The sequence below is a fragment of the Scyliorhinus torazame genome, chromosome 10 (assembly GCF_047496885.1).
Source record: "Scyliorhinus torazame isolate Kashiwa2021f chromosome 10, sScyTor2.1, whole genome shotgun sequence".
Lineage (NCBI taxonomy): Eukaryota > Metazoa > Chordata > Chondrichthyes > Carcharhiniformes > Scyliorhinidae > Scyliorhinus > Scyliorhinus torazame.
The window spans coordinates 181,406,691-181,478,509 of NC_092716.1; the positions used below are offsets into that span (position 1 = coordinate 181,406,691).

The 71,819-nt window shown below is 47.8% G+C and overlaps 2 protein-coding genes and 1 non-coding gene across 9 annotated transcripts in view; 1 reads left to right on the forward strand and 2 right to left on the reverse strand.

Moving 5' to 3' along the window:
* myrf (myelin regulatory factor) overlaps positions 1 to 18,511 on the forward strand; it is a 473,200-nt gene extending 454,689 nt beyond the window's left edge. For 5 of the 6 annotated variants that reach the window (XM_072466063.1, XM_072466064.1, XM_072466066.1 and 2 more), the window contains 3 exons: positions 1 to 77; positions 2,224 to 2,298; positions 15,291 to 18,511. The exon at positions 1 to 77 is cut by the window's left edge and continues 26 nt beyond it. In XM_072466063.1, the coding sequence (XP_072322164.1) occupies positions 1 to 77; positions 2,224 to 2,298; positions 15,291 to 15,380 (242 nt within the window). In that variant the 3' untranslated portion in view covers positions 15,381 to 18,511. The remainder of the gene's footprint in view (positions 78 to 2,223; positions 2,299 to 15,290) is intronic. The other variant, XM_072466065.1, reaches the window with a different exon arrangement.
* Positions 18,512 to 20,604: 2,093 nt separating this feature from the next.
* On the reverse strand, positions 20,605 to 51,048 carry tmem258 (transmembrane protein 258). Of its 2 annotated transcripts, none has more exons than XM_072466070.1 (4): positions 50,913 to 51,048; positions 37,352 to 37,461; positions 31,304 to 31,455; positions 20,605 to 22,606 (listed from the first exon to the last, which is right to left on the reverse strand). In XM_072466070.1, the coding sequence occupies exons 1-3, from the start codon at positions 50,913 to 50,915 to the stop codon at positions 31,329 to 31,331; spliced, it is 240 nt and encodes a 79-aa protein (XP_072322171.1). In that variant the 5' UTR covers positions 50,916 to 51,048; the 3' UTR covers positions 20,605 to 22,606; positions 31,304 to 31,328. The 2 variants fall into 2 exon arrangements, with proteins under 2 accessions (XP_072322171.1, XP_072322170.1); XM_072466069.1 differs by lacking the exon at positions 20,605 to 22,606 and adding an exon at positions 27,599 to 27,759 and having other exon boundaries at positions 50,913 to 51,046.
* Positions 51,049 to 51,602: 554 nt separating this feature from the next.
* Positions 51,603 to 51,796, reverse strand: LOC140385000 (U2 spliceosomal RNA). Its single transcript, XR_011933266.1, has one exon. It is a non-coding gene; the product is annotated as a U2 spliceosomal RNA (small nuclear RNA).
* Between the last annotated feature and the right edge of the window lie 20,023 nt (positions 51,797 to 71,819).

Below are 71,819 nucleotides of genomic sequence, written 5' to 3' on the forward strand. Positions count from 1 at the left end.
TGTGCAGAGTCAACTATGGCAATTTATGTGGGAGTATTTCAAATACTGGCTTGAAGACAGAAACATCAATGACGCAGGTAAAATTTGAACGCTGCAACACACAATGGACAAGATTTAACGTGTTGCGTGCGACGAGGATCCGTGTGGCCGGTTAGATCACAGGAGAGGCCCAAATCGGGAACCATGCCGGTCTCCGAGCGGTTTGCTATCTAACAGACCGGCTCCCATTGGTGGGATCCGGATGCTGCTTAGATGCAGCGCAAAGCTAATTGAGGCCAATTAAGGGCAATCTCCGTCTCACTAGCGAGATGGAAGCCTGATCTAATGGCCTCCCGTGATCTAATCGGCTCCCCAATGAAAGGTCATGCAGGTACTGATCAGTACAGGTCCACAAAAACGTGGATCAGTCGTTATGGCACATGAGGGTCTCCCAGTCATTGGAGACCTCTGGGTGGTCAGAGCAGGGTGGCACTCTGGCGCTCCCTCCGGCATCCGGGCACCTTGGCACTGCCAGGCTGACATCTTAGCACTGCTACCCTGGCACTGATATAGTGCTCTGGTGGCACTGTCAGGTGGCAGTTGCACTGCAGGGCGGCAGTGCCAGGGTGCCTGGGTGGCACTGCCAATGGCCAGGGCTTGAAGGAGGCCATGCCCATGAAAGAAGGGTTGACGGGGTATGAAGGGTGGGGGGGTGAAGGGTGGGTATGAAGGGACCTCTGGAAAGTTGGGGGGTAGGGGGGGGTGAAGGTTGGGTGTCCTGCAAAGGAGATGGCCCAATAGGGGGTGTAGGGAAGCCTAAAAATGAAGGGTCCTCAGCAACCGCATAGCGGGATGTCCTCTCTTGGGGAATGTGATGTAATGCCCATGTGTGCAGTGGGTGACATGCCCGTGGATAGGGGGTGTAGGGACCGTCTAACTCGCTTAGAGATCAGGGCACCCTTTCAAAATGGTAGCCCCGTCTCTGAGGAATCGGTCTCGCCAGTGGGTTCTGCTCCCCAGTGATGAAAATAATTGTAAGTGTGGGCTATTCCAGAGAGAAACCCCCCAGGATCCAAAAAAGAGACTAAGTGTGGTTAGATAGCAGTGGGGAACCCGTTAACACAGCCAGAAACTCTGAGCAAAACCCGTCACAAATGACACTTAGAAACCTTTCTGTTAGATCGCGCCTAATATTTTTAAACTTAATTTTTTACACTTTCCTGTCATTTCAAAACATCGCTATATTTTTGGCAATTTCAAGAGCTGGGTGAGTGATCTTTACCTGATATGGGGCTCCTTATTAAATCGATGGGGTTAGCATATATTTCATGGGGTCTATAGGTCCATAACCACAAGGTATTCCACACAGGAGCCTTTCTAAGCTCAAGTCTCCTTGAGACTTCACTGTAGAATGTAATAAAGATTAGTTTTCCAGGAGGAACCTACCTACCCCAGAATCTTGGTTACGATGCATTTCCTCAAATGATTTCATACTATGAATCTGAGTGATTCCACCTCCTTTAGGTAATGACCAATGGGCCTGTATGAACTCCGTAACCTTCAGATACCCCACATGGAAGGCTGTCTGAGCTTCAGATATTCCACCCTGGAGCCTGGTAGAGCTTCATCACCCTCAAATACTCTACCCAGAAAGTTGGCTCAACTCCATCACTTTGAGCTGTGTCACTGAGGAACTTGGTGGCATATTCTTGAGATTTCTCACCCTAAAGCTGAGTTCCACCAGGTGTTTCACTACCTTTCCGCATCCCCACCCAAGAACATTGCCTTGAAGTGAGTCACCCACGTTCTTGGCTTTGTTCAGTCTCAATAAGAATTATTTCCCCAAAGCTGGACAGAGTTCCATTTCCTCCATGTATCCTACCAAGCAGCCATACTGAACCCTGTGCATATTTTGTCAACTAGCATGTCTATGCCAAGCTACTCCCAACTATCAATCAGTCATGAATAAGATAAATATTATTAAGTATATAAACACTGAACAAATAGAACTGGGGATTACTTTGCACCAGCCAGTTTTTGTTGGATAACATTGCTTCATGAAACTAAAGGACCCTGCCAGCAACATGAGAACGATGCCATAACCTGGTCAGCGAACAGTTTGGTAAAGAAGGCAACAATTCTGAATTAAATAATTGACATGAAAGAAAAACAGGAGAATGTGGTTGGAAATTTCATTCAGGTTAATGCTATATTTACCATTACTCTCTCCTCCCTCTACCACAGGGAACGACACATAAATGGTCACTGGCGGTGGCACCATACTATGATATCACCTATCACTTCCAAGTGGCTGATCCAGTGAGTATCAAGTGAATCTCTAACAAAAATACAACCTGGAAGGGCATTTTCAATCTTTTGATCCTTCTATATGATTTTCCTTCTCCATGCACCTCACCATTTAATCGACAGGCTCCCACTTTCCCGTGTGTGGAGCACGTTAACATGGATCCTATTCCTCGGATTTAGATTCTTAATGGAGTGTTCCGCAAGTTTCTCTCTGCCTATTGCGGTTTCTCTTCCCACACCTAATGTCGCACATGGCAGACTTTCATCTGTTTCCATAGTGAGGCTTTTTCTGGAACTATTGCCAGGGGCTTATAAGTTGAGGGGCACCACTCCGCTTCATGTCTGACCAGGGCTCTCTCCCACTCTTACCATCTGCTGTTGGTACGTGTTGGAAGGATTTTACAGGTTGATATTCAACCTGTTTGGCTGCATTATGAACACATCTTCCTTGGATATCAAGTCCTGGGGTGGGACTAAAACCCAGAGCTCCCAGCTCAGAGACAGGGCCGTTACCCACTGCACCACAAGACCTCCTTCTCTGCCTATCCCCTGCCCATAAAACCTGAGAAAAACTCCAAAGCATTGTTTCTCTCTGCATCCTCGCTAGATTGAGTTAAGACTCACTAGACAATCTCTGATATGTACACCGTTGCGCAGAATTTTCCCATATTTTTTCAAAGTCCCGCCGAGAAAACCAGAGAAATTTCACCATCGCCTAGCGAGAAAACACACCGTATGTTCAGCCTCTTCCACTTGATTCACCCTATTCTCATAGCGGCTTGCCTCTGATTTACTCGCCCCAGGAAAGCCTAACCTCTGTAATCAGTGGGGCGCTCCTTTGAAACACCTCCCGTGAACGTGTTTCAAGTCCAGTCGGGGGGTGGGGGGGAGGGGCTGCTGCCAGGAAGACAGCACCATGTATCATCGAGGGAACCCTCACCAAATGTCTGGGTGGTGTTGAGTAAAGGTACCCATGATCAGGCAGACGTCCAGCTGGCAAGGTCAGCAACCCCACCTGGGAGGCTCTGGCTGGGATGGACAGTGTCAGCTCACTCCATAAGAGGACGGGGCTACAGTGTCTTAAGAAGATGAATGACCTTCTTCATGCAGCCAGGGTAAGTCTGCCTCATGTCTCCCGCAGCACCCCTTAACACACCCATCCCATCTCCATGGTGATTTCACTCCCACCCATCTCGCAGGTTCACAACACTTGTTGTGGCACACTCCCCACACCCCTCCGCACTCTCCATGGGCCCCCCATAATCTGCTCCTCACATCCATGCTTCCATTCACATCCCACGCATGCCAGACTTCATCACTTTCTTATCTGGCAGGACTCCCGCCTACACTCTCCTCATCTGTCTCACTGCTGGTCAAATGCAAGCACAGCCGGCAAGAGAGGGCACAGCCTGCCAAAGTCAGCCTGAGCTGAGAACCCTAAGCGCTTTGAGGCGAGAGCCCTTGAGCTGGCCGGCGAGGAGTAGGACCGCATCTGTGCAGAGGACGAAGTTGGGCACCAGACTAAAGTGAGAACCCTCAAAACTTGCAGCCATGGCGCAAGCCTCACATGAATTAACTTTCTCCCATCAGTCTGACCCTGTGATGCACGAATGCCTTCCCGCTTCCCTGGCAGGTCAATCAGTCGACCAGCCCAGACCATTCTCACATCCTCTGGAGACCACAGGCTCGATCAGCGCTAAGGGATATATCTCGGAGTCTAGCATCGAGGAGGCATCACAGCTGACACATGTACCCTCCATCATACAGATATTCACACCTTGGTGGGATTAACTAGCAGGCAGGCTTCTGGGTCACTCACTGGTGAACACCTCACAGATGAAGATCCACAGCTGTTGGGGGAAGAAACATCCCAGGGAACTGGCATTCGGAGGGACGCTGGAGCCTGGACTCTGCTGAGCCCCAGGCCAATGACGTGCCCCTGCATCCAGTCATCCCGGGGTTGCTGGAGCTGCAAAGACAGAGTCTTGAGCATCAGGAAGGATTGACAGCATCCCTCCTCACACTGCAAAGGCCGACTGGAGGACTCCCATTGTCTTCTATCTGAGGAGATGGTGCAGTCACTACTACGCAACAAAGCCAACATTTCGAGAGTGGCGTCAACAGCGGAGCCCATGGTGCAGGAGGTGCACCCCATAGCGGGGGAATGTCTGCTCCATAGATCAGCCCATAACCTCCATGTCTGGGTGTGTGAGGTCCATGGTGCAGGGCTTCAACTGCATGGTGCAGGCACGAATGAAAATCCATGAGTGTCAGTGCCAGAGGATGACAGGACTTCTGGATCTCACTCCAGTTTTCCCGCTATACCATGGAGGAGTCCAAGGGCCTCCCGGGCACCCAAAGGAAAGAGTATAGGCAGGAGGGCAGCTCGGGGCCTTCCACCCAGGGGAATCTTGGGGTGTCCAGCCCATCTGACACCCCCCTCCCTGTGAGCTGCACCCCCCAGCTCCGCACATCGCGGAGGGCAGCAGTAACACCCTTGCAGTGCCAAAGTAGGCCCGGACCCTCAAGGAGCACGCTCGCCAAGTCATCTCAGGCAACAGGGTGTGGAAGGCAGCAGGCCGCTTCAACCTCAACTATGGATCCTGGGGAAACACCTAGGTGTAGTGGGAGGGTGAGGAAAAGTAAGAAACTATAGGTACGTAGTGGGCACGATGAACCTAGGCACCAGTAGAGATAAGTCAACATTGTAATATCAATCTTGCAGAAAAATCACTTTGTTCACCCATACAGACTCTCAACAATGGAGCGGGAAATTGCACATGCTCCACAAACCCACACGCACACTCAGAGCTTCATCCTTCTGCAGTCTGAGAATAGCAGTGCTATGTCTCTCCCACCTCCCACATTGATAACCCAGTAAAGCAGGGTTGCTGCTGGCACAGGCTCCAGTTCCCTACCCTCACCTCCCCTGCAACCCCCATCTATGGAAGGCTCACCCCACCCCCGTCCCCAACTTCAATGCTCAGGCCTCTCATGTCTGCCAATATTCTCCCAAGGGCAGAAAACATGTAGAGAGTCTGTCCACCTAGTCAGTAGGTGGAGAAAAACACCGGGACCCCTGACCTCGGATGAGGAAGTAGCAGCTGAGATGTGTCATTCAACCTCTCAGGGTCCCAAGATAAGCCCGTTCATTGGCAGGTTGCATTCAGCTCTCTGTCAAGCAGGTGTCAGACATTTTGCAGACATAAGAGGAACTTTTCTCTGTCCTCACTGCAAGTCATCATCATTCTCCAGTAACATCCGGCCAATCATTTTACTACCGTGCCTTAATGTAGCCACCATCACGATAAACTCCGCAGGCGTCACAGTAGTGAGTGGATGTCAAACCTCATGTTGGGGAAAACTTCTGGTTGCGGCGATTTCGGCAGCTCCCGCTATAATGGACTTTTGGGCTCTCCAGAGGAGCCCCAACGGAAATGTTTTGATTTAATCCCGTGTGGGAAGGTGAAGTAAGGTCCCCCCTTACGTTGTATGGCGGAAATTAGCGGTGGAGCGCGGAGAAAGAGGCTCTGGAGCAGCGGCAAAAACGAGGCAGAGATCGAGCAGCATGGGGGCCGGACCAGCAGGAGTTCCTTAAGCGCTGTGTGGAGGAGCTTAAAAAGGAGGTGCTGGCGCCAATGCTGTTGGCGATCGAGGGGCTGAAGGAGACCCAGAAGGCCCAGGCGGTGGATCTTCGTGAGGTGAGGGATAAAATGAATGAGAACGAGGACGAGATCCTGGGCCTGGCGGTAAAAATGGAGGCGCACGAGGCGGTGCACAGGAGGTGGGCCGAGAGACTCGAGGTCCTGGAGAACAGGTCGAGGAGGAAGAATCTCCGGATTCTGGGTCTCCCCGAAGGAGTGGAGGGAGCTGATGCATGGGCGTATGTGAGTACGATGCTCCATTCGCTGATGGGTGCGGAGGCCTCTCCGAGCCCCCTGGAGCTTGAAGGGGCTCACTTGGTCCTGGCGAGGAGACCCAAGGCTGATGAGCCGCCAAGGGCGATAATGGCAAGGTTCCATCGTTTCGCGGACAAAGAAAGTGTTCTGAGATGGGCCAAGAAGGTGCGGAGCAGTAGATGGGAGAATGCGGTGATCCGAGTCTACCAGGATTGGAGCGTGGAGGTGGCAAGGAGGAGAGCTTGCTTCAACCGGGCCAAGGCGGGTTGCACAAAAAAAGAGTCAGGTTCGGCATGCTGCAGCCTGCGCAACTGTGGGTCACTTATCAGGACCGACACCATTATTTTGAAACGCTAGAAGAGGCTTGGACCTTTATCCAAACAGAAAAATTGGACTCGAACTGAGGGGCTGTGGTTGTGGGGGGGATATTGGTTGTATATGGGGTTGTAAATATGGGTAAAGAATACTTCATGGGTGGGATGATGGATGGGGATATGGGTAGAATTCTGGTCAAAATTCTTTTTTTTCCTGTAGACGAGATGGTGGGGAATGTGGGCATCGGTGCTGGAGGGAGGTGAGACTCGGGGATGGGGGAACTGGGATAATGGCCGCAACAGGAGTTGCGCCACAGGGGGCGGGGCTGGCTCAGGAATGCGCAGGCCTTTTCCCGCGCTGGGGGGGGGGGGGGATGGAGGAAGGTAACGAGGAAGAGAGACTCCCACACGGGGGAGATCAACGAGAAGGCGGGGGAAGCCGGGGTCAGCAGAAGTCAGCTGACTCACGGAAGTAATATGGGGGGAGCAAAAGTGCTAGATGCAGATCTAGAGGGGAGGGGGGAGGGAACGGGGGGGGGGGGGGACATTAGGGTTGCTGCTGCACTGTCCGAGGGGGAACTGAACATGGAAGAGATGGTCGGGGCGGGGGTTCCCCGTCTGGGGGACTGGAGGGTGTGGGAGGCGCGGGCACGGGACTGGCCTAAGACAGGAGATGGCTAGTCGGCCGGGGAAGTAGATCCATGGAGATTTGCCAGGCCTTTGGCCAGAGAATTTTCCACGTACATAAGGCCTACTCCCGGATAGATTTTTTTGTTCTGGGCAGGGCATTGATCCCGAAAGTGGAGGGAACGGAGTATTCGGCCAGAGCCATTTCAGACCATGCCCCGCATTGGGTGGAGCTAGAGCTGGGGGAGGAGAGGGACCAACGCCCGTTGTGGTGGTTGGATGTGGGACTGCTGGCAGACGGGGAAGTGTGTGGGTGCATCGAAAGGTATCTGGAGGCCAACGGCAATGGGGAGGTGCAGGTGGGAGTAGTATGGTAGGCGCTGAAGGCAGTGGTCAGGGGAGAGTTAATCTCCATCAGGGCTCATAGGGTGAAGAGAGAGGGCAGGGAAAGGGAGAGGTTAGTGGGGGAGATTTTAAGGGTGGATGGGAGATATGCAGAGGCTCCTGATGAGGGACTACTCCGGGAGAGACGAAGTCTCCAGACGGAGTTCGACCTGTTGACCACAGGGAAGGCAGAGGCACAGTGGAGGAAGGCACAGGGGGCGATATATAAATATGGGGAGAAGGCGAGTCGGATGCTGGCACATCAGCTCCGTAAGAGGATGGCAGCGAGGGAAATGGGTGGAATCAAGGATGGCAGGGGAACTACGGTGCGGAGTGCGGTGAAAGTGAATGAGGCATTCAAGGCCTTTTACGAGGAACTGTATAGGTCCCAGCCTCCAGGGGGAAAAGAGGGGATGCGACGATTCTTGGACCAACTGAGGTTCCCGAGGGTGGAGGAGCAGGAGGTGGCTGGTTTGGGAGCACCAATTGGGGTGGAGGAGCTGGTTAAAGGACTGGGGAGCATGCAGGCAGGGAAGGCCCCGGGGCCGGATGGGTTCCCGGTGGAGTTTTATAGGAAGTATGTAGACCTGTTAGCCCCGTTGCTGGTAAGGACCTTCAATGAAGCAAGGGAGAGGGGGACCCTGCCCCCGACAATGTCGGAGGCGACGATCTCTTTGATCTTGAAGCGGGATAAGGACCCACTGCAATGTGGGTCGTATAGACCGATCTCGCTCCTCAATGTAGATGCTAAGCTGCTGGCAAAAATGTTGGCTACGAGGATTGAGGACTGTGTTCCGGGGGTGATTCACGAGGACCAGACGGGATTCGTAAAGGGTAGGCAGCTAAATACCAATGTGCGAAGGCTCCTAACTGTGATAATGATGCCATCGGTGGAGGGAGAGGCGGAGATAGTGGCAGCCATAGACGCGGAGAAGGCCTTTGACCGAGTAGAGTGGGAGTATCCCTGGGAAGTGTTGAGGAGGTTTGGGTTCGGGGGAGGGTTTATTAGTTGGGTTAAGCTCCTGTATAGAGCCCCGGTGGCGAGTGTGGTCACGAACCGGCGGAGGTCGGAGTATTTCCGGCTATATCGAGGGACGAGGCAGGGGTGCCCCCTGTCCCCTCTGCTGTTTGCATTGGCAATTGAACTTTTGGCCATGGCGTTAAGGGAGTCGGGGAAATGGAAGGGTGTGGTCCGAGGGGGAGAGGAACATCGAGTGTCGCTGTACACAGACGACCTGTTGCTGTATGTGGCGGATCCAGTGGAGGGGATGGTTGAGGTCATGCAGATCCTAAGGGAGTTTGGAGACTTTTCGGGCTATAAGCTTAACGTGGGAAAGAGTGAGCTCTTTGTGGTGTATCCGGGGGATCAGGGAAGAGGGATAGACGACCTACTGTTGAGGAGGGCGGAAAGGAGCTTTCGGTACTTGGGGATTCAGATAGCTAGGAGCTGGGGGCACTGCACAAACTTAATTTGTCGCGGCTGGTGGAACAGATGGAGGAGGATTTTAAAAGGTGGGACATGTTGCCACTCTCGCTGGTGGGCAGGGTACAGTCGATAAAAATGATGGTCCTCCCAAGGTTTCTTTTTGCGTTCCAGTGCCTTCCAATCGTGATCACCAAGGCCTTTTTTAAGAGGGTAGGCAGGAGCATTATGGGTTTTGTGTGGGCGAGCAAGACCCCGAGGGTAAGGAGGGGGTTCCTGGAGCGTAGCAGAGATAGAGGAGGGTTGGCGTTGCCGAATTTGGGTGGCTACTACTGGGCAGCCAACGTGGCGCTGATCTGTAAGTGGGTGATGGAGGGAGAGGGGGCGGCGTGGAAGAGGTTGGCGATGGCGTCCTGCAAAGGAACGAGCCTGGGGGCGCTGGTGACGGCACCGCTGCCGCTCTCGCCGACAAGGTACTCCACGAGCCCGGTGGTGGCGGCAACGCTAAAGATCTGGGGGCAGTGGAGACGACACAGGGGAGCGTTGGGAGCCTCGGCGTGGTCCCCGATTAGGGATAACCATCGGTTTGTCCCAGGAAGGATGGACGGGGGGTTTCAGAGCTGGTATCGGGCAGGGATTAGAAGAATGGGGGACCTGTTCATCGATGGGACGTTTGCGAGCTTAGGGGCGCTGGAGGAGAAATTTGGACTACCCCCGGGAAATGCCTTCAGGTACATGCAAGTGAGGGCGTTTGTGAGGCAGCAGGTGAGGGAATTCCTGCTGCTCCCGGCACAGGGGATTCAAGACAGGGTGATTTCGGGCATATGGGTCGGGGAGGGCAAGGTGTCGGCGATATACCAGGAGATGAAAGAAGAGAGGGAGGCTTTGGTAGAGGAGCTGAAAGGTAAATGGGAAGAGGAGCTGGGGGAGGAGATTGAGGAGGGGCTGTGGGCTGATGCCCTAAGTAGGGTTAATTCCTCTTCCCCATGTGCCAGGCTTAGCCTGATACAGTTTAAGGTAGTGCACAGAGCGCATATGACAGGGGCGAGGCTGAGTAGGTTCTTTGGGGTGGAGGACAGATGTGGGAGGTGCTCAGGAAGTCCGGCGAACCATGTCCATATGTTTTGGTCATGCCCGGCACTGGAGGGGTTCTGGAGGGGAGTTGCGGGAATAGTATCTAAGGTGGTGAAAGTCCGGGTCAAGCCAAGCTGGGGGCTAGCACTATTTGGAGTAGTGGACGAGCCGGGAGTGCAGGAGGCGAAAGAGGCCGGCATTCTGGCCTTTGCGTCCCTATTAGCCCGGCAAAGGATTTTGTTAATGTGGAAAGAGGCAAAGCTCCCCAGCGTGGAGGCCTGGATAAATGATATGGCAGGGTTTACCAAGTTGGAGAGGATAAAGTTTGCCTTGAGAGGGTCTGCGCAGGGGTTCTACTGGCGGTGGCAACCGTTCCTAGACTACCTCGCGGAGCGTTAGATGAAGGTCGGACAGCAGCAACAGCAACCCAGGGGGTGGGGGGGATATATTTCGTTTGGTGGGGGGGGGGGAGTTTTTTTTTCTGGGGGGCATTTGAGCAAGAAAACACACGAATGATCCGGAAAACTGACATGTACGGGAGGAATCCAATGTACACAGTTCTGTATCATATTGACTTGCCATGTTCATGTCTTGCTATGCAAGCTTTCTTTCTTTTTTGTTACGGGGGTGGAGGCGGGGCGGTTTGTTTGTATGGTTGAAAATGCTGTTAAAAAACTCTTAATAAACATATTTTTTTTAAAAACCATTTTGGGAGTTGTCTTCACAACCTAGTCCTGGTCATAAGACCATGAGACATAGAAGCGGAAGTAAGGCCATTTGGCCCATCGAGTACACTCCACCATTCAATCATGGCTGATTTCAACACCATTTACCCGCTCTCTCTCCATAGCCCTTAATTCCTCGAGAAATCAAGAATTTATCAACTTCTGTCTTAAAGACACTCAACGTCCCGGCCTCCACCGCCCTCTGTGGCAATGAATTCCACAGACCTACCACTCTCTGGCTGAAGAAATTTCTCCTCATCTCTGTTCTAAAGTGACTCCCTTTTATTCTAAGGCTGTGCCCCCGGGTCCTAGTCTCCTCTGCTAATGGAAACAACTTCCCTACGTCCACCCTATCTAAGCCATTCATTATCTTGTAAGTTTCTATTAGATCTCCCCTCAACCTCCTAAACTCCAATGAATATAATCCCAGGATCCTCAGACATTCATCGTATGTTAGGCCTACCATTCCTGGGATCATCCGTGTGAATCTCCGCTGGACCCGCTCCAGTGCCAGTATGTCCTTCCTGAGGTGTGGGGCCCAAAATTGCTCACAGTATTCTAAATGGGGCCTAACTAATGCTTTATAAAGCTTCAGAAGTACATCCCTGCTTTTATATTCCAAGCCTCTTGAGATAAATGACAACATTGCATTTACTTTCTTAATTACAGACTCAACCTGCAAGTTTACCTTTAGAGAATCCCGGACTAGGACTCCCAAGTCCCTTTGCACTTCAGCATTATGAATTTTGTCACCGTTTAGAAAATAGTCCATGCCTCTATTCTTTTTTCCAAAGTGCAAGACCTCGCACTTGCCCACGTTGAATTTCATCAACTATTTCTTGGACCACTCTCCTAAACTGTCTAAATCTTTCTGCAGCCTCCCCACCTCCTCCACATTACCTGCCCCTCCACCTATCTTTGTATCATCGGCAAACTTAGCCAGAATGCCCCCAGTCCCGTCATCTAGTTCGTTAATATATAAAGAGAAGAGCTGTGGCCCCAACACTGAACCCTGCAGGACACCACTCATCACCGGTTGCCATTCCGAAAAAGAACCTTTAATCCCAACTCTCTGCCTTCTGCCTGACAGCCAATCGTCAATCCATGTTAGTACCTTGCCTCGAATACCATGGGCCCTTATTTTACTCAGCAGTCTCCCGTGAGGCACCTTATCAAAGGCCTTTTGGAAGTCAAGATAGATAACATCCATTGGCTCTCCTTGGTCTAACCTATTTGTTATCTCTTCAAAGAACTCTAACAGGTTTGTCAGGCACGACCTCCCCTTACTAAATCCATGCTGACTTGTCCTAATCCGACCCTGCACTTCCAAGAATTTAGAAATCTCATCCTTAACAATGGATTCTAGAATCTTGCCAACAACCGAGGTTAGGCTAATTGGCCTATAATTTTCCATCTTTTTCCTTGTTCCTTCTTGAACAGGGGGGTTACAACAGCGATTTTCCAATCCTCTGGGACTTTCCCTCAGTCCAGTGACTTTTGAAAGATCATAACTAACGCCTCCACTATTTCTTCAGCTATCTCCTTTAGAACTCTAGGATGTAGCCCATCTGGGCCCGGAGATTTATCCATTTTTAGACCTCTTAGTTTCTCTAGCACTTTCTCCTTTGTGATGGCTACCATATTCAAATCTGCCCCCTGACTCTCCTGAATTGTTGGGATATTACTCATGTCTTCTACTGTGAAGACTGACGCAAAGTACTTATTTAGTTCCTCAGCTATTTCCTTGTCTCCCATCACTAAATTACCAGCGTCATTTTGGAGCGGCCCAATGTCTACTTTTGCCTCCCGTTTGTTTTTAATGTATTTAAAGAAACTTTTACTATCATTCCTTCATGGCTTGCCTACCATCATAATTGATCCTCTCTTTCCTTATTTCTCTCTTTGTTATCCTCTGTTTGTTTTTGTAGCCTTCCCAATTTTGTAGCCATCCCCAACCTGAGAGACTATAAGGGTGTCCCTAGCCCTGAACCCCATGCGGGCCCTCGCCTTCACCCGAGGTCCTTCCTCCTTTGCAGGTTGCCCTTCACCTCCCTCAACGTCTTCCTCATCTGAGGAGATGTACCGCTCCGCCATGTCGTCCTGGTCTAGCTGCTCTCCCCGCTCCAGTCCCAGATTGTACAGAATGCAGCAGACCACTCTGACACGGGACACCCTCCGGGGCTCCCCCCGACCGGTCCAGGTAACAGAACTGCATCTGGAGCCATCCAACCACCTGCTCAACCAGCGCACGCGTTGATACATGAGCCTCATTGTATCGAGTGTGAGCGGGTATTTGTGGCCTCCGCACTCGCGTCATCACCTACCGCCTAATAGCGGCTGCTCTCCTTCAGAAACAGCTGGAATCTGCGAGCACCTCAAGATTTAAGTATCGTGGATGCTCTCCGGGAAACGGGCAACACACCTGCATGATGTTTATTGTGGGGTCACAGACGATCTGGATATTAAGGAAGTGGTATTCCTTGCAGTTCACATAAAGCACCCCATGCTGCAATCGGGAGCACAGAGCCATGAGGGTGCAGTTGATGACACCCTGCGCCTGAGGCATGCCTGCTATGTGAGCTAAGCCTGTCGTCCTGGCTCTCCTGGTACTGATCCAAGTTGATGCACATGTGGGCCCCCACGAATAGCGCATCTGTGACCTCCCTTATGCACTTGTGTGTGCCTGACTGAGGGATGCCGCACAGGTCATCCATGCAACCGACGAGAGTCGCTGGCATAGATGTTCAGAGCAGCAATTACAATGCGTAACCTCCCAGTCCAGGAGATGCCAACTCTTACATCACCTGGCACAGGTGGTCCACAGACGCCTGGGACAGATAGTCTTCTCTGGCACCGGACCGCTGACATCTGGAGGTAAGAAGTTCTATAGTGGAATACTCATGGCTGGTAGGGTCTCCTGCGGGGCTCTGCTATCTGTGACCCTGCACCCAGAAGATCAATGTGCCCTGCCTCCCCCTCCTTCGCAAGGATCTTCGCTGGTCCTGGCCACATGTAGCAGCACGTCGATGCTGCTGCTCGATCGCAATCAAAAGACTTGCCAACTCTACTGCTCCATGATTCTCCTGAATCAAAAACTGAAAGGAAGAGAATATCAAAATGAGTGATGAGGAGTTCTGACAGTGCCCTGACCTTCAGCCCCCTCAGGATCTGTGGCATCAGCCCACTTGCATCCCCTTATGTGAACACCTTTCCAATAAGCTTCACTCCTTCCCCTGTCACACAACAGCTTCTTCACCACAGTTGCCCCTCTCAACTCCACCTGAATGAAGCACCTCAACACTTGAGAGCCTCAGCGGACCAAATGTGAGGAGTGAGGGCAGTTGAATGCATTCAATGGACCGGCCACAAGACAACAAGACGCTGCCACCGGTCACCTCCTGAGCAGGGTGACTGATGAGCGACTTCGCCATAATATCTTCCATTGGGGGCCACATCTGTGTCACCTCTCTGTTCTGGAAACATGAGTTCAATGTTTGGCTGGGCTTCCAAAGGGTTAACAACTGGGCATCAATCAGTGGCACACTATAAGCCTACTTGTGACACTAATAAAGATTATTATTATTACTTTACTGATGATTGAGAGTAAACTGACGGGGCAGTAACGAACTGGATTAATTTGTGCTGCTTTTTTGGACAGGGTGTACTTGAGGAATCTTCCACGATAAAATGGTCTGAACTCCACTATTCTATATATAAAACACAATCCTGTTCCCTGATGTTTTAAATATAAAACATCCCCTACTCACTTTTAGCTTATACATTTTACAGTTCCAGCTCCGTTATCCTTTACGTAATACATTCCCAACTGCCCAATATCCTGGCTGTAAAACATTTCCAGCTCCCTGCTATTTTAAATTTAGTACACACCCTGTGTATTTTATATAAACCCAGTTCTGTTCTCTTGAACATAAGACATTTACCATTGAATAAATCAGTGTCAGGTTTCTGTTATCCTCTGGTCAAATACCCTTCAGCCATTCTGATAGGGAACTGGTAGAATGGCTCAGAGAAAGGGTCTCAATCTCATTGGAAATCTATACACTTTTACGTGCCCCTTTACAAGGCCAACCAGGGTAATGGGGTGGTCAATAAACTTCCAACAGTTTTCTGCTGCTTTCAAATAAAGAATATTGGCATCCAAAATGGTTCCATTGGGCCCAGCGGAGTGAGAGGACCCAGCCCAGGGACCACCAAAAATGGTAAAATTACTTTTGAAAATCTCACAATTGGCACACAATGGGATCTCTGGTGTTGGGAGTTTCTGGCAGCTTGGGAGTAGCAGGCACTCAAAATACAGCTTGGGAGTAGCAGACACTCAAAATACACCTTAATGGCTTGGCTATCTGCTGGCATCCTACTGATGATCTCAAGATTGGGTAGTACTGGAGAGAACCAATGCGCATGATCCCAACTTACTGTTGCCTTGTACAAACACACTCTTCATATGTGGCACAATCTCAGCTTTAGCCTTGTATTGCTTGCACATTGCTTTGATTGTATAGTGCAGCCAGACTATAACATTATCTCATCTTTTCAGCAGAGGCAGACTACATGCAACAGCGAGAGCACCTCTGCAGGAGAGACTTTCACACAATACAGCTTCCACTTCTACAGAGTCTGCAATTGAACAGAAAGGGGCTCCCTCGTGAGATAGACCACTAGCTCTCCTCTTGAAGAGATACACTGTCAACGAGGAACCTTTTCTGGTCCAGGGCAACATAGTTATTCAGAATGACCAAAGGAGATGGCGGTGTGATTTAAGAAGTTCTACACATCACACACCCGCAACCTGCACTTACCACTTCACCTTCCTGCTGGGACAGGAGCTTTTACACTTTGTGGGGGAAGGGAGGGAAATTTTCTGTTTCCTGCAAATAAATTTTGGGATGAAACACTCTGTACAGTACAGGCTGTTGTAAAAAACAGTTTAGTGAAAAGATAGTCAAAGAAAATGATTTTGTGCTGCTTGGCAGCTCAGACCAAATGGATTTTAGAGCTTTTGTAGATTGTGATTTTAAGAAGTATACACTTTAAAATTGCAGCATTAAAGCCAAATTTGCCCAGCTATGCACTAAATAGCAGTGACAGTATGGAGGTTGTATAATTAGCAGGCGTCACCATTAACCTTACTCAGTCCAACCATCACACAAAGTTAAGATGATCTATTAGCTGGTATTAAAAATAGCTTGCATCGATCTCGGACACAACTGCATTTGTGGTGCTAAAATTCATTGCAGTGCCTTGAACGAGGGGGAAAACAATCAGTGAAAGTTACTGATCCGGCATCCAGTCATTATCCAGTGACCTCTTCCAAAGTCCGTTTGTGGACAGATGGGAATGAGCTGCAATGACCTGCACAGTAAAATTATTCATTAAACATTCACCATCTAAGTTCACAGATGAAGAATGGCCACTTGGCTGAGGTATTGGGACTGCAGATGCACAGTCCAACAAGAATTAGTATGTCAAGGAGACAAGGATAGCGGGAAACTTGACAATGGAATAAGAACAGTGAGTGAGATTCCCTGGCCTCCCCGCGGTATGTTTCTAGGTGGCAGGAAGCGGCCCGCCATTGGCCAGTGGTAGGATGTTCTGGATCCGCTGCTGTCGACGGGATTTCCCATTGAATCCACCCCAAACCACCAGGAAACCTTTGGCAGGGATGCGCTGTTGGTAGGACCAGAAGATCCCGCTGGCATGAACAGCCGGAAGATTGTGCCCAGTGTGTATTTGTTAAGGGAAGTAAGGGTTACCAAGTATCAGTAGAGGTGGGTTGAAAGTAATGGGTGCTAGTTTTGATTTCAGCCAGTCAGGCAGTAAAGTGTTCCATATAAGGTACTGACTGATCATCTTACACTAATCAGGAAGGATTGAAAAATGCTGCTCCTGACTGCTGATTACCAGAGAAAGGTACCTTCGGGCAGAAAAGAGTTATAAGGAACATGTTGAAATAATTAAAATTCTTCCATATTTGTATGTAGTTGAGTCAACCATTCCAGACGTTCTTCTTTGAAGGTATCTGAACACAGCAAAAATTGAGAATATTCTGGAACATATGGTCACTTATGTAAACACTGCAATGGATTCATACTGTGGTGTGTTTTGTGACAGCTTTGGTCTCCAGGGTTATGACGGGTTACATTACTCATTCAAACATGTAATTATTTGTCACATATAGTGCTAAAAACACAAGATCTAACTTGTATTACATTTATGGATGGAGACCCATCTCACATTTAGAAGTTGAGAATGTGCACAGGTGTTGTACTGATATTGAAATTGAAATACTCCTTGCAGTAACCTGCAGAGAATATGTGTCATAAATTGTATAGGCTTTTGCACCACTCTGCCCATTGGCATTTTGGGCACCAGTACTCTGAAAGACCAATTAAATTGGTAACTTGGGGTGTGGGGTGGGGGCAGAGAGGATTAGACACTGGCCTTTCACCTCTTGAACCCAGATTTAAACTGATGGGATGGAAGTCTCCGTCTCCTGGCTGGAATGGTATATTTGAAATGATATTGAGCAATTTCAATCCAGGGCAAGGGACCACAGCTGACTTGAGGGAGTTTTAATCCTTCTCTAACTGTGTTCCTAGAACTTGCTGCCGTAAGTGTTCCAATTCCTCAGCACTAACCTCCCTCACCTCAATAAGCACAAATGTTCACAAAACGTCATTGAGAAATATTAAGGGGTGGGAGGGAGTTAAGAAATAACTTTACCTTTCACCTAATTGATATTACTGCTTCAAATATCTTGCAAGAACAGCATCTTCTTGCAGGTTCTATTTCTCAATGTGCCTATAAAACATTCCATGAATCCTGTTTGGATGAATAGAACTCAATTCCTGGGAATCTGAGATATCTTAATTTTAACTACTGTCTTGAGCGACTGTTGTAAATATTCCCTAATGTAAATGGTATTTTAAAAGCAAGGACGCATCATTATTAAGAGTGTAATAGCTCACGCAATACTATATCCAGTGCATATAATGTGACTGTTACTGAATCAGAATGGATTAGCTTTAGCTTTCCTTTGTTGTAACAAAGAATTTTGTTAATCCCCTTTTTTAATAGTCTTACTTGGGAGCAAGTGACCTGTTTAAGTGTGAGAACATGCAGTTTTGAATTCCTAGTATCCTAATCTCAGCAGTAGAGATGCTACCATTTGACTCCGAGAAAGGAACTATCTGCCACTGTTCCTATTCTTGTTGTTATCCAGTGATCCTGTTGGAAAGTGCTTATGGGGAGATGTAAATTGAAGACTCAGCTGCAATACCCTTCATGGCCAATAGCCGTCACTGTCTAGCATCATACATGTCATTTGGGCAGCTGGCACTTCTGAAACTTGTGCCCCAACAAGGAGACAGCACCTTCAGGAAATGGGAGGAGCAAACTGAGAAAGTCAGTGCAGGAAGAAAATCTGTTTCTTCCTCAACAATCCAGAATTCTCCTCTACTTAGGCATCTTCCTTTGGTACTTTCTCATTCTCGGATGTCCTCATGTAACTGAACCATGCACTGATGCTGCACTGGAATGCCCTGCCCAATAGCTTCCCTGATATCTGCACATTTTATTCCTGGTGAGAATTTCACATTATACCCCTACCAAAAATGTTCCATAATCCCTTCGTCAGCATATTTAAATTTTTCTTTTTGATAAGGCAGCGATTTTAATTGATGTTAACTAGTCTTGCTCACGAAGAAGGGTCACTTGGTTGGGCCTCAGCCCAAAGTTAACAACTTCAAGTGGGGGGGGGGGGGGGGGGGGGTGCCATTTTATAAAATAAATTCACACGAAGGACTTGCATATTCAAGCCTTTTTTTAAAAAAAACGAAGGTTTTCAAGAAAACTAGATTGTATCAATCACAAGAGGTTAATTGACTGCTGAGAAAAGGTCAGGCCATGTGGCATCACGATTAACACTAGCAGGTTTCACTGCTCCCCACTGCTTAAAGTTCACAATAGCTGTATCTTTAAAACAATATAAATTGCGAAATAAAAAATAGCTCAAAGCTCCCTGTAAATATTATGTATTTTAATTGCTGTTGCAATCATTTCTTAAAGCACTAATTTTTTATTTTATTTTTGCAATCACTTGTTAATCACTGTATGTATGTTAGATTTTTTTTACCCGTCAATAGGATTTTCTGTGTGTTTTTTTGCTGTGGGCTGTAAGCTAGGCTTACGGATACATTTCTGCTAGTCTTTTTTTTAGCTTCAATGTATTTGAGGTTCTTTGTATTATTGCAAATATATTTATTGCTCTCTACTGACTTCTGGACAGCTGACTGCTTTTGTTTATCTGTGTGTGTGGTTAGAGACCTTCGGATTAGTGCAGAGCTTTCTTTCAAGAGTATATCTCAACATTAGGGATGAAATAACAAGTGCAGAATACCATTGGTAGTCAGCAGTGCTAGATCCTACAACCCCCACTATCCAAGCACCCCTACGGTTCTGGTGTGCACTGGTGAAAGGCAGGGGACAGGTTTAAGTGGGCTGGTAACTGTCAGAACCACTGAAAGATGGCCTGGTTTCCTATCTTAAAAAGGGCACTATCCTTTTATTAGTTTTTTAAAAATGCTTTTCTTTGTCAAAATGCAACTCATCAATGATGGTTGCACAGCAAAAACATATCATGCACACTCCCTAAAGAACAAAAGGAATCCCCACTTAAAATCCTTTGCAATTTTGTTTCTCTCAGTGAGCATGTGTTCCTGCTGTTTTATTTGCAATCCAGCTGGCATTATGCAGCAGACGGCAGCAAATTCCTGTCATTCACTGACTGAAAAATGAGGTAATGTACTGGTTTATTGTACAGTTGTACCCCAAAGAATAGTCCTCCTGGAGGAGAAACATTTAAAAAATATATAATTCTACCTCCCCACCCATCAAACTCTAGCTTCCTTCTAATTGAATCCAGAGTTCCTTCTAATTGAACCCAGAGTATTAATGCAGAGGCGGAACCATACAACTAGCTAAGGTAGCTAATTATTTGAGATATGTGGCTCATTGTATTGTGTACTCTAATTATTTCACCCCTTCTGTTGTAATGGTAGGAATCGTTCTTTTGATGAAACACATTGTGACCGTTGAATATGTTCATTATCTCTTACCAAATAGCACTGCAATTGTTAATATCCAATAAATATTTTTAAATAAAACATTCCTGTGGTTCATGGTACATTCAGCTGTCAATTATAGCTTGAGATAACACACACCACTAAGAGCTTTTTTTACATCTCTTATTGTTATTGAAGAAAGATTTTAATTTGAAACGTTAATTATGAAGTTGATTTGTATAATTTTTTTACCTGGCATTTAACAATAAAGCATATTATTATTATCTTTATATTTCTTGATGTTGATTGGGTTTGAGAATTGACACCTTTCAAATTTTTGGCAATGCTCTGCACCATTCAGACTTCTATTTGCAGAATCTCCGTATTGTACAGGGGTAGATAGCCATCCCAGCTTCATTCCGCACTCACCCAGAATTAAGCAGCTCACATTCTATCCTCCATTAAATATCATATTTTTCTTCCACTGACTCCCTTGCTCCACTGTTAGTTTCAAAATCTCCATCCTCGTCTTCAAATGCCTCCTACCTCTGTAATCTTCATCAGCTCAACATTCTCTGGAATTGTCTTAGTGCTACCAGTGTTATAGAACTGTGCCCAGCAAGCATCAGCAGAATCAGCTGAAAAGATGACAAATGAAACATCTGTAAAACTGCTTGCTCCCTTTTCTAGTTACCAAGTCAGGAAATACTGCAGGAAAATGGTTCTTTAACTAACACTGAGAAAGAATGCAACATACAACAAGACATTAACAAACCTTCAGAATGGCAGTTAAGTGTCAAACAAACTTTAATGTGGATAATTATGAGGGAATGCACTTTGAGAGGAAAATCAGAAACATTACTTATTTTTAGCAAATAAAACGGGGTAGAAGAGGGATTTATGGATATAGCTGAACAGATCATGAAAGCCACATTGCAGGTCAGCAAAGCATTTAATGTTAAAGCACTGGGATCTATTTACAGGAATATGGAATTCAAAAGTAGTGAAGTTATGTTAAATTTGTTTAGGGCCCTGGTAAAGCCACATTTCAAGTGCTGTGTATAGTTCTGGACTCCAGATGAAAGGACATAGAACCACTGGCAAAGGTGCAAGGAAGATTTACAAGGATGGTAGAGTAACCAAGAGATTACAGATTTAACAGGTTGGTTTTTTAAAAAAAGACCTGATAGAACTCTTTAAAATTACAGATTGGACAGATTAAATCTGAAATGTTTCCATCTGTGGAACCATCCAAATCTAGGAGCCAGAAATGCAAGATAGTTACCAATAAATGCAATGTAGAAATAGGACTAATTTCTTTACTCAAGAGTGGGGTTAGAATGTGGAACTCACTGGCCAGAGCAAGTGGTTGAGGGAAATAGCTTTGATATTTTCAAAGAAAACTTGACAACTCAAAGAAAAGGGAATAGAAAGCTGTGCTGAAAGGCTTTGATGAGGCAGATGGTGTGGGAGGAGATTGATGTTGAGTATAACCACCAGCTCAGACTAGTTGAGCTGAACAGCATGCTTTATATTCTATGTAATTCTAACTGACACCAATATAAAATCACAAATTATCAGCTTTTCTAACAAAATTGTGATTGCTTATCAGCTTCATAGTGACTGTTCAATTTGTTTTCCTTTAGAGGTTTCCCTTGGGCAGCCCTCTTACTAATCGATGTGCTGCCCTTTGGTGATCTCGTCATCAGGTATGGAATTAGCATTCTGCTTTTCTAACAAAGCCCAGTTCCATCTCTTGTCATGTTTATCCTTCCTCGGCCTGTTGTCAAACTACTTGTTCCATGTATGACAAAGGCAGGATTTTAGATATATTGGATTACAAACATTTGGCAATTTAAGGGTTAACAACCTGGGTTAGAGTGTGTTTGATTGCAGTAGTCATGATTTTAAAAAGAATCTTGTTCTACAAGACCAGAAAGCTTTTGAGAACCAGAGGTGAAATTGACCAGAGTAATGTGTTTTCAACCTGGGCTAATGCAATGTTGACCAAGGGGAGTCCTTGGGCTGGATTCTCGGTTTTTAGGACTATGTCCCCACACCATCATAAAAATTGCGAACTTTCACACCAGAACAACTGACGTGAAAAGGCCGCATATTCCTAGCCCTGCAGGGGGTTAGCAGGGAACCAGAGTAAGTCTAGCAGCTTTTGCTGCAGATACAGGCCCCTGCACTTCCGGGTCGGAGGCCGCACATGCGGAGCTGGACCCTGGACATAGTGCCCCTGATCGGCCCGCCCCCGACCAGGGCGGCCGCGGCAGGAACATATTAGGTCCACGCCGTTGGGACTTCGGCCGGTCGGGGGTGGAGAATGGCAGGGCGGGCCTCCAGCAATGGCTGCAATAGGTGACATACGGCGCAGAGTATGCCACTTTTTGGGGCCCGGAGAATCAGGGAACCGGCACCGATCCCGATTTTGTGTGCCAAAATGGATTCTCCGCCCCGGCCGCGATTCCGGCGTCGGGGTGCGGAGAATCCAGCTCCCTGTGTTTTCAGCCTGGAGAGTTAAATTGTTTTCAGCTTGAGGAGATAACGTCATTGCTGGGTGGAGCTTTAAGGTATTCAGACATTTTGAGAAAGCTTTTTTGAGTTGAGTACTGATCTGGCTAAACTTTTAGGCCACAAGTAAAATATTTTGATCCCAGTAGGATAGTTAAAGCAGTACCACTACAGAATTGAGGACAAAGAGGAAGCTGAAACGAACCAGTTGAAAGAGCTTTTTGAAGACATCCAGCCAGAGTCTGCAGGGTTTTTAACAAGCGTCAAATCGGTTCTGGAAATCAAAAATTACATTGTTACTTGGGATGTGGAATGGATAGAAAGCTGTATATTTTTTCTTTCATATTGTTTAATTGGGAAAAGAGATAGTAATTAAGGGTATTGTATTTACTGTATTGAGTATTATTGTTTAAGGGGTAATTGTAAGCTATTTTTGGATGTGACAAAGAATTTAATATTGCGTTGATAATAAAGTTTTGTTTTAAAAATCCCAAATCCCTAATTCTTTGTGCAATCCTCCTGGAGCAAATCATTCTTTCTGCAGTCTTACAAAATAAACTCAAATATTGGGGTTTTGGCCCAGTATCCTAGCCACTCTTGGGGCCTGGTCTGAGATCATGGGCGACATTCTCCGACCCCCCGCCGGGTCGGAGAATCACCGGGGGCTGGCGTGAATCCTGGCACCGGATATTCGGCGGGGGCGAGAATCGCGCCGCGCCGGTTGGCGGGCCACCCCGCTCGATTCTCCGGCCCGGTTTGGCCGAAGTCCCGCCGATAAATTGCCTGTCCCGCCGGCATAAATTAAATCACCTACCTCACCGGCGTGACAAGGCGGCGCGGGCGGGCGCCAGGGTCCTGGGGGGGGGGGGGCGCGGGGCGATCTGACCCTGGGGGGTGCCCCCACGGTGGCCTGGCCCGCGATCGGGGCCCACCGATCCGCGGGCGGGCCTGTGCCGTGGGGCACTCTTTCCCTTCCGCCTCCGCCACTATCTCCACCATGGCGGAGGCGGAAGAGACTCCCTCCACTGCGCATGCGTGGGAAACTGTCAGCGGCCGCTGACGCTCCCGCGCATGCGCCGCCCAGAGATGTCATTTCCGTGCCATCTGGCGGGGCAACAAAGGCCGTTTCCGCCAGCTGGCGGGGCGGAAATTCTTCCGGCGTCGGCCTAGCCCCTCAATGTTGGGGCTCGGCCCCCAAAGATGCGGAGCATTCTGCACCTTTGGGGCGGCGCGATGCCCGTCTGATTGGTGCCGTTTTGGGCGCCAGTCGGCGGACATCGTGCCGTTTCCGGAGAGTTTCGCCCCATATGTCTAGTATTGGATAAGTTGCAACTTAAGTTAAGCATTGGGAAAAGCTGAGCCATTATCTTTGGTCCCAAACATCTCACCCGAGTCACCAATTCCATCACCCTCCCAAAATGGCACAGGTTGAACATGAGTATTTGCAACCTCAGCATCCTATTCAGCTGTTCCTGATTTTCTATCAAAGACTGCCTACCTTCACCACATAATATCACCCATCTTTCCTGATGCTGATACACTCATCCAAACCTTATTACCTCCCCCCTATTTCAAAGCTCTCCTGACTGGTTTCCCATTCACCACCAACTTCAGCTCATTCAAAACACTTACTATCCACATTCCATCCCATAATGTCTGGCTCGCCCATCATACACCTTGCTAACCTACATTGGTTTCTGCTCCAATTTAAAATTCTCACTCTAGCGGTACATTGCCTTAAATTACCTCTCCAATTCTTGGGCGAAATTCTCCGGAAACGGCGCGATGTCCGCCGACTGGCGCCCAAAACGGCGCAAATCAGACGGGCATCGCGCCGCCCCAAAGGTGCGGAGTCCTCCGCATCATTGGGGGCCGAGCCCCAACCTTAAGGGGCTAGGTCGCCGCCGGACGAATTCCCGCCCCGCCAGCTGGCAGAAAAGGCCTTTGGTGCCCCGCCAGCTGGCGCGGAAATGACATCTCCAGGCGGCGCATGCGCAGGAGCGTCAGCGGCCGCTGACGGCATTCCCGCACATGCGCATTGGAGGGAGTGTCTTCTGCCTCCGCCATTGTGGAGACCGTGGCGGAGGCGGAAGGGAAAGAGTGCCCCCACGGCACAGGCCCGCCCGCGGATCGGTGGGCCCCGATCGCGGGCCAGGCCACCATGGGGGCACTCCCCAGGGCCAGATCGCCCCGTGCCCCCCCCAGGACCCCGGAGCCCGCCCGCGCCGCCTTGTCCCGCCGGTAAGGTAGGTGGTTTAATTTACGCCGGCGGGACAGGCATTTTAGCGGCGGGACTTCGGCCCGTCCAGGCCGGAGAATCAAGCGGGGGGGGGGGGGGCCCGCCAACCGGCGCGCCGCGATTCCCGCCCCCGCCGAATATCCGGTGCCGGAGACTTCGGCAACCGGCGGGGGCGGGATTCACGCCAGCCCCCGGCGATTCTCCGACCCAGCGGGCGGGTCGGAGAATCTCGCCCTCTCTCAGTAACCTCATGCAGCCCTATCAAACCTCAGGAACTTTTGTGCACCACCTCAAATTCTACGTTCTGGAATTCTCTCCCTGAATCTCTACCACCCTCACTTTCCTTAAAATTTAACCTTGATCAAACTTTTGGTCATCAGTTCTAACCTATGCTAATAACTCCTGCTTTGGCTTTAGCATCTGTGAAGCTTGCTTGGAACACTTTTGTACGTTAAAAGCACTATTTTCCTGCAAGTTGATGTTTAAGAGCTAAACTGACGCACTTAACTTTTACCCCACCTTTAACTTTGATATGGCCCTATTCTAGGAATCTCAGCCTTTTAATTGGGCATCTACGAACAAAGATGCACTTTTCCAGTGTTATGCGAGATACATAATGGTTAAAATGTAGAGTATTACCACCCAAAGCCACCTGGGACATTCACCCCCTACTCTTAATGCGACAGTACATGGGTACAGTGTGTCTGTCATTTCATAGAAGGTGCATTTTTAAACATCTTTCACAACCTCAGGTCACCCCACAGCCATCATAACACTTTGAACTGCAGTTAGCTGTGTTTTTAAAAATTCTTTCATGGGATGTGAACATCTTTGGCATGGTCAGTCTTTATTACCCACCCCTAAATATCCTTGGGAAGGTGATGGCAAGTCACCTTCTTGAACCACTTGGTATAGGTACACCCAGTGTTCTTAGGAAGGGAATATCAGGTTCTTGACCCAGCAACAGCGATATAATTCCCAAGTCAGGGTGGTTTATCACTTGCAGCTGAGGTGTTTCTATACTCTTGCTCTTCTAGGTGGAATGTCGTGAGTTTGGAACGTGCTGTTGGTGCAGTGCATTTTGTAAATAGTACACACTGCTGCCACTGTGTGACAGTGGTGGAAGAAGTGAATGTTTAAGGTAGTGGATAGGGTGCCAATCAAGCAAGTTGCTTTGTTTTGTAGTGTTGAGGTTTTAAAAATGTCAAAGCTATACTCATCCAGGCCAGTGGTGAGTGACTTATGCCTTGTAGATATAAGAAGCTTTAGGCGGTCAGGAAGTTAGTTACTCACTGCATAATTCCGAACCGCTGACCTGCTCTTGTAGCCACAGTATTTATGAGGCCATTCCAGTTGCTTCAGGTAAAGGTGTATGGAGGAATTTGGACGTTGTTGGTACAATAGTCAGCAACAGTAATACTACTGAATGTCAAGATGAGATGGTGTATTCGCCAATGCCTAGCACTTGTGTGGCACAAATGTTATTTGTCACTTATGAGCCCTAGCCTGAACTCTTCCTGCATACAGACTCAAACTGCAACTGATATACTGAAATAAATGGTACTTTTAGCAAACAGCCAGACTTCTGACCTTGTGACTGGAGGAAAGATAATTGATGAAACAGCTGAAAATGGTTCTGAGAAACTCTTGCAGTGATGTTCTGAGGCTGAGATAATTGTCCTCCAACAACCACAAACATTTTCTTTATTGTTAGGTATGACTCCCCCATGCTCCCATTAGGCTCCAATTTGGCTAAGGCTCCTTGATGTCACATTGAATCAACACTGCCTGTCAAAGGCAGCCACCCTCACCCCCAGCATTCAGCCCTTTCGACCAAGCCTCTTAACACTGCATGGAGCTGATTGGCCCCGATAGAACCCAACTATTTTGTATTAGTAAGCAGATGACCACTGAGTTAACACTCCTTTACAAGTCAACAACAACAGCTTCCATTACTTTGTTGATGATTGAGAACAGACTGATGGGACAGCAATTGACCAAATCAGATTTCTCTTGCTTTTTGTGGTGAGGCTATATCTCAGCATTTTTCCAGTCATCTGGATGCCCAGGTTGTAGCTGTACTGGAACTGACTGACCAGGAAGGAAACGGGTTCTGGGGTACAAGTCTTCAGTACAATAGCTGTGATGCATTGTGTCGTTAGCCACTTTCTTGATATCACCTGGAATTAACTGAATTGGTTAAAGACTGGCATCGGAGATGCTGGAGGCCTCAGGATGATGGACCACCCACTCCAAATGAAACATGTTAGCCACACAGCAAGATTCCACAGACTGCAATATGGGCAGCACGGTAGCACAGTGGTTAGCATTGTTGCTTCACAACGCCAGGGTCCCAGGTTAGATTCACGGCTTGGGTCACTGTGCGGAGTCTGCACGTTCTCCGTGTCTGCGTGGGTTTCCTCCGGTTGCTCCGATTTCCTCCCACAAGTCCTGAAAGACGTGCTATTAGGTAATTTGGACATTGAATTCTCCCGTGTACCCAAACAGACGCTGGAATGTGGCGACTAGGAGCTTTTCACAGTAACTTCATTGCAGTGCTAATGTCAGCCTACTTGTGACAATAAAGATTATATAATGATTTTAAAATGTGTCTTTAGTGATGTTGGTTGGGGGTGACATGTGGCACAGTGGTTAGCACTGGGACTGCAGCACTGAGGACCTGGATTCGAATCCCGGCCCTGGGTCACTGAGTGTGGAGTTTGCACATTCTCCCCATGTCTGCGTTTCACCCCCACAACCCAAAGATGTGCATGTTACGTGGATTGGCCACGCTAAATTGGAAAAACAATAATTGGGTACTCTAAATTTTAAAAATTGGTTGAGGAATAAAATTTGGTTAGGACACCAGTGAAAATGCTCCTGCTCTTCTTCAAAATAATGTTATGGTATTTTTATCTCCGACTGAAAGTGCAGATGAAGCCTTAGTTCCTGGAAGAGGAGCTAACAGATATCAGAAAGCAAGCAGAGCAGGAGGAAACATTTCAAAATAAATATCAAACAAAAATGTCAAAGTTTTTCATCTTTTGTTTTTATAAGAACATATTCTGTACAAAGTCCACGTGCTACTCAGTGTCTCTTGAAGAGGTGCTGCTTCTCGAAGAGCTGGTGATATTGAGATTACAGTGGTGTGGAAACAGCACCTCCTGATGAAATGGTCCCTCATATTTCTATACAGGGGAGAAAACAGGCAAGTTAAAAATGAACAACTGTTACTTGTACTTAAATGATGCCTTTAATGTAGACAAACGTAACAATTCATTGAGTTTGCTCACTACAGCATTTTCTCAAGATGTATTTTTTTTAAAAACTTTTGTCAGAACCAGTAATACACTTAGAATCAGATATGCCTCTTTCCCACTCCAATTTTCTCCCCATTTCATAGAATCATAGAATTTATAGTGAAGAAGGAGGCCATTCAGCCCGAGTCTGCATCGGCTCTTGGAAAGAGCATCCCATTTAAGCCCACTCTTCTAACCCAGTAACCCCAACTAACCTTTTTGGACACCAAGGGCAATTTAGCATGGCCGATCCACCTAACCTGCACATCTTTGGACTGTGGGAGGAAACCGGAGCACCCGGAGGAAATCCACGCAGACACTGGGAGAACGTGGAGACTCTGCACAGAGAGTGACCCAAGCCCGGAATCGAACCTGGGACCCTGGAGCTGTGAAGCAACTGTGCGACCGTTCTGTCATTTATTCTAAAAGTGTTTGATTTGCACTGCAGCACAGTCTCAAAGATGGCGGCAGTTCCTCGGTATGCATTATGCAGCCATTTTTCAATGGGAAAACCAGTGCTGTGAGCCAACATCTGACAGCAAAAGACATCACAGCTGAATGTGCACTTGTCTTCACCGGTGATCCGATGTGTTATTTGTTCAAATCCCTAGTCTTGTTAGAATCCTGGTTAGACTGCACCTGGAGTACGGAGCACAGTTCTAGTCCCCTTACCTCAGGAAGGATATTATTGCCATAGATTGAGTGCAACAAAATGTTCACCAGACTTATTCCCAGGATGGTAGGACTATCTTATGAAGAGAAATTGGGGAAACGGCCTATATTCCACAGATATTCGAAGAAGGAGGTGATCCCATTGAAACCTACAAAATCATTAAAGGGATAGACAGGTAGATGCAGGTAAGATGGTTCCTCTGTGGCTGGAGAGTCTAGAACCAGGGGACAATTTCAAAATAAGGGAGAAGCCACTTAGGCGGCGAGATGTGGAGAAATGCTTTTATTCAAAGGGTGGTGAATCTTCAATCACAGAGGGCTGTGAAAGCTGAATGTTCAAAGCAGAGACTGACAGATTCTAAATACCAATGACAAAGGGATATGGGGATAGTGTGGGAGAAAAAGACATTGAAGTAAATGATGACCCATGATCATATTGAATGGTGAAGCAAGCTGAATGGCCTACTCCTGCTCCTATAACTTGGGGCACTGAGGACAATTACAGCACTCCCTGCTACCCAATGAGAAATCAACTAACTCGAGCACTGGTCTTGGCCAGTCTGACGATATAACTGGCAATACGAAGTGGCACTGAATAACCCTTCAAGACTGCTATCCCCATCAAGCCTGCTATTGTGAATGTGGATTGTAGCTGATCACTTCTACCTAGCTGCTCATCGACACCCTTCGGGACACAGTGACTGACAACAGCCTTAAAGAGCTGGCACAAGAGATAAGGGTCCTCCCTGTCAGATTCTTCATGTACACCCGAAGGCTCAGCACCGTTGCACGCTGCTCTCGGAGTGGCTGTTGGGGAAATGAGACGGTCACCCACCTCCTTGTGGAATGTGCCTTTGCAAAGAAGGTCTGGAGAGATGCAGTGGTATTTGTCAAGGTCCATCCCGAGCAGCTTTGTGACACAGGACTCTGTGCTCCACGGACTGTTTCCAGGGACACACACCGAAACAAACATCAACAGCTGCTGGAAGGTCATCAACTTGGTGAAAGATGCTCTTTGGTCTGCCCGGAACTTGCTGATCTTCCAGTGCAAAGAACTGTCCTCGACCGAGTGTTGCAGACTGGCACATTCCAAGGTACAGGACTACGTGCTGAGGGACGCACTCAAGCTTGGGGCAGCTGCCGCCAAGGCGCAATGGGGAAAGACCACTGTGTAAGGTTTTACCAGCAAATGTACACCGAGGGGCGGGTAACAGTGTAAACCCCCCTCGGTCTGGGTCATTAACACTCCAATGTACAAAAGAAACATGACAATGGAAATGTTTAAGAAGGAATTGTAACATAAAGAACGTTGTGTGTGTAAGGTTATCAAAATTGAATGGAAGGTCAAGGGATTGTGTAACTAGAACAAAGAACAAGAACAAAGAAAAGTACAGCACAGGAACAGGCCCTTCGGCCCTCCAAGCCATTGCCGACCATGCTGCCCGACTAAACTACAATCTTCTACACTTCCTGGGTCCGTATCCCTCTATTCCCATCCTATTCATGTATGTGTCAAGATGCCCCTTAAATGTCACTATCGTCCCTGCTTCCACTACCTCCTCCGGTAGCGAATTCCAGGTACCCACTACCCTCTGTGTAAAAAAAACTTGCCTCGTACATCTCCTCTAAACCTTGCCCCTCGCACCTTAAACCTATGCCCCCTAGTAATTGACCCCTCTACCCTGGGGAAAAGCCTCTGACTATCCACTCTGTCTATGCCCCTCATAATTTTGTAGACCTCTATCAGGTCGCCCCTCAATCTCCGTCGTTCCAGTGAGAACAAACCGAGTTTATTCAACCGCTCCTCATAGCTAATGTCCTCCATACCAGGCAACATTTTGGTAAATCTCTTCTGCACCCTCTCTAAAGCCTCCACATCCTTCTGGTAGTGTGGCGCCCAGAATTGAACACTATACTCCAAGTGTGGCCTAACTAAGGTTCTATACAGCTGCAACATGACTTGCCAATTCTTATACTCAATGTCCCGGCCAATGAAGTAAGGCGGCATACGGCATGCTTGCCTTCATTGATGGAAATGTACTCTGATGGAAATGTAGTCAAGACAATTCGAAATGTTCTGTAATGTTTATGGTAGATTTTATGAATAAAGTATATTTTTTGAAAAAAAAACAAGAGATACATTTAGTGAAGAAAAAATTAAGTACATTTAGAAACACCACAGAGCTTTCAAAATAGAATTAATATATCTGCTGTGAAATTCCATTTTCAGTGATCCAAGCAGTAAAAAACAACTTGCTTTCCTGCTACTTATAAGAGATGGGAACAATGTGGCATATGATTGCCAGTTGGCTGATCTTGGTTAGGGGAAATGCAATTAGTCTGAGTAATCGCTCTGGGTTCCCATCCTCCACCACTATCCAGAGACCTTGTTGGAAAGTGTGTATTTGTGGACATCAGATAATTCAGCTCTGATGCTCTTCAGTGTCAAATATTCTCTTCTTAACCTTTAGGATCACACAACCGTGCAAAGTACCAGAGGGCACCCAGAACCAACGAGTCTGCACCCTAACATTTGAGATCGCAAACTGTAGCACCTTCAGAACAGAGGAACATTGTGGAGTGGCATCAAAAAAGGAACACTTGGGCCTTAATACTGGACATGAGGCTAATATACCAAGTGAGAAACGAGGACACTCATGTGTTTGGAGAAATGAAATTTGTCAGTGTGTTACACTACTACCTGAAAGATAACCTACTGAGGATTCAGTACTCTTAAAAGAAAATAGAAACTGCTCCTTACCTTTCCTGCACACTCCCAGCTGCCCTCATACGTAGATTCCAACCCACAAGAGGAGGAAAAGTACTCCAAATCCCATAAAAAGAGAAGCTACTAGGGAAATCAGTAACTCTTTGTAGATATCCCGTGTGTATTTGGTAGAAGTTACCTCGTATCTAATAAAACAGTTCAGGAAAACTAGTTGGATTTAGTTTCTGCAGCTCAGGCTCTGATGGAAGTACCACACACCATGAGGAGCTAGCATTGTACGCATGAGAAAATCTCCTGGATATGATGCTTTATATGGACATGAGAATTATACCATGCAATACAATGTATTATTCAGATGCGAAGGATAGAGCAGCAACCTGGCCTGTGTCTTTAAGGTCACAAAGCGCATCGTGTGTGTAACTGGAGAGGTTTCTCTGAAGATGAGATCTGCTTGTGATTCCATGACTTCTTCCCAAAGTCAATAACTAAAGAAAACTTTCAAAAAAGTGCACGCCAAAATTTACAGGCAAAAGATGCATCTCACAAATATGCACAAAGACATGCAGGCATCCTACAAATCAAATCCCCAAAGCTTCACATGAATTTTTGCTTCTCCAATTGCCTCCATTTCTCCTGAAGATACAATTTCAGACTGAACCATGAATCCCTGGGTCATTGCTCATCCTGTGTTACCACACACGATTCTTCATGTGAACTAAGGTAGCGTGGCCAAGATATTCAGCTATGTAACACAACAGTGTCAAAGACTGATCCTATTCTCATCCAAAGCCTACTCGAGTACTTCCACACATGGAAATGCCGACTCCGTACCTCCACACCCTTTAGTAGCCCATAATCCAGAGGCCAAACGTTGTAGTCTCACTGTTCTGAGCAGAGTTAAATTAGGAATCTTCCTGCTCTGTATGACTCAGTAGTATTGGTGACACATTTGCTCATGGAGCCATTTCATATTTACAATACTTTCAAATCTGGTTACTGAATATTTCAAAGTCCTTTAAAAATAGTTCTGACTATCTGCAACAGTGAAATTAAATTGATCATTGATAATGTGAGAGGCTATTGCAGAGGAATGGAATAATTCTCCCTTTAGCATTAAACAATTCTAAAAGCTCATATTTCTATCGCACCATGAACATGATATGTCCCAAAGTGCTTCATTAGAGTCACATAAAATTGATAGAAAATGGTCAAAAGCATGGCCAACGAAGAGGGGTATTGGGTAGGGAAGGCAATAGAGGGAGCTGAAAACAGGGTTAACATTTTAAAATCAAGGTGTGACTTTACCAGGAGCCAATGTAGGTCACCCACATTTGATTTGAATTTAACAATCCAAGCTTTTATCCTTCAACAACCTGGACAGACATCTTGTTATCCTGGTGAGGACTGGGTTCTCTCCGACTTTTCCTTTGGGTCAAGTTTATCTTTTCTCTTTGTACGGGTCGCTCGCTTTAGCTGTTTTCAGTACTATTGAAATAACCAGAGTGTCTTGTCTGACATTAGAGCAGACTGAAGTGGGATTAGTAATCGAGGCGGAGGATTGGGGAGGGTGGCAGCCCCGTGTATGACGGTGATTACGGTGAGCTGGCTGGATGTCCTCTCCCTGGGTTTTTTAAAATCTGGACGAACATTGTGCTGGTCCTGGTCTGGCCTGGAGGGAGTGGGTGGGGACTCGGGTATCGGAGGACTAGCCCTCCCTCCCAGGATGCCCAGTTTGAGGAGGGGAGGTCCTGACGGTTGTTGTTCATGCAGACAGGGGTCCCCTCCTGTCTAGCATTAAGAGCGATTGTTCTTTAATCCTTTCCCTCCCTGTGGGAGTGGTATATTGCCCGAGATGGGGTTGAGTAGATGCAAGCTCAGTGGGATGTAGGTTTTAGGTCCTGGGATATAACTTTCTTAGTTTTGTTATGGATGGTGCTGAGCTCGGCCAAGCCTGGTGCCGTGGCTGGTATTTGTCTCAAAGAATTGGGAGGGCACTTGTGTGTATGCGCGTGGGAGGAGGGTGCGTCTGACTCCCGGGTGCATGGAGATGGTTGGCTACTGATTCCCTGTTAACCAAGTGATTAGTTCTGATGGTTCTTACTCTTTCTTCCTTCTGGGGGATCCCGAAGGTGGAGTCTTCTGCTGGGTCTCTCACTTCTCATTTTTCCTGAGCTTTTTGAATGTGAAGTTTAGTCTGGTGTACGTTGAGAGTATTGGTGTTCTGGCTGTTAAGGAGAGGGTCCACAGTGTTTCTTTTTTTGCAATGGTACTGGCTTTTTTCCTGGATGGGCCCCGATTGGTGGGATGGGTCCCTTGGTGCCGGGTGGGAGCCAGTTCTCCCGCCCAGGGTGCCCTAGATGGGGGAGAGAGAGGGAGGGAGGGTGGAAGAGAGAGAGAGAGAGAGAGAGATGGGACAAGAATGATCATCCTTACTAAAGTTGTGTGTGTCAAGGTTATCCTATTGTTCCCCTTGGGGGTGAGTTGTCTGCTTGTCGGTTGTGTGGCCTATTCCCTTTTGGTTGGATACTTCACGACTGCTGTATTGAATCAGGACCAGGGTTGGATCCTGAGCTCTTATTATCCAGAGGATTGGCTCTAGTAGCTCTGGTCTTGCCTTTCCTATGAGAGACTTTGGGTCTGAGAGTAACTTGTAGACTCGTTGCCGCCAGTCCTGTCTTCATGATTTTGGAACTGCATGATTGATATTGGTTCTGCTCTGGCATCTGCATGGGTGCAATTGGGTCTGATATCTGAAAGAGATGGTTACGTTGGGTTACTGGGGTCTATGGAGCTTCTGGAATTGGGGTCCCCCCGATCTGGCTGTGAGAATTTATCCTGACCTCTGATGGTAGCCTTGTGTGGCATGAGAGGGTGTGCATCGTCATGAGAGGGTGTGCATCGTTCTGTTATGTCCTCATGACTTTATCCTGTTCGTCCTTCGGTCCTTTGTAGGGTCACAGGAGCATTCAATTTTGTCCAATGATTGTACTGAGCCAGTTGTGATGTAGTTCTCCTTTTCCACTATGTGCTCATGTATGTTTCAAATTCCTAAGGGTACACATCTATCCTGGTCCACCCACATCGACGCTACCACCAAAAAAGCCCAATAGCACCTATACTTCCTCAGGAAACGAAGGAAATTTGGCATGTCCTCATTAATTCATACCAACTTTTACAGTTCCACTGTAGAAAGCATCCTATCTGGCTGCATCACAGCCGGTATGGCAACTGCTCGGCCCAAGACCGCAAGAAACTTCAGAGAGTTGTGAACACAGCCCAGTCCATCACACGAACCTGCCTCCCATTCATTGACTCCATCCATCTTCACCACTCCATCCATCTTCACCACTCCATCCAAGAACTTAGAACATTACAGCGCAGTACAGGACCTTCGGCCCTCGATGTTGCACCGACCTGTGAAACCACTCTAAAGCCCATCTACACTATTCCCTTATCGTCCATATGTCTATCCAATGACCATTTGAATGCCCTTAGTGTTGGCGAGTCCACTACTGTTGCAGGCAGGGCATTCCACGCCCTCACTACTCTGAGTAAAGAACCTACCTCTGACATCTGTCTTATATCTATCTCCCCTCAATTTAAAGCTATGTCCCCTCGTGCTGGACATAACCATCCGAGGAAAAAGGCTCTCACTGTCCACCCTATCCAATCCTCTGATCATCCTGTATGCCTCAATTAAGTCACCTCTTAACCTTCTCTCTAATGAAAACAGCCTCAAGTCCCTCAGCCTTTCCTCATAAGATCTTCCCTCCATACCAGGCAACATTCTGGTAAATCTCCTCTTCACCCTTTCCAATGTTTCCACATCCTTCCTATAATGCGGCGACCAGAATTGCACGCAATACTCCAAATGCGGCTGCACCAGAGTTTTGTACAGCTGCAACATGACCTCATGGCTCCGAAACTCAATCCCTCTACCAATAAAAGCTAACACACCGTACGCCTTCTTAACAACCCTCTCAACCTGGGTGGCAACTTTCAGGGATCTATGTACATGGACACCGAGATCTCTCTGCTCATCCACACTGCCAAGAATCTTACCATTAGCCCAGTACTCTGTCTTCCTGTTATTCCTTCCAAAATGAATCCCCTCACACTTTTCAGCATTAAACTCCATTTGCCACCTCTCAGCCCAGCGCTGCAGCTTACCTATGTCCCTCTGTAACTTGTAACATCCTTCCGCACTGGCCACAACTCCACAGACTTTAGTGTCATCTGCAAATTTACTCACCCATCCTTCTACGCCCTCCTCCAGGTCATTTATAAAAATGACAAACAGCAGTGGCCCCAAAACAGAACTTTGTGGTACATCACTAGTAACTGGACTCCAGTCTGAACATTTCCCATCAATCACCACCCTTTGTCTTCTTCCAGCTAGCCAATTTCTGATCCAAACTGCTAAATCATCCTGAATCCCATGCCTCCATATTTTCTGCAGTAGCCTACCGTGGGGAACCTTATCAAACGCTTTACTGAAATCCATATACACCACATCAACTGCTTTACCCTCATCCACCTGTTTGGTCACCTTCTCAAAGAACTCAATAACATTTGTGTTGCACGACCTACCCTTCACAAAACCGTGTTGACTATCTCTAATCAAATTATTCCTTTCTAGATGATTATACATCCTATCTCTTATAAACCTTTCCAAGATTTTGCCCACAACAGAAATAAGGCTCACTGGTCTATAGTTACTGGGGTTGTCTCTACTCCCCTTCTTGAACTAGGGGACAACATTTGCTCTCCTCCAGTCTTCTGGCACTATTGAACCTCAATTCTAGGAGTTAACGGTAAATAGACAAAGATGACTTAAAGATCAAAACCAAAGGCTCGGCAATCTCCTCCCTAGCTTCCCAGAGAATCCTAGGATAAATCCCATCCGGCCCAGGGGACTTATCTATTTTCACACTTTCCAGAATTGCTAACACCTCCCCCTTATGAACCTCAAGCCCTTCTAGTCTAGTAGTCTGAATCTCAGTATTCTCCTCGACAACATTGTCTTTTTCCTGTGTGAATACTGACGAAAAATATTCATTTAGCACCTCTCCAATCTCCTCGGACTCCAAGCACAACTTCCCACTACTGTCCTTGACTGGCCCTACTCTTACCCTAGTCATTCGTTTATTCCTGACATATCTATAGAAAGCTTTAGGGTTATCCTTGATCCTACCTGCCAAAGACTTCTCATGTCCCCTCCTGGCTCTTCTTAGCTCTCTTTAGGTCCTTCCTAGCTAACTTGCAACTCTCGAGCGCCCTAACTGAACCTTCATGTCTCATCTTTACATAAGCACTTCACCTCCCGCTGCCTGGGGAAAGCAGGCAACATAATCAAAGACCCCTCCCACCCAGCTTACTCACTCTTCCAACTTCTTCCATCGGCAGGAGATACAAAAGTCTGAGAACACGCACAAACAGACTCAAAAACAGCTTCTTCCCCGCTGTTACCAGACTCCTAAACGACCCTCTTATGGACTGACCTGATTAACACAACACCCCCGTATGCTTCACCCATTGCCGGTGTTATCTAGTTACATTGTGTACCGTGTTGCCCGATTATGTATTTTCTTTTCTTTCATGTACTTAATGATCTGTTGAGCCGCTCGCAGAAAAATACTTTTCACTGTACCTTGGTACACGTGACAATAGACAAATCCAATCCAATCCAATGTTAAGCTGTTTCTTCACTTCTTATGTATGGTATTACTTTGTAACTTTATTGTATCAATTTCTAAAATGTAAAATCCTTACAGTAAATATACTTAAAAAAATAAAGACCTTACAATAACCCAAAAATGCACCTGAACTAAAATTTACCATTTTCTATTGGTTTAACACGAGCTGCCCTTCGAATCTGAGTGAAAACTTGTGCCAACGAATTGTTACTCAACAAAATAACTAGGTTGAAAGTACACTAAACTCATTTCAACCAAAGGAGAATCTTTTGCCCATTGCTCCCGGTTAGAATTGAACCTCAATTCTAGGAGTTAACGGTAAATGTGCTAACCCACTAGATCATCGATATAATTCATTAACCTGTCAAGAGTCTGAAAAGGATACACAAAGAACCATGCGGTGAAGAACATGCCAATTGCAAGGAGAACCACTGTCAAGTGCGGAAAGACAGCAGGATTGACTGGGCTTGTATATCTGGTCATAGCCTCCAGCTCCTGAAAAACAAAAACACGCATGCAATTAATCCACCACAGCAGTGATACACCCAACACTCACACTGCATGTATTGTCCCACACATGCCTTAATCGTTATGCACCTTGGATTTGATTTGTCACGTGTGCAGAGGTACAGTGAAAAGTATTGTTCTGCATACAGTCCAGGCATATCGCTCCATTCATGAAAAAAAACATACATACACAATGTAAATACATAGACACTGGCATCGGGTGAGGCTTACGGAGTGTGGTACTACTCGGTAGAGAAGATATGTGACGAGATCAGATCAGTCCATAAGAGGGTCATTTAGGAATCTGGTAACAGTAGGAAATGAAAATGAAAATCGCTTATTGTCACGTAGGCTTCAAATGAAGTTACTGTGAAAAGCCCCTAGTCGCCACATTCCGGCGCCTGTTCAGGGAGGCTGGTACGGGAATTGAACCGCACTGCTGGCCTGCCTTAAAAGCCAGCTATTTAGCCCTGTGCTAAACCAGCCCCTAAAATTCTGGAATTGGGGTGCACCCGACCTGGCTGAGAGAATTTATCCTGACCTCTGATGGTCGCCTTGTGTGGCATGAGAGGGTGTGCATCGTCCTGTTATGTCCTCATGACTTTATCTTATTCGTCCTTTGGTCCTTTGTAGGGTCACATGAGCATTCAATTTTGTCCAATGATTGTACTGAGCCAGTTGTGATGTTGGAAAGAAGCTGTTAGTGCATGTTCGCAAACCTTTGTATCTCATGCCCGATGGAAGTTGGAAGAATGAGTAAGCCGGGTGGGAGGGGTCTTTGATTATGTTGCCCTCTTTCCCGAGGCAGAGGGAGGTGTTGACAAGAGTCAATGGATCGGAGGTTGCTTTGCGTGATGGACTGGGCTGTGTTCAGGACTCTCTGTAGTTTCTTATGGTCTTGGGCCAAGCAGTTGCCAGATGGGATGCTTTCTATGGTGCATCTGTAAAAATTGGTAAGAGTCAATGTGGACATGCTGAATTTCCTTAGTTTCCTGAGGAAGTATAGGTGCTGTTGTTTTCTTGGTCGTAGCGTCGACGTGGGTGCACAAGGACAGATTGTTGGTGATGCGCACACCGCGCACACCTAGGAATTTGAAGCTTTCACCATTGGTGCTGACAGGGGTGTGTACAATACTTCGCTTCCTGAAGTCAATGACCAGCTCCTTAGTGTAGCTGACATTAAGGGAGAGATTAATGTCGTTACACCATGCCACCAGGTTTTCTATCTCCCTCCTGTACTCTGACTCAGTTGTTCAAGATTCAAGCCACTACAATCATGTCATCAGCAAACTTGTAGATGGAGCCAAATTTTGCCACACAGTCGTGAGTGTATAGGGAGTACAGTAAGGGGCCAGGTATCCCCCAGCATGCAGGGCCCCAGTATTGAGGACATGGTGGAGGCAGTGTTGTTGTGTATCCTTTCTGATTCTGGTCAGTGGGTCAGGAAGTCGAGGATCAATTTGCAGAGGGAGGAGCCAAGTCCTAGGTTTTGGAGTTTTGCTATGAGCTTGTCTGGGATTATGGTGTTGAAGGCAGAGCTGTAATCAATGAATAAGAGTCTGACATGGGAGTCCTTGTTTTCGAGATGCTCTAGGGATGAATGTAGGGCCAGGGAGGTGGCGTCTGCTGTGGACCAAGGCATTCTGGGAATATGGAATTGATGTGTCTCATGACCAACCTCTCGAAGCACTGCATAATGGCAGATGTCAAGGCCACCGGACAGTAGTGGTTGAGGCACGTTGCCTGGCTCCTCTTTGGCACCGGTATGATGGCGGTCTTCTTGAGGCAGGTGGGAACCTCGCAACGGAGTAGGAAGAAGTTGAAGATGTCTGCAAACACACCCGCCAGTGCACGACCAGGGACTCTGTCAGGACTCGTTGCTTTCCAAGGGTTCACTTTCAAGAAGGCCGATCTGACTTTGGAAGCTGTGATGCTAAGTATGGGTGTATCCAAGGCTGCTTGGGCAGTTGACAACGGTTTGATGGTTTCCTGCTCGAAATAGAATGCATTGAGTTCATTGGGGAGGGGTGCGCTGCTGCCGGTATTCTATGCCAGTTTCCTTTGTAGCCCGTTTTGTTTAAGCCTTACCACAACCGACAAGGATCCGTGACTCTAGCTTGTCCAAGTTGCTACTCTTCATCTATCAGATAAGGCAGCAAGACTCAAGAAGACAGGTCTGTGGTAAGCATCATTACCATAGCCAATACTATCCGCAGCTGGTATCCATGTGCACATCAGGGGTGAGTGAATAAGAATCATAGAAATTTACAGCACAGAAGGGGAAGGGTGCCAATTGGCCCACTGCAATAGCAGCTATCCAGTCCAATCCAACTTTCAAGCACTTGGTCCGTAGCCTTGTAGGACACTTCAAGTGCATCTCCAACTACTTTTTAAATGTTATGAGTTCCTTTCTTATACCACCCCATCAGGCAGCGAGGTCCCTCGGTTCTTGCACATTTTCCAATATCCTACCACTTGTGTAGTCCCACTGCATCGCTAGCTTTTGCCAAATATATTACCTTACACTTATCCAAATTGAACTCCATTTGTCACTGTTCCATCCACTTGATTAGTCCAGTGATATTTTCCTGCAGTCCAAAGCTTTCTTCTTCATTAACAACCAAAAGGCCAATTTTATAATTGTCTGATGCATCATCAGACTTCATCATACCCCTACATGCAAGTCCAGATCATTGATACATACCACAGAAAGCAAGGCACCTCTTTCTGAGCCCTGCAGAACTTCACTGGAATCCTTCCAGTCACAAAATCACCCATCAGTCACTACCAATAGCCAATTTTGATCCACTTTGCCATCATTCAAATGGACTTTTACTTTGTGACCAGTCTGTCATCAAAATCCCATAAAAATCAAATGGACGACAAAAGATCCACGACCTTCCATCACCCCACCTTTCTCCACTTTCAAAGATGTTAAACACCTTATCTAATATTTCATACTCCTCCTTCCTGATTGCAATCTCTCTTATCACCCCTCTCTTTTGTGAAAACAGACCTCAAAAACTAACATGCTCCACCTACAGAGATTACCCAATGGTCCTCAACTACTCTTTCTTTCGTCACCATCGTGCCATTTATGCATTTAGATTTAATAAATGGTTTTCCTTGATTTTACTTCTCAATTATTTTTCTTGTCCTCTTTGCTTTCCTAATTTCACTGCTATGCTTTTATCTCTCTCTGCATCTCTTCCATTAGTGCCTCCCACTGATTTGGCAGACATCTACTTCAAGTAAAATGCTTCAGGAACATATAGCCCAGCTGAATCTTTCTCCCAACTTCAAGAATCACAAAGCCTGGTGCAATGCCAGGAGCATCCGGAATAAGGTGGGTGAACTTGCAGCATGGGTTGGTACCTGGGACTTCGATGTTGTGGCCATTTCGGAGACATGGATAGAGCAGGGACAGGAATGATTGTTGCAGGTGCCGGTGTTTAGTTATTTCAGTAAGCTCAGGGAAGGTGGTAAAAGAGGGGAAGGGGTGGCATTGTTAGTCAAGGACAGATTTACGGTGGCAGAAAGGAAGTTTGAAGAGGACTTGTCTACTGAGGTAGTATGGGCTGAGGTTTGAAATAGGAAAGGGGAGGTCACCCTGTTAGGGGTTTTCTATAGGCCTCTGAAAAGTTCCAGAGATGTAGAGGAAAGGATTGCAAAGATGATTCTGGATAGGAGCAAAGCAACAGGGCAGTTGTTATGGGGGACTTAACTTTCCAAATATTGACTGGAAACGCTATAGTTCGAGTACTTTAGATGGGTCCGTTTTTGTCCAATGTGTGCAGGAGGGTTTCCTGACACAGTATGTAGATAGGCCAACGAGAGGCGAGGCCATGTTGGATTTGGTACTGGGTAATGAACCAGGACAGGTGTTAGATTTGGAGGTAGGTGAGCACTTTGGTGATGGTGACCACAATTCGATTACGTTTACTTTAGTGATGGAAAGGGATAGGTATATACCGCAGGCCAAGAGTTATATCTGGGGGAAAGGCAATTATGATGCGATGAGGCAAGACTTCGGATGCATCGGATGGAGAGGAAAACTGCAGGGGATGGGCACAATGGAAATGTGGAGCTTGTTCAAGGAACAGCTACTGCGTGTCCTTGATAAGTATGTACCTGTCAGGCAGGGAGGAAGTGGTCGAGCGAGGGAACCGTGGTTTACTAAAACAGTCAAAACACTTGTCAAGAGGAAGGAGGCGGCTTATGTAAAGATGAGACATGAAGGTTCAGTTAGGGCGCTTGAGAGTTACAAGTTAGCCAGGAAGGACCTAAAGAGAGAGCTAAGAAAAGCCAGGAGGGGACATAAGAAGTCTTTGGCAGGTAGGATCAAGGATAACCCTAAAGCTTTCTATAGATATGTCAGGAATAAAAGAATGACTAGGGTAAGAGTAGGGCCAGTCAAGGACAGTAGTGGGAAGTTGTGCGTGGAGTCCAAGGAGATAGGAGAGGTGCTAAATAAATATCTTTCGTCAGTATTCACACAGGAAAAAGGCAACGTTGTCGAGGAGAATACTGAGATTCAGGCTACTAGACTAGAAGGGCTTGAGGTTCATAAGGAGGAGGTGTTAGCAATTCTGGAAAGTGTGAAAATAGATAAGTCCCCTGGGCCGGATGGCATTTATCCTAGGATTCTCTGGGAAGCAAGGGAGGAGATTGCTGAGCCTCTGGCTTTGATCTTTAAGTCATCTTGGTCTACAGGAATAGTGCCAGAAGACTGGAGGATAGCAAATGTTGTCCCCTTGTTCAAGAAGGGGAGTAGAGACAACCCCGGTAACTATAGACCAGTGAGCCTTACTTCTGTTGTTGGCAAAGTCTTGGAAAGGTTTACAAGAGATAGGATGTATAATCATCTGGAAAGGAATAATTTGATTAGAGATAGTCAACACGGTTTTGTGAAGGGTAGGTCGTGCCTCACAAACCTTATTGAGTTCTTTGAGAAGGTGACCAAACAGGTGGATGAGGGTAAAGCAGTTGATGTGGTGTATATGGATTTCAGTAAAGCGTTTGATAAGGTTCCCCACGGTAGGCAGAAAATACGGAGGCAAGGGATTCAGGGTGATTTAGCAGTTTGGATCAGAAATTGGCTAGCTGGAAGAAGACAAAGGGTGGTGATTGATGGGAAATGTTCAGACTGGAGTCCAGTTACTAGTGATGTACCACAAAGTTCTGTTTTGGGGCCACTGCTGTTTGTCATTTTTATAAATGACCTGGAGGAGGGCGTAGAAGGATGGGTGAGTAAATTTGCAGATGACACTAAAGTCTGTGGAGTTGTGGCCAGTGCGGAAGGATGTTACAAGTTACAGAGGGACATAGGTAAGCTGCAGCGCTGGGCTGAGAGGTGGCAAATGGAGTTTAATGCTGAAAAGTGTGAGGGGATTCATTTTGGAAGGAATAACAGGAAGACAGAGTACTGGGCTAATGGTAAGATTCTTGGCAGTGTGGATGAGCAGAGAGATCTCGGTGTCCATGTACATAGATCCCTGAAAGTTGCCACCCAGGTTGAGAGGGTTGTTAAGAAGGCGTACGGTGTGTTAGCTTTTATTGGTAGAGGGATTGAGTTTCGGAGCCATGAGGTCATGTTGCAGCTGTACAAAACTCTGGTGCAGCCGCATTTGGAGTATTGCGTGCAATTCTGGTCGCCGCATTATAGGAAGGATGTGGAAACATTGGAAAGGGTGCAGAGGAGATTTACCAGAATGTTGCCTGGTATGGAGGGAAGATCTTATGAGGAAAGGCTGAGGGACTTGAGGCTGTTTTCATTAGAGAGAAGGTTAAGAGGTGACTTAATTGAGGCATACAGGATGATCAGAGGATTGGATAGGGTGGACAGTGAGAGCCTTTTTCCTCGGATGGTTATGTCCAGCACACAAGGAGGTTGAGGGGCGACCTGATAGAGGTATACAAAATTATGAGGGGCATAGACAGAGTGGATAGTCAGAGGCTTTTCCCCAGGGTAGAGGGGTCAAGTACTAGGGGGCATAGGTTTAAGGTGAGAGGGGCAAGGTTTAGAGTAGATGTACGAGGCAAGTTTTTTACGCAGAGGGTAGTGGGTGCCTGGAACTCGCTACCGGAGGAGGTAGTGGAAGCAGGGACAATAGGGACATTTAAGGGGCATCTTGACAAATATATGAATAGGATGGGAATAGAAGGATACGGACCCAGGAAGTGTAGATGATTGTAGTTTAGTCGGGCAGTATGGTCGGCACGGGCTTGGAGGGCCGAAGGGCCTGTTCCTGTGCTGTACATTTCTTTGTTCTTTGAGGGGATATAGCTTTAAATTGAGGGGAGATAGATATAAGACAGATGTCAGAGGTAGGTTCTTTACTCAGAGAGTAGTGAGGGCGTGGAATGCCCTGCCTGCAACAGTAGTGGACTCGCCAACACTAAGGGCATTCAAATGGTCATTGGATAGACATATGGACGATAAGGGAATAGTGTAGATGGGCCTTAGAGTGGTTTCACAGGTCGGCGCAACATTGAGGGCCGAAGGGCCTGCACTGCGCTGTAATGTTCTATGTCAACTTTTTTGGGAATGTAAACAAAAGGAGACCCAAAGAACTGTATTGTAAGTGTGGATGGGCTATTCTGTGGCAGCTATAAAGACCTGGGCTCAGTTAGTCTCCATCCACTGATAGGCAATGGTGAAAACAAAGCAAAAAGGTAACATATCGAACCAAAAATTAAACCCTTAACATGGGCAATGAAGGGTAACAAAGCTGAAGTGATGAGACTACCCAACTGCAGAGGGTCTTTGATACTTCAGGAGATTTTATGCCTGACATCATCACCATAAGCACTTCAATAAAAATATTAGGTTGACACAACGCAGCATTGTAGGAAGGTCCTTCTCTAAAAAGACCAATCGGAATAAAACATTTCACACTAACTAGGCTTCAAAACAGAAGAGAGTTAAGACCATAAGACATAGGAGCGGAAGTAAGGCCATTCGGCCCATCGAGTACACTCCACCATTCAATCATGGCTGATTTCAACTCCATTTACCCGCTCTCTCTCCATAGCCCTTAATTCCTCGAGAAATCAAGATTTTATCAACTTCTGTCTTAAAGACACTCAACGTCCCGGCATCCACCGCCCTCTGTGGCAATGAATTCCACAGACCCACCACTCTCTGGCTGAAGAAATTTCTCCTCATTCTAAAGTTGTTTTATTCTAAGGCTGTGCCCCCGGGTCCTAGTCTCCCCTGCTAATGGAAACAACTTCCCTACATCCACCCTATCTAAGCCATTCATTATCTTGTAAGTTTCTATTAGATCTCCCCTCAACCTCCTAAACTCCAATGAATATAATCCCAGGTACCTCAGACGTTCATCGTATGTTAGGCCTACCATTCCTGGGATCATCCGTGTGAATCTCCGCTGGACCCGCTCCAGTGTCCTTCCTGAGGTGTGGGGCCCAAAATTGCTCACAATATTCTAAATGGGGCCTAGCTAATGCTTTATAAAGCTTCAGAAGTACATCCTTGCTTTTACATTCCAAGCCTCTTGAGATAAATGACAACATTGCATTTGCTTTCTTAATTACGGACTCAACCTGCAAGTTTACCTTTGGAGAATCCTGGACTAGGACTCCCAAGTCCCTTTGCACTTCAGCATTATGAATTTTGTCACCGTTTAGAAAATAGTCCATGCTTCTATTCTTTTTTCCAAAGTGCAAGACCTCGCACTTGCCCACGTTGAATTTCATCAGCCATTTCTTGGACCACTCTCCTAAACTGTCTAAATCTTTCTGCAGCCTCACCACCTCCTCCATACTACCTGCCCATTCGCCTATCTTTGTATCATCGGCAAACTTAGCCAGAATGCCCCCAGTCCCGTCATCTAGATCGTTAATATATAAAGAGAACAGCTGTGGCCCCAACACTGAACCCTGCAGGACACCACTCGTCACTGGTTGCCATTCCGAAAAAGAACCTTTTATCCCAACTCTCTGCCTTCTGCCTGACAGCCGATCGTCAATCCATGTTAGTACCTTGCCTCGAATACCATGGGCCCTTATTTTACTCAGCAGTCTCCCGTGAGGCACCTTATCAAAGGCCTTTTGGAAGAGATAGATAACATCCATTGGCTCTCCTTGGTCTAACCTATTTGTTATCTCTTCAAAGAACTCTAACAGGTGTGTCAGGCACGACCTCCCCATACTAAATCCATGCTGACTTGTCCTAATCCGACCCTGCACTTCCAAGAATTTAGAAATCTCATCCTTAACAATGGATTCTAGAATCTTGCCACTAACCGAGGTTAGGCTAATTTGGCCTATAATTTTCCATCTTTTTCCTTGTTCCCTTCTTGAACAAGGGGGTTACAACAGCGATTTTCCAATCCTCTGGGACTTTCCCCGACTCCAGTGACTTTTGAAAGATCATAACTAACGCCTCCACTATTTCTTCAGCTATCTCCTTTAGAACTCTAGGATGTAGCCCATCTGGGCCCGGAGATTTATCCATTTTTAGACATCTTAGTTTCTCTCGCACTTTCTCCTTTGAGATGGCTACCATATTCAACTCTGCCCCCTGACTCTCCTGAATTGTTGGGATATTACTCATGTCTTCTACTGTGAAGACTGACGCAAAGTACTTATTTAGTTCCTCAGCTATTCCTCGTCTCCCATCACTAGATTACCAGCGTCATTTTAGAGCGGCCCAATGTCTACTTTTGCCTCCCGTTTGTTTTTAATGTATTTAAAGCAACTTTTACTATCATTCCTAATGTTACTGGCTAGCCTACCTTCATATTTGATCCTCTCTTTCCTTATTTCTCTCTTTGTTACCCTGTTTTATTTTGTACCCTTCCCAATCTTCTGACTTCCCACTACTCTTTGCCACATTATCGGCTTTCTCATTTGCTTTGATGCATTCCCTAACTTCTTTTGTCAGCCATGGCTGCCTAATCCCCCCTCTGATAACCTTTCTTTTCTTTGGGATGAACCTCTGTACTGTGTCCTCAATTACTCCCAGAAACTCCTAGGAAATGTTCAGAATGGAGTTCAGTCACAAGTGGAGTACCACAAGGATCTGTTCTGGGGCCGTTGCTGTTTGTCATTTTTATCAATGACCTAGGGGAAGGCGCAGAAGGGTGGGTGAGTAAATTTGCAGACGATACTAAAGTCGGTGGTGTTGTCGATAGTGTGGAAGGATGCAGCAGGTTACAGAGGGATATAGATAAGCTGCAGAGCTGGGCTGAGAGGTGGCAAATGGAGTTTAATGTAGAGAAGTGTGAGGTGATTCACTTTGGAAGGAATAACAGGAATGTGGAATATTTGGCTAATGGTAAAGTACTTGAAAGTGTGGATGAGCAGAGGGATCTAGGTGTCCATGTACATAGATCCCTGAAAGTTGCCACCCAGGTTGATAGGGTGGTGAAGAAGGCCTATGGAGTGTTGGCCTTTATTGGTAGAGGGATTGAGTTCCGGAGTCAGGAGGTCATGTTGCAGCTGTACAGAACTCTGGTACGGCTGCATTTGGAGTATTGCGTGCAGTTCTGATCACCGCATTATAGGAAGGACGTGGAGGCTTTGGAGCGGGTGCAGAGGAGATTTACCGGGACGTTGCCTGGTATGGAGGGAAAATCTTATGAGGAAAGGCTGATGGACTTGAAGTTGTTTTCGTTGGAGAGAAGAAGGTTAAGAGACTTAATAGAGGCATACAAAATGATCAGGGGGTTGGATAGGGTGGACAGTGAGAGCCTTCTCCCGCGGATGGAAATGGCTGGCACGAGGGGACATAGCTTTAAACTGAGGGGTAATAGATATAGGACAGAGGTCAGAGGTAGGTTCTTTACGCAAAGAGTAGTGAGGCCGTGGAATACCCTACCTGCTACAATAGTGAACTCGCCAACATTGAGGGCATTTAAAAGTTTATTGGATAAACATATGGATGATAATGGTATAGTGTAGGTTAGATGGCTTTTGTTTCGGTGCAACATCGTGGGCCGAAGGGCCTGTACTGCGCTGTATTGTTCTATGTTGTGAATCCCTGGATGTTTAAATGCCAGTCCTGAACCCCCTGCAACCACGTCTCTGTGATGCCTACCACATCATACCTGCCAGTCACAATCTGGGCCACAAGCTCATCTACCTTGTTCCGTACACTGAATGCATTTAAATATAGCACCTTTAATTCTCTATTGACCGTCCCTTTTTGTTTTCTTAGTGTGGTGGACCTTGGTTTACCGGGCCTTTCCATACACTGTCATATTTTGTGGGATGGGGACTATCGTAACCTCTCCTGAGTTCTGTCTTTTTGTGCTTTTTTGTATTCCTAAGCAGCTACGCTTCCCACTGATTACTTCACCTCTTGGTTCCCTGACTTTCCCTTCCCCTCCAATCTCTAGTTTAAAGTCCTATTGACCACCCTATTTACTCTTTTCGCCAGAACACTGGTCCCAGCTCGGTTCAGGTGGAGACCATCCCAACGGTATAGGTCCCCCCTGTCCCAAAACTGATGCCAGTGTCCCATGAAAAGGAACCCCTCTTTCCCACACCACTCTTTCAGCCACGTGTTAACTTCCCTTATTCTTGCCTCCCTATGCCAATTTGCACGTGGCTCGGGCAGTAATCCGGAGATTATGACCCTTGAAGACCTGTTTTGTTATTTGAATCCTAGCTCTTTATAATCTCTAAACAGGTCCTCTGTCCTAGACTTGCCTATGTTGTTGGTACCGACATGGACCACAACAACTGGATCCTCCCCCTCCCTCTCCAGTATCCTTTCAAGCCGGTCAGAGATGTCCCACACCCTAGCACCGGGCAGGCAACATACCATGCGGGCTCTTTATCCTACTCACAAAGGATACTATCTATCCCCCTGATAATAGAATCCCCTACAACTTGCCTATTTACTCCCTCCCCTTGGGCCTGCTGAACCATGGTGCCTTGGTCAGCTGACTCATCCTTCCTGCAGCCCTGTTCGCCATCCACACAGGGAGCAAGTGCCTCATACCTGTTGGACAGGGTCAAGGGCTGAGGCTCCCGAGTTCCTGACTGCTGTTTCCCTTTACCTGCCTGACTTGCAGTCACACCCTGCTGTCCCTGGCCACTGGCAGGATTTCAACTACTTACTCTGACAGGTGTGACTGCCTCCTGAAACACAGTGTCCAGGTAAGTCTTCCCCTCCCGGATGAGCCACGTAGACCAAGGAGGCTCAATTTATGAAGTAACTGAAGATGAATCCTCATCGCAAGCTTGCATAACAGCTACATCATCACTGCACAACAGTACATGATACCAGTCTATCGAAGGTGCAAACTAGAGCTCAGAAAAACATTAAATGGGATCTAAGGATAACAGCATGATTTCAGCAGCAGAGGTGATGGGTGTGATATGGGGTTTGGAGCTCGGCCTCTGGATCAAACAAAACATTGACAACCTGACCCGGCGCCCCTCTCCACTGTTGTTGACCACCCCGCTGTCGACGCCCCCCCCCCCCCCCCCACTGTTGTTGACCACCCCGCTGTCGACGCCCCCCCCCCCACTGTTGTTGACCACCCCGCTGTCGACGCCCCCCCCCCCCCCATGTTGTCGACCCACCCCCCCGACACTCTGCTATCAATGCCCCGACCCCTGACCCTCTGCTAGCGATGCCCCGACCTCCCTTGGTATCGATACCCTGACCCTCACCCCTGGTATCGATAACCTGACCCCCCTCCCCCTGGTATAGAGACTCTGACCTCCCCCCCCCCCCCCCCCGATCCTCAGTATCGACACCCTGATTCCCCCGTATCAACATCCTGATTCCCCCGTATCGGCACCCTAATTGCCCCGTATCAATACCCTGATCCTCCTTCCCCTGGTATCGAGATCCTGACCTCCCCCTCCCCTGGCATCGAGACCGACCCCCCCCCTCCCCCTGGTATAGAGACCGACCCCCCCCTCCCCCTGGTATAGAGACCGACCCCCCCCCTGGTATAGAGACCGACCCCCCCCCCGTCGGTATAGAGACGGACCCCCCCCCCCCCCCCGGTATAGAGACCGACTCTCCCCCCCCCCCCCCGGTATAGAGACCGACTCTTCCCCCCCCCCCCCCGGCCCTGGTATCGAGACCGCCCCGCCCCCCCCCGGTATCGAGACCGACCCCCCCCCTCCCCCTGGTATCGAGACCGACCCCCCCCCTCCCCCTGGTATCGAGACCGACCCCCCCCCTCCCCCTGGTATCGAGACCGACCCCCCCCCTCCCCCTGGTATCGAGACCGACCCCCCCCCTCCCCCTGGTATCGAGACCGACCCCCCCCCTCCCCCTGGTATCGAGACCGACCCCCCCCCCTCCCCCTGGTATCGAGACCGACCCCCCCCCTCCCCCTGGTATCGAGACCGACCCCCCCCCCTCCCCCTGGTATCGAGACCGACCCCCCCCCCTCCCCCTGGTATCGAGACCGACCCCCCCCCCCTCCCCCTGGTATCGAGACCGACCCCCCCCCTCCCCCTGGTATCGAGACCGACCCCCCCCCCTCCCCCTGGTATCGAGACCGACCCCCCCCCCCCTCCCCCTGGTATCGAGACCGACCCCCCCCCCCTCCCCCTGGTATCGAGACCGACCCCCCCCCTTCCCCCTGGTATCGAGACCGACCCCCCCCTCCCCTTGGTATCGAGACCGACCCCCCCCCCTCCCAGGTATCGAGACCGACCCACCCCCCTCCCATCGAGACCAACCCCCCCCCCCAATTGAGACTGACTCCCCCCCACCCCCCGATATCGAGACCGACCACCCCCCCCCTCCCCTTGGTATCGAGACCGACTCCCCCCCCCCCCCGATATCGAGACCGACTCCCCCCCCCTGATATCGAGACCGACTCTCTCCCCCCCCCCCCTGATATCGAGACCGACTCTCCCCCCCCCTGATATCGAGACCGACTCTCTCCCCCCCCCCCCTGATATCGAGACCGACTCTCCCCCCCCCCCTGATATCGAGACCGACTCTCTCCCCCCCCCCCTGATATCGAGACCGACTCTCTCCCCCCCCCCTGATATCGAGACCGACTCTCCCCCCCCCCCCCCCGATATCGAGACCGACTCTCCCCCCCCCCCCCTGATATCGAGACCGACTCTCTCCCCCCCCCCCTGATATCGAGACCGACTCTCCCCCCCCCCCCCCTGATATCGAGACCGACCACCCCCCCTCCCCCTGGTATCGAGACCGACCACCCCCCCCCCTCTCCCCCTGGTATCGAGACCGACCACACCCCCCCCCTGGTATCGAGACCTGGACACCCCCCCCTCCCCTTGGTATCGAGATCCGGACACACACCCCCTCCCCTTGGTATCGAGATCCGGACACACACCCCCTCCCCTTGGTATCGAGACCATGATCTCCCCTCCCCTCCCCTTCCCCCGTATCGACACCCTGATTCCCCCGTATCGACACCCTGATTCCCCCGTATCGAAACGCTAACACTTTGGCCGCAGCTCCTCACCATCTTTTCTCTTTTTAGGCCACGTCTCCACGGCAGATGTTAGGTCACTGCGCAAGCGCCGCTGCCGTACTGCATTCTGGGAGGTGTAGTCCCATCCTTTCCACTGGTTTTAAGTTCCCATTCTCAATGTTACACACCTCCGCACGGAACATTTTCTTATCTTTTTAAATAAAGCGCAGTTTTTCTCCGGTCACTAAACGATCTTTATCAGCAGGCGAATCAGTGAACGGCTACAATTCCCACGGGCCATTGCGGCCCGCGTACATGCGCATTCCGAGTCTGGAATTGGCCACGTGAATGGGTGTTCCCCCCCACCCCCAGACCTAACCAAGCCTGTCAATCACACTGAATTATCAGGGAGCTCCCGACCTGCCTGCCTGCTGGATAATGAGGATGTACCACAATGGCACTATTTGAAGATAAATGATCGCAGAATTTCCTTGGTGTCCACCTCTCTCCTAACACAGCAAAGTAAATAAATTCATCATTCATTTAGCTACATATAATATTAAAACAGAAAATACTGTATAAATCAGCGGGTCTAGCAGCATCTATGGAGAGGGAAACAAAGTTAACCTTTCAATCCATATGTAATGTGGAAGGGTGATATGGACTCAAAATGTTGACTCTGTGATGTACCATCAATGACGACAGATGAGAGTCGGAAGAGTAAACTGTGGCTTTTTTAAAAACCTTTTCTGAGTTACCAAGCCAGGGCTCAGAGTGTGGGTCAGGGGCGAACCCCTAATCCAGCTCCTCGCCTGCTTAAAAAACGAATTCAAATTGAATCCAATTCATAGCCCCCACAAGAGAGACATACCCGATCTGAACCAAAGGCTCAACCTACATTACACTTGATCTTAGCCAAAAGGCCGAGAAGTGAACTGTGGCTTTAATCAGCTAAAAGATACCTGCTGGCAGCCGGTCCCAGAATGAGGGCAGGGCTGGAGGTTAGCTACCTTTATATTTGAGGGGCGGAGCCAGCAGGGACAAACCCAGACATGTAACAAACAGTAAGAATAGTGTGGTAAACCACTGTTGCGCCTGTCTTAGGTGATGTACGGTAGGACACGTACTTCAGGCTCGCCGGTAGTCCCTGCCTGCTGGCTCCGCCCAGGAGGCAGGGTATAACTATGCTTGTCCTCCAGCCAGCAGCCATTTCATCAGCTGCTGTGGGAAGCCACACATCTGAGAGCAATAAAGCCTCAGTTGGATTCAACTATCATCTTTGTCCAATTGATCGTGCCTCAATTTATTGCTATCAGTTTCTAAGGATGGACCTCCGTAACAAACCGGATCACCTGCAGCTGGATCCGCACTCAAGCGACGCCGGAAAGGACTTCCAGCACTGGCTAGCTTGCTTCGTGGCGTATATCAACGCGGCACCAACCCCTGTCCCGGAGGCTCAGAGATTCAGATTTTATATTCCAGGTTGAGCTCCAAAGTCTTTCCGTTAATCCAGGAAGCGCCGAACTACGCCGAAGCCATGACTCTACTCAAGAACAACTACGCACAGAAAACGAACACGCTCTTCGCCAGGCACCCACTCGCCACTCGTTCTCAACTCCCTGGTGAGTCCATAGAATACTTCTGGCGGACCCTAATCCCACTGGTCCGGGACTTCGACTGTCAGGCCATTATGGCCATGGAACACTCAGACCTCCTTATGCGGGACGCTTTTGTGCCTGGAATTGAGTCAGATCTCATACGATAGGGACTCCTAGAAGGGGCCACGCGCGACCTCGCAGAGACTAAAACGCTAGCGCTCTCCATGATGGTCGCCCTGCGCAACGTCCAGTCCTACACCCCCAGCCGCGCGGCCCACCCCTCCTACATTTCGTGGACCCAACAGACAGCCGCCCCAGCTGCCCACCCAATACGCTCGCGCTGCATGCCAGCCAGCGAACCCCGGGGCCCCACAATGCTATTTTTGCAGCCAACAGAAGCACCCCCGCCAATGCTGCCCGGCCCGCGCTGCCCTTTGTAAAGCCTGCGGCAAGAAGGGCCACTTCGCCGCAGTGTGCCAGGCCCGCTCAGTAGCCGCTATCACCCCCACCCCCCTCGGTCACGGACAATGGGCGCCGCCACCCCCCCCCCTCAGACCACATACGGCCAGTGGGCGCCGCCATCTTCCCCTCTGCGCAACTCGTGTGTTCCATGGACGCCGCCATCTTGTTCCACCTCCGCAACGTGCGTTCCATGGGTGCCGCCATTTTGTAACCCTCAAGATCTTCGGGCGCTGCCATCTTGTCTACTCCTCAGCACATGGGCACCACCGGCGTTCCAGGACCCGGGCTCACAAGCCGTCCCATTATCCGACGACCAACCAAGACTCGCCTCCATCTCATTCAACCAGTCTCGTCCGCATAACCTGAGCAACGCATCCACCAGCTTGAAAGTCGACGGACAGTTAACCTCCTGCTTGCTGGACTCCGGGAGCACCAAAAGCTTCATACGCTCGGATACGGTAAGGCGCTGCTCCCTCACGATACACCCCGCCAACCAAAAAATCTCCCTGGCCTCCAGATCCCATTGCGTAGCGATCTGGGGTTACTGTACGGTCACGCTCACGGTCCAGGGCGTAGAATTCAGCGGCTTCCGCCTCTACATCCTCCCTAACCTCTGCGCTGCAGTAATCCTTGGCCTGGACTTCCAGTGCAACCTCCAGAGCCTAATTCTGAAATTCGGCAGGCCCTTACTGTGCGGCCTCGCGACCCTAAAGGTCGACCCACCTTCCCTCTTTGCCAATCTAACTCCAGATTGCAAACCCGTCGCCACTAGGTGCAGATAGTACAGCGCCCAGGACAAGACCTTCATCAGGTCCGAAGTCCAGCAGCTGCTTCGGGAAGGCATCATCGAGGCCAGCAACAGCCCCTGGAGAGCTCAAATGGTCGTAGTTAAAACTGGGGAGAAACACCGAATGGTTGTGGACTACATCCAGACCATCAACCGGTCCACGCAGCTCGACGCGTACCCCCTCCCACGCATATCTGACATGGTTAACCAGATTGCGCAGTACCGGGTCTTCTTAACGGTAGACTTGAAATCCGCCTACCACCAGCTCCCCATCCGTAAATCGGACCGTCCATACACTGCCTTCGAGGCAGACGGCCGCCTATACAACTTCCTTCGGGACCCCTTCGGCGTCACAAACGGGGTCTCGGTCTTCCAAAGGGAGATGGACCGAATGGTCGACCGGGACGGGTTGCGGGCCACCTTTCCGTACCTAGACAACGTCACTATCTGCGGCCATGATCAGCAGGAGCACGACGCCAACCTTGCTAAATTTCTCCACACCGTTACTCTCTTAAACCTCACGTATAACAAGGAGAAGTGCGTGTTCAGCAGAACCGCTTAGCCATCCTCGGCTATGTGGTCCAGAACGGAGATCTGGGACCTGATCCCGACTGCATGCACCCCCTCATGGGGCTCCCCTCCCCCACTGCCCCAAGGCCTTCAAACGCTGCCTGGGGTTCTTTTCGTACTACGCTCAGTGGGTCCCAAACTATGTGGACAAGGCCCGCCCACTCATACAGTCCACCCAGTTTCCCCTGACGGCCGAGGCCGAACAGGCCTTTGCCCGGATCAGAGCTGATATTGCCAAGGCCACAATGCACGCTGTAGATGAGACACTGCCCTTCCAAGTAGAAAGCGAAGCATCAGACGTCGCCCTTGCCGCCACCCTCAATCATGCAGTCAGGCCTGTGGCATTCTTTTCCCGCACCCTTCATGCCTCAGAAATTCGGCATTCATCCGTCAAAAAGGAGGCCCAAGCTATCGTTGAAGCTGTGCGGCATTGGAGGCATTACCTGGCCGGCAGGAGATTCACTCTCCTTACTGACCAACGGTCGGTAACCTTCATGTTCAACAACACACAGCGGGGCAAGATCAAGAACGATAAAATCTTGAGGTGGAGGATCGAGCTCTCCACCTACAATTACGAGTTTATGTATCACCCCGGCAAACTCAACGAACCTCCAGACACCCTATCACGAGGTACATGTTCCATCGCACAGGTAGACCGACTCCGGGCCCTGCCTTTGTCACCCAGGAGACACACGGTTGTACCACTTCATTAAGGCACAAAATCTGCCCTACTCCGTCGAGGAAGTAAGGACAATCACCAGGGACTGCCAGGTCTGTGTGAAGTGCAAGCCGCACTTCTACCGGCCGGACCGCGCACGCCTGGTGAAGGCCTCCCGCCCCTTTGAACGCCTCAGTGTGGACTTCAAAGGCCCCCTCCTCTCCACCGACCGTCACACATATTTTCTCAGTGTGATCAACGAATACTCCAGATTCCCCCTTGCCATCCTTATGCCCCGACATGACGTCTGCCACCGACATTAAAGCCCTCAACACAATCTTCGCTCTGTTCGGTTTCCCCACTTAAATCCACAGTGACAGGGGATCCTCATTCATGAGTGATGAGCTGCCTCAGTTCCTGCTCAGCAGGGGTATCGCCTCCAGCAGAACGACAAGCTATAACCCCCGGGGAAACGGACAGGTAGAAAGGTATGGAGGGCCGTCCAGCTGGCCCTACAGACCAGGAAGCTCCCGGCCTCCCGCTGGCAGGAGGCCCTCCCTGATGCACTCCACTCCATTTGCTCATTACTCTGCACAGCCTCTAACAATACATCCCATGAACGCCTTTTTGCCTTCCCCAGGAAGTCCACATCTGGGGTGTCGCTCCCGACTTGGCTCGCAGCTCCGGGAACCGTGCTTCTCCGTAAGCACGTCCAACTCCACAAGGCGGACCCGTTGGTGGAGAGGGTGCACTTGCCCCACGCAAACCCCCAGTATGCCTATGTGGCGTTCCCTGACGGCCGCCAGGATACTGTCTCCCTCAGGGACCTGGCACCATCATGTTCCACCCCCACACCCCCTCCGCCCCCGGCGCCACCCTCCCCTCCCCCGTCGCTCCCAACAACCCCCCCCCAGGACCATCCGTCCCCCCCCTGCCCTCACCCGACGATGAAGAGGATTTCGACACGCTCCCGGAGTCACCTTCGACCAGATCAGCACCAACATCGCCGACACAACTGCGTCGCTCCCAGAGGAACATCAAGGCCCCGGACCGGCTAAACCTCTGACCGGTCTACCAGATATCAAAGGACATTTGTTTGCTCAAATCTTGTAAATATTAACTCGTTGTTGTATATAGTTATCCACCACCCCCGCCGGACTCAATTTTTAACAGGGGGTGAATGTGGTAAACCACTGTTGCACCTGTATTAGGTGATGTATGGTAGGACCTGTACTAGAGGTTCATCAGTGGTCCCTGCCTGCTGGCTCCGCCCAGATGGTGAGTATAAATATGCATGACCTCCTGCCAGCAGCCATTTCGGCAGCTGCTTTGGGAGGCCACACATCTGACAGCAATAAAGCTTCAGTTGGATTCAACTATCGTCTTTGTCCAATTGATCGTGCCACAAACAGTAAGTACAATGAGTAAGAACAGTATGTACAATATAATACAGTGGTTCACCACATTCACCCCCTGTTAAAAAAAAAAAGAGTCCGGCAGGGGTGAAGTGGACGGGTTGAATTAGAGATCGAGTCTGTCGGGGGCTTTGACCTTCCACTGTGATCGCCTCAGTCCCAGCTGTGGTGAGGACACTGGTGTCGGATGAAGTGTTGAGGCCCGCGTATCCAGGAGCGTGTCATCTTCCGGATAAGTAGCAATGGAGGGAGACGGTGTAGAGTCGTGAGTAGCAATGGAGGGAGACAGTGTAGAGTCGGGGGAAGTGGCAATGGTCGCTGGGGAACCTGTGTGTGCCAAGTCCCGAAGGGAGACTGTGTCCTCCCGCCCGTCATGGTGTGCCACGGATGCATATTGGGTGTTAACATGTGTTGAGAAAAATGCAAAGGTGACATTTGAAACATGAAGGTCTGGTGGAAAAAAAACCAAGAAACATGAGAAAAAGCAAAGTAACAGAAAAGATCCCATAAAAGTAAATGTAATGAAATGCTAAAATGAATAAGCAGAAGGCGCTCGAAGAATTAACTGCAGACAAAGGTTCTTTAGAAAGCAGACAGCCATTTTCACATAGGCCTTGAGATAAGGAAGCAGTTCATGCTGCAACTTAATATCTTTAGTTCAAGAAATTCTTATAAAAAATTAAGCTTTAAGTTAAATAAAGAGGACGAGTTTTATACCCTTTAATAGAAGTTAATTAGTTTAGCAGGCAGTTGATTGGAATTATCAGAATCTTAATTTTGAATAATTTGAAACATTTAAGAATACAAGAAAATACAATACTTCCAAAAGATAAGGGAATGAAAGACTGGAATGCCCTGGAATAATTAACAAGGAAACCTCCCTTCCAGTAAGCTAGCAGACCAAGGTCAGGTTTACACGAAGGCCCTCTCATGATATTATGAGGACTTGATGTGGAATCACATGGACAGGAAAAGTATTGCGATCAGGAGCAGAAGAAAATACTTTAGAATAATGTCATGTAATCAGCAAAGCTGTTTTCAAGGTGATATAAATCCTAGATCGCCCCCAGCCAGGCACTCACTCTCAGCCTGCAGGGTGATTTCGGTACATGGGACAGACAGGAGACGAAAGCCGAGCAGAACCGTAGAACAACCGGGAGGAGACCAGCAGATAAAGGAGAGAGATTGTCGAGGGGGCCCAGGAAGGTCTGATCAACCGACCAGGAGAAGCCAGAAGCAAGATCTTTTAATTTTTCTGTAAAGACAGTGATTTTATCTTTTAAAAGAAAAACTAAAATAGCTTAAAGTTTAAACCTGAAACAGTGGTTTATTACAAAAGTCTACTTTACTTATCTAGCAACGCGGGACCCAGGATTGTGGCTACTAGGTGGTAAGTAGATAAAATTCTTCTATGAAGATACGGGTTATCCCGGGGAATAACTTGAAACACTAGTTTGACCTGAATAGCACCCGTTAGTAAGTCTGCATAGGAGTCGGGGAGTGTGAATCCCTGTCCACCATTTAGAATCTCTTGACCCTTGTTCCATAAAGGGGAAACCTAAGAATTCTAAGAATAGTGGTGAGGTTTAAATACATGGCGCCCAAACATAGTTCATTTTGAAAGTTGAAAGTTTGTGGGGCATCAGGACCCAGCTGGTTGTTTTGCTTTCTCCATGGCACCCAGCGTGGAGGCCTAGAATATTAGAAGTTTCTAGCTAAAGCGAGGCTAGAATATTAGAAGTTTCTAGTTAAGCAGAGTGGGGGCGAGAATATTAGAAGTTTCTAGTTCCCAAATAACGGTTAGAATACTAGAAATTTCTAACCGGCACAAAGGCTGGAATATTAGAAGTCTTTGGTCTCTGTGTGAGTCAGACTTTACCTGCCGAGTTTAGTCTGGAAAGTCATGTGTGATTGACTTTCGTAAGGATATTCTGTGGATCGAGGGGACATAAAACCCGGGTTGGGTGTGGAGATCAGTAGACTAGAAGATACTGACCCTGAGTAAAAGTCTGCGAGACATCTTGGTGACAGCACTAAAAATCTTGCATCCATTACTTGTAAAAGGAGGCCAAAAAATAAATCATCCTTAGAGTAAGGCAGATTGTGAGGTTACATCCTAGAGATATGGGGATGCCTAGCATCTTTAGAGACCAATAACCAATCGACCCTTAACTAAAACAGGAAGATAGTGCCTTAGTCAGCCTTTGATAGGGCCCAGAAAGGGTACTTGTCCTTAATTTCAGATTGCAACTGAAAGGGACAACCAGGAACAGAACTTAGAATTCCGAAAAATGGCAATTAGAATAATCCTCTTGCTCTGAAACACGGTCAAGAGAGTTGAAGCAATGGAACAAGCGTGGAAAAGAAATTAACAGAGGCAAAAAACTCCTGCATAAGTGAAACTTTATCAGCATGGAGGGGTCTCAATTTTTGTTAAGACTAACTAAAACCCTACAGAATAGAGGTCCAAGATCTCAGTGGATAAATGTGAGTGTGTGTTTAATAAGGATTTGTGAAATCCTACAGAGTAGAGATCCAAGATCTGAGTGGATGAATGAATGTGTGTATGTCTAATAAGGAATTTTGAATTTCCTTTGGTGTTTGTATTTTTAAAAAAATGCTGTATTTTGTAAAACCGAGTTTCACATCAATTGGAAGTTATAAACGGCAGGTAGAAATGTGATCAGTATTATAAGGTAGTAAATTAGTATGTTCAGAACTAAATTGGTCTTAGCATAAACACAAAGAGAAGTTTTACTCGCGAGCAGCCAGAGCTCGGTGCAGGAAATTACTTTGAAACTAACACGTTGAAATTGACACGGCACAGCTCCACCAGGGTCCTAGTGCCCGAGAAGTCACAAGATAGTCATGAGCAGGGACGATGTTTAGAATTTTAAATACATTGTAAAGGAGCTTTAGGGAATAAAGATGTCAGACCAGAAGTTAGATTAGGAGAATTACTTGCAGTATCAGGAAATGAGAATCTGATGGCAGGGAAAGATTTAATAAAAATAGATGTAGGAAAAATTAGGATATTAAAACCAATTGATAACACAGAGGAAGTTTGGGTGAAACTACCAACTAAAACCACGGGGAAAGTAATCAGTGAAGCTGTCAAAGGTAGAGACAAGATCATTCAGAATTTAGGTGAACAAAGAGTTGAATTAGAGAAACATGGAATCTGGAGTAAAAGAAATTGTATCAGAACTAAAAAATCTGACCCAATTAAATAATAACAGAGGGATCATTATAATCCATGGGTAACCTATTGGCAGCAAACGAGGAAACATAATCAGTGAGGAATTGACAATATGGGATGATAGATCAAGAGCTGTTATTAATGGACCTCAGTTTAAATTGATTCATTGTGAACATAATGAAACATCGTGTCAAGGATGTGGCATGTTTTGTAGCCCAGTAGTTTGGACAGGGAGTAGTCATATGAAACCTCGGAGAATGGCAGATACAGAGTATTCAGGCGATTTGATAGTGCATTTAAAACGACAACGATGGGGAAATGCTACGGCTCCCAGGGAAATTTGGGGAATTCAGATTGTCACGATTGTTTTGTGAAATATCAGGCAACACTGATGATTGAAGTTTGTGACCACAAGATAGATTTTGACCATGGGAGGTGTAATTGTGTATGGGATGGTGTGATAATGACTAATTGTGATTACTGCAGAGAAAACCTAGCTGGCGAAAAAGTGGTGGTGAAAGGATGTGCAGGATTGTGGAGAAGTGACAAACCTATGGTACCAATCAGTGAGGGAGTACATAGTTTAAAAGATGTTGGGATGACCCGGGGACGTAAAATTGGCCTGACAGTGTTTAGAGACTGTGTCACTGCAATGATACCATGCCACAGGTTAGATCATATCACCAAACCGCTTGGACAAGGGAAAAAAGAATGTTGTACTAAATTAATGATTGACCCGGGATATGGATTTGGAAAATATATGAAGCAAAATAGACCCCAAGACAGGGAAGGGGGTTCTGTGGATAAATTAGAAACTCTGGACGATGGACAGACTGTAGAGGGAAAGGAATGTTTGGTTATGAGTGTCAGGGGATTACTGCACTTACTGGTATTATGTGATGAAGTAGAGTGGGATGTCAGTGAATTGAAACCTGTTAGTAGCATAGATAGGACAGATGATAAAGTAAAAATGTCATGTTCAGAACTTACCTTTCATAAAAATCCTGTCATAATCAGGAATAAAGAAATTGAAGTAAAAGCAGTAGCAATACCAGAAATGTATCAGGGTAAGTTTCGACCTGATTGGACCACTGAGCGAGCAAAAGAGGAGGAATTTGAGATTCTTAGAATCTCACTCAGGGGGGCAATGATAGAAGGAGGAGGCTTAACAGGCCTTAATTGTATGATGTACGTAAATGATCAGAAAAACAAACCAGTTAAAAAAGAAAAAGGAAAGAGATGGTGGCAAAGGAAATCTGGAAGTCCTGGAGAGGGCACTTCTGGAAAACCCAAACAAGAATAGAAAGATACAAATTTAGCATGAGGGCCCTCTCCAACCTTAACCTGTTCTTTTGATTTTACAGATGGAAAAAATAATACAGATTCATTTGTTGGGACGGAGAAAGAGGACTACACTCAAGAGAAAAATAAGGATCAAGCTTTAAGAAGAAAAGGAAGAAGCTAGGACTAGGAGTAGGCTTGATTGGTTAAAATGGGAGGCGACAATATTAATGGGGTTTACAGTAATTAGTTTGGGAATATTGGTATGGCTAATCACCTTGGGAAAATCAAGTGAAGTAATGGGGGATGGAAAGATAGACACCAGATTGAATCACATAGAACATGTAATAAAAATAAGAATAAACAAATGTTTAAATATAAAGGAGGAAAACATTAATTTCCAGGACATCCAGGAGGTGGGGCTCAACAGCAGTATGTTAGAATCAAGCAACAGTGTCAGGAACAACATGTTCAGTAGAATGTGGGGAGCGCTTACAAGCAGCCTGGGATACGTTCTAAACCTATCAGACAGATTAAAGATTTTAGACAGTATTCGGGGGAAACTAATGATACTCAAAGGGACCCAGAGAAAGGGCAAGTTAAAAAGGAAATATATTGCAAAACAAAACCACAGATAGGAGAATGAAACAAAATAGATGGAAGAAATGCCAGAAACCACCAATAAAAGAAAGTCTATGTGAATTAAAAAATAATCTCACAGGGAGGAACATTAGTGATGTATGGGTGAAGGAAGGAAGTATTGAGTTAACTAAAGTGAAAACAGGTACAGAACAGGTATGGGTAAAGGAAATAATGGATAGATTAGAAGGCCGGAACAAAGTCACTATAACAAGGAATGTAACGTTAATAGATAGGGAGACATGTTATGAAGTAATAAGCGAAGATGAAGTCACACAACAATTTGGCTTAAATAGTCCTAATCCTAATAACAATAATAATAATGATAAAAGTTCAGATAACCAGATGAAAACCTGGTGGACAGATTCAAAGGAGAAGTGGAGGAATGGATTACATGGCATTGCCTGTACTCCCATGTTAACAAGAGGACCAGTGTGGTTGGTAATCAGACCAGAGGATAAGAGCAAAGTAAAAATAGCACTGAACAATTCATTTCCATGGGTACATTATAGAGAGGAATGGGGGTTAGCTATAGATTGGGATCAAAAAACCTCCGGACGAACAGTAAGTATAGAAGGAATTATTGGCATTAGAGGAGAGAAATTAAAAGTAAGTAGAGTAGGAATATTATTGGATTTATTGAAGGAGAACTGATTAAGATAGTAGAAAAACCATTAACGTGGACACCTGAATATACATTGATATTAGCGAAATGGTTTGGTGACTTCTATATCAAAAATTCATTAAAAGTAGCGACACCATTAAGAGGGAGACTATCAAGAGGGAGATACCACTGGAACAGAGAAATTAAAATTGCATCAAGGGCAGTGGACACAGGATATAGGACTGTTGTTCCAATCCCGTGGGTAAAAACCAAAAAAGGATATAAATTTGTAGGAGAATTTAGTAAATGGAGAGAACCTAAGAAGGAGATTGAATTTGAGCGATGTACATGGGGAAATATGATGAGGATGAAAGATAGTAGTCAGGCAAAACCAGTATGTTTAAAAAGGGAACAGCCTGAAACAGGGCCAAATCTGATTAAACAATTAACAACCAGATATGGGTCGAGCAAAAAGGAAGATGCAATAGCCACTTGGCATTTGGATAGAACCGTAGGGTCAGGAATAATGTGTCAGGTAGATGACGACAAAATGTTAATGGAAGGTTGGAAAGATTTCAAGGAAGAAGAATGGTGTAAGGGAGGAACTTGGAATAGGACAAGCTCAAATAAAACAGTTAACACTTGTGTGTCAGGAATAGAACATCTCCCATACTACCCCAGCTGGAGTAATTTGGGAAACGATTTGGTAGATGTAGGTTTAAAAATTAAAGAAACAGTTAAAACAGCAATTAAAATTATAGCAAGTCGATTTAAATGGTTTTGGACTATGTTAACCTGGATTCGAAACAATTGGTACTTGTTTGTATCAATAGCAGGGGGAATAATAGTTGCAGCATTGCTGTGGAAATTGGGAATTTTAAAATTATGTCAAAACTTATGTTGCAAATGTTGCAAAAAAATCACTCGGCGGAAGGAAAGAAAATTAATAAAACTGACTACATATCTAAGAGATTTGAGATATCAAATTATCACCGAACAGTGAGACATCCGGTCACACATCACTGGCTGGACGTGTGTCCATGACATCAAGGGATGGATGATCTGCAGTCTCCATGGGATACATGCTACGCAGTGAAATTATTAAGGGTCTCGGCGGATAGCGGTGACTGACAAGGCTCCAACATGCTTAATGATAGCAGCTTAAGAAAATTTAGCAATGGCAGCTTGATGGCCTAACGGGACCTTAGTATCAAAACTTTCTTCTCATAACCAACTTTTTATATTATAACCAATGCAGCATACAATATTGCATTAAAGAACTGTAATTGCTAAGATAGAAATGTTATGTATGTTATTAAAGACGTTTTGTAAGGGCCACGAAGAATCCAGCACGAGTTTTAAGGATACAAAGTAATAACATTTATTTACTATAACATATATACATAACAGTAGCAGTAACTTACCTTGCTACATACTCCTTCCTCCTGGTTCCTGAACTGGCCAGCTTATTTATACTAGGAGTTTACTAGTGGTTTCTCCGCCCCCCTCATTGGGGAAGCTCATACTCCCACAGGATTGTGGGATAGTCATTAGTCCCCAGCCAATGGTAAGTAGGCAGGTTATAACATCCCTCCCCCCCAAAGCCCAAGGTATCCACCGAAGATCCTGGCGAAGGAGGGCGTCGGACTCGTTTGCCGCAGGCCGGACGCCATTTGCACGCGGCGCTGGATCAGGCGGCGTGTAACGAGACGGAGACCGGCGCTTCCGTGATGAACGGCGCGGTTGTACATCCACGGTCCGAGGATTCCCCCTCTGATGCATCCTGTGTCTCCATCTCGGAGTCAGAGTCTGCTGCCTCCGTCATGTCAGCGTCTCTATCTCCATTCGGTCCCGTAACGACCTGCGCAGGCTTCGAGTGAGGCACCATTGGAAGATTGTGAGGACTACCTTCCCTGGTCTCTGGTCTCTGCGGCTGTTGAAATGAACTCCGGGGGCGGGGAATCTTTGGATGGGATAGTCCTCTGGACCGAACGTGGTCGACATGTTTTCGCTGGAGATGACCCTGGGCTTGCACTTGGGAAGATATAGGGCCCGTTTGGCAAAAGATTACACCAGGAACCCATTGGGCACCACCAGCAAAATTCCGAACGAACACTGGGTCACCGGGCGCAAACTGCCGAATCAGCCGATGCCGAGAAAATCCCTGTCCCTGCCGTTCTTGTGTGCGGCGTCCTTTTGCACCAATGTCCGGGAAAACCATACCAAGGCGGGTGCGAAGTCTCCGGCCCATTAGGAGTTCTGCGGGGGCTACCCCAGTCACTGCATGGGGGGTTGTCCTGTACGTAAACAAAAAGCGAGCCAGTCTCGTGTCCATTGATCCGGAAGACTGCTTCTTTAGGCCTCTTTTGAATGTCTGCACTGCGCGCTCTGCCAACCCATTTGAAGCCGGGTGGTAAGGGGCAGTGCGGATATGGCGGATGCCGTTCATCTTTGTGAACCTAGCAAACTCCTCACTCGTGAATGGAGTGCCATTATCCATGACCAGCACCTCGGGGAGGCCATGCGTACTAAACAATAAACGCATCTTTTCAATTGTTGCGCAGGACGTTGTCCCCTGCATCTTATGCACCTCTAGCCATTTGGACGGGGCGTCAATTAGTAGAAGGAACATGGATCCTTGAAAAGGGCCTGCAAAATCTGCATGCAAGCGTGCCCAAGACCGCCCTGGCCATTCCCAGTGATGTAGGGGCGCGGCCGGCGGACGCTTCTGATGCTCCTGGCAAATGGAGCAGTTTTGGGCCACCTTCTCAATGTCGGTGTTGAGGCCTGGCCACCAGACATAACTCCGGGCCAACAGTTTCATTTTGGTCACGCCTGGATGCCCATTGTGCAAGTCTGATAGTATCAGCTCCTGGCCTTTTTCCGGGACAATCACACGCGTCCCCCACAAGAGGATGCCGTCTTCCACGCTGAATTCTGACAGCTTGGAGGAAAACGCCCGCAACTCGCCTGGAAGCTGGCTATGCTGCCCACCATACAAGACTATGTGCTGAACCTTTGACAGGACTGGCTCCGTCTGGGTCCACTCACGGATCTGTGATGCCGTGACAGGCAAGGTGTCCATAAAATTTAGGGTTGCAACCACCTCACCGGTCGTGGGGGTCGACATGGGGCCGGTCGATAAAGGCAATCGGCTCAGTGCGTCGGCATTTGCTATCTGCGTACCTGGTTTGTGCTCCAGAGAATACTCGTATGCAGCAAGCAACAAAGCCCAGCGCTGGATCCGTGCAGAAGCAATGGGCGGTATTGGCTTATCCTCTCTGAAAAGTCCCAGCAGGGGCTTATGATCAGTCACGATAGTGAAATGGCGGCCATACACGTACTGGTGGAAGCGTTTCACTGCAAAAACCACTGCCAGGCCCTCCTTCTCGACCTGCGCATACTTTTTCTCCGCTGCAGTCAATGTGCGGGAGGCGAAAGATATCGGTCGCTCGGCCCCGTTCTCCATCTTGTGGGACAGGACGGCCCCAATACCATACGGGGATGCATCACATGTGACGAGCAAAGGTTTTCCAGGATCATAGTGGGTTAGTAACCCAGACGACGACAATTGTTGCTTTACCCGCCGGAAAGCGGTTTCTTGCGGTTGACCCCAAACCCAGGTGTGATTTTTCTTTAGCAGAAGGTGCAAAGGGGCCAGCGTAGTTGCCAGATTGGGGAGGAACTTCCCGTAATAGTTTACGAGACCGAGAAAAGAACGAAGATGCAAAGTGTCAGTCGGGGCGGGGGCATGTTGAATTGCACGCACCTTCTCTGCGACGGGGTGCAGACCTTCGCGGTCCACCCGATAACCTAGGTAGACTACTTCCTTTGCCTGAAATACGCACTTTGCGCGACGTAAACGGACTCCAGCCTCCGAAAGGCGTCTAAGGACAGCCTCCAGATTTTCCAAATGTTCTTGCTCCGACATCCCTGTAATCAAAACGTCATCTAGGTAGACAGCCACACGTGGTAAACCTCTCAAAATGCCCTCCATAACACGTTGAAAAATTGCGCAGGCAGAGGATACTCCAAAGGGCAACCATGTATATTCATACAGGCCCCGGTGTGTATTAATCGTTACATATGGTCGGGAGGCAGGGTCCAGCTCCAACTGCAGGTAGGCGTGACTCATATCTAATTTTGTGAACGAGAGTCCACCTGCAAGTTTCGCGTAGAGGTCCTCTATGCGAGGCATTGGATATCGGTCGAGTCGGGAAACTGTATTCACTGTAAGTTTATAGTCGCCACACAAGCGAACTGTGGCATCTGGCTTCATTACAGGTACAATTGGCGCTGCCCAGTCAGCAAAACGGACGGGCCTGATAATACCCAAACTCTCCAAACGAGTGAGCTCCCCTTCTACCTTCTCGAGCAAGGCGTAAGGCACTGGGCGCGCCCGGAAATAGCGCGGCGTGGCTCCTGGTTCAACTTGGATACGGGCTACGGCCCCTTTTATTTTCCCCAAACCAGGCTGGAATACATCTGGGTATCGTCCTAGCACCTCAGTCAACCCTTCAGAAACTGTTGGGAGGATGTGCTGCCATTGCAACTGCAAATGGCACAACCAGTCCCGACCCAACAGGCTGGGCCCATGGCCGCGCACCACGATAAGTGGGAAACGCCCCTCCTGGCGTCCATAGACAACAGGGGTCATTGTAGTTCCTGCAATGTCCAGTGGTTCCCCCGTGTAGGTGGCCAACCTGGCCTGTGAGTCGGTTAATGTAAGGGTCTGTATACCCTGCTTGATGCGGTCGAATGTCCTCTGGGCGATCACGGAGACCGCTGCGCCAGTATCCAACTCCATCTCAAGCGGGTGGCCATTGATCCGTACTGTCACCTTAATGGGGGCCACACGGGGAGCTGCCACACAATACAGCTGCAGGCAGTCGTCCTCCGTCTCCACGTCCTCAGGAGTAGTCGCCGCAGGTTCATCCACATGGAAGGTACGGCCTCTGGGCTGGTCCCAGTTACGGCCCCTGGGCTGGTCCCAGTTTTGGTCGGAACGACGGCGCCACTGGCGTCCCCAGGACCGCCGTCCGCGACGGGGTCGGCGCCTACAAGTCTGACACAGACATGGCTCCTCATCCATTGGCTCTGGAGAAGGCTCCCTTTGGGGAGGAATGTCCGATGGCCACTGGCGTCGGTCCGGACGTTGCCTCGCCCAAGGTACCGCAGGAGTGCGGGGGGACGTTTTTGGATGGAAAGGGTTGCAACCCAAGGCATGCACTTCCATTCCCTGTAGCTCCTGTACTCCTCGCTCTGCGCTCTCTCGGGACAAGACTATTTGAATGGCCTGTTGAAAAGTCAATGTTGGCTCCGCTAACAACTTTCTCTGGGTGGCTGCATTGTTAATACCGCAAACCAAACGGTCGCGTAACATTTCTGACAAGGTCTCACCATAGTCACAGTACTCTGCAATCCTGCGTAGCCTGGATAGAAAATCGGCAAGGGATTCTCCAGGGGTCCTCTCAGCGGTATTAAACCGGTAACGCTGGACTATCGTGGACGGGGTTGGGTTAAAGTGTTGCCCCACTATATTCACAAGTTCATCAAATGTTTTGGTGTCCGGCGCAGCTGGGTACGTAAGGCTCCTAATCACCCCAAACGTATGCGGGCCGCAGGCAGTGAGCAATATGACCACCTGGTGCTCGTTTTCGGTGATATTGTTTGCCCGGAAATAGTAACGCATCCGTTGTGTGAACTGGTTCCAGCTTTCCAGCACAGCATCAAAAACATCCAAACGTCCGTACAGAGGCATGGTGTAATAGAAAACAACTTCCAACCTGTATCCAACAAAAATCCAGGGAGGTGGCTTCAGCAGTGTAGACAGCTATTCACTTTTACCTTCGTCGCCAGTTTTGTAAGGGCCACGAAGAATCCAGCACGAGTTTTAAGGATACAAAGTAATAACGTTTATTTACTATAACATATACACATAACAGTAGCAGTAACTTCCCTTGCTACATACTCCTTCCTCCTGGTTCCTGAACTGGCCAGCTTATTTATACTAGGAGTTTACTAATGATTTCTCCGCACCCCTCATTGGGGAAGCTCATACTCCCACAGGATTGTGGGATAGTCATTAGTCCCCAGCCAATGGTAAGTAGGCATGTTATAACAAGACTGTTATATAATAGACAGGGAGAGAGGGGGAAAGTATCACTATGTTTATTGTTTAATAACAAGAGGGAGTTAGGACAGTTTGGATTGGGAGGTGACTAATTGATTAGGAAGGAATGTTAGACAAATGAGTCTGTAAAATGCAATTGGGTTAGGGTCTGAATAGAATTAAATGATACTAGGCTATAAGTCATGATAAAGACAGCATGTGATTTGTGAATGAAAGTTGCTAAGTTTCTAGATAATTGCAGCAAAACAAAATCTAACAGGGTTGCGTACGACAGGTGGCAAGCCTTAGCATAACATGGACCAGCTAGAGAATTTCAGTGTTAATGTAGATGAGGGTGCGTGTGACGGTCCAGAAATTGATTGGCAATTACAAGGGGTAAGGATATGATTAGCAAGTACCATACCATAACCATTTGCATACAGATCTAATTTAACGCTTAAATCATCCTCTTCCTGTCTCTCCGCTAACGGTTCCGATGTTGCCACTGCTGTTTTTAAATGATCTAGCCCCCTCTGGGCCTCACTGGTCCACCGAAAATCCCCTCTCAAAATGTCATAAATGGGTTTGGCATAAAGACTAAAGTCTTTCCTTACTGGCCTCAGATACCCCAAAATTCCCATTATTTTCTGAACACCGTTTTGAGAAACAGGCGCAGTGATTCCAGCTACCTTTTCCCGCATTCCAATACTAGCTTCCCTACCTTCTTTTGAAACTGAATACCCCAAATAGTCGACTTCGCTTCTCCCGATTTGACATTTCTTTAATCCTATTTTAAAACCTGCTTCGCTAAGTGTCTCAATAATCCTGGTCACTCTCTCCAAATGCTGTTCCTGATCATCAACTCCAATTAATATATCATTGATGTATACCAAGGCCAAATCATCCCTAATCAGTTCCCTTACTATCGCCTGAAAGTGATTTGGGGAGTTAACATAACCCTTAGGCAGCCTACAATACACGTAATGCTTGGTGCCAAAGGTAAATGCTGTTTTCTCCCTGCTTTCTGGGTTTAGTGGAACACTCCAAAATCCATTCGCCAAATTTATACTAGTTAGGTAAATTTTGCCTGCTACTTGTTCCAATGTAGTTTGTGGATTTATCAAATACCTCTTATCCTTTTTTGTGACTTTGTTCAGTGCTTTATAATTTGTCACCAATCGAAATGTACCATCTGGTTTACTTACTGCTTGAATTGGGCTATTTGTCGAGGCGTATGTGACCTCTTGAATGATCCCTTGTTGCTCTAACTCCTTGATTGTTATCTCTAGCTCGCTCTTAGCCCCTCTGGTCAAAGGGTACTGATTTTGTGGTCTGTGCTGCCCCCCTAGAATCGTGTGTTGAAACTGTGTGCTAATTTACCCTGTGTCATTCTTTCCTATTGCTCGGTTTGCATTTATCAATACTTTCTCCATCTTTTTCCAAGTCTCTTCACTTAAAATACTTCTTTCTTTCTGTTTCCTTATTTCCTCCGTGTTATCAATCGGTTTTAATATCCTAATTACCCCTGTATCAATTTTTATTAAATCTTTCCCTGCCATCAGATTCTTATTTCCTGATACTGCAAGTAAATCTCCTAATCTCACCTCTGGTCTAATATTTTTTTTCCCTAAAGCTCCTTCTACGATGTATTTTTTCCCTGTGGGATTTCCAGCTTCTTCCTGTATCATTGATACCTCCGCTCCTGTGTCCACTATAAATTTCTCTCCTCTATATTCTACTTCTAATACCCCTTTTTCTGTTTCAGTTGTCTGATTTTGGATAGCCTGTTTAAGGGGAGAAGCCGAAACCATTCAATTCATACCAGGGCCTCCTCTGCCTCTACCCCGGAATCCCCCTTCCGAGGGTCTCGAGTACCTCTCTGTTGGTTGATATCTACCTTGCTCAACCCTCCCCTGATCAGCCGCTCTTCTTCTTCTTTCCTCCATAAATGTGTCTCTTTCCTCCCGACTGAGGGCCAGGAATTGTTCCCTTGATAAGTAATTCAGATTTTGTGGCGGGGGTGCTCCTTGTGACCGCAGATTATACCCGTGTTGTGGCATTGCTGGTTGGGCTAGATTTTGTCCCATTACATCGGGTACCTGGCGATTCGGTGGTCTGTCCTGAGCGTTCTGTGCTGAAACATTATCACAAGCAGCTGCTGCTCTTTTTTGTTCCCCTTTTATTTGTTTATCCTTAATTGCTCTCCCTGCTAAATCAAATCTAACAAATTCCTTTCCTATGGTTTTCCTGGGGGTTGTTAGCAATATTGTTGAGAAACTCTTTCCTCCTGGAATCTTAGGTCCCAATTCCCTCAGGAATCTGACTACTTCTGCCCCCTCTTCCTTATTCACTTCATATATATGGTCGATATATGACATGAGGTGTTCCCCTGCATATGCTGCCTCTGTTATTTCTTTCATTAATTTAGCTCTCTCATTTCCCAAATCCAATTCATTTATTAAATCTGAGACATCGTCTGCAACAATTTCCCCCACTGTATATAAATCAATCAGTTTAGTTGATTCTGCTGATGCCCCCATTTTCTTCGCTAGCTACTTTACCCTCTGTGAATACTCAATTCTATTCTCCCCCTCTTTCTTTGGACCTGCTGTTTTCATCACCGCTGCTGCTACTTTATATGGCACCATACCTCCCTGTCCATCCTCTGGGCCTGGGGTGAATGCCCGAACTGTTTTTTCACTTCTGAAGAACGGCGTTCTTAAAGGGGCACTGTAGGGGGTTGCTCTTTATCTGGATTTCTGGGGCGTCATTCTCCAACCCCCCCCGCCGATAAATTGCCTGTCCCGCCGGCGTGGATTAAACCACCTTTTGAACGGCGGGACAAGGCGGCGTGGGTGGGCTCCGGGGTCCTGGGGGAGTGCCCCCACGGTGGCCTGGCCCGCGATCAGGGCCCACCGATCCGCGGGCGGGCCTGTGCCGTGGGGGCACTCTTTCCCTTCCGCCTCCGCCACGGTCTCCACATGCGTGGGAAACTGTCAGCGGCCGCTGACGCTCCCGCGCATGCGCTGCCCCGAGATGTCATTTCCGCGCCAGCTGGCGGGGCAACAAAGGCCGTTTCCACCAGCTGGCGGGGCGGAAATTCCTCCGGCGTCGGCCTAGCCCCTCAATGTTGGGGCTCGGCCCCCAAAGATGCGGAGCATTCCGGACCTTTGGGGCAGCGCGATGCCCGTCTGATTGGAGCCGTTTTGGGCGCCAGTCGGCGGACATCGCGCCGTTTCGGGAGAATTTCGCCCCTGTAGTCTAAAGAACTTATTTGTCGTTGAACTGGTTCTCTCTCCTCATAGTGACTAAATTCTTGTACAAAATCGTCTACCGGCCCCATATATTCATTGGACATTGTAAATGGAACTGGGCTATCCTGTGGAGTGAAACATACTTCTTTTACCGGTGTGGGTGCAGCCATTCTGGGTCTTGGGAGATTCTGTACTCTCTCCTGTGGTTTCAATGCTTCCATTACCTGGCCGTCTGTTTCTGTCCTGTTTCTTACTCTACTCTTGGCTTTCCCGAAAGTGTCATACCCCTTGCATATCTGCCAAATTTTAGATTTGGGAGTAATGTTTGGTAATGCCAGTAGTTGCACAGAATCAATTTGTTGACTCCCCCCTAATATTT

What these genes read in the sequence shown, in the direction of transcription:
- tmem258 (XM_072466070.1), bottom strand. An exon ending in TTCACCGCATGGTTCTTTGT is followed by an intron (nt 31,456 to 37,351) that starts GTATCCTTTTCA and finishes CTGTTTTATTAG; the next exon opens with ATACGAGGTAACTTCTACCA.